The sequence below is a fragment of the Mytilus californianus genome, unplaced genomic scaffold (assembly GCF_021869535.1).
Source record: "Mytilus californianus isolate M0D057914Y unplaced genomic scaffold, xbMytCali1.0.p SCAF_1, whole genome shotgun sequence".
Lineage (NCBI taxonomy): Eukaryota > Metazoa > Mollusca > Bivalvia > Mytilida > Mytilidae > Mytilus > Mytilus californianus.
This window is the reverse complement of record NW_026262581.1, coordinates 127,343,388-127,415,476: the sequence shown is the minus strand read 5'-3', so window position 1 is coordinate 127,415,476 and position 72,089 is coordinate 127,343,388. Positions and strand designations below refer to the sequence as shown.

At 31.5% G+C, this 72,089-nt stretch overlaps 2 long non-coding RNA genes across 2 annotated transcripts; both read left to right on the top strand.

Annotated features, from left to right (window-relative positions):
• Positions 1-18,812: 18,812 nt before the first annotated feature.
• On the top strand, positions 18,813-25,718 carry LOC127733802 (uncharacterized). The gene is made up of 3 exons (XR_007997164.1): positions 18,813-19,730; positions 20,592-20,692; positions 24,295-25,718. It is a non-coding gene; the product is annotated as an uncharacterized LOC127733802 (long non-coding RNA).
• Positions 25,719-32,214: 6,496 nt separating this feature from the next.
• On the top strand, positions 32,215-36,966 carry LOC127733795 (uncharacterized). Its single transcript, XR_007997161.1, has 3 exons — positions 32,215-32,636; positions 35,802-35,864; positions 36,937-36,966. It is a non-coding gene; the product is annotated as an uncharacterized LOC127733795 (long non-coding RNA).
• Positions 36,967-72,089: the final 35,123 nt, after the last annotated feature.

The following is a 72,089-nucleotide window of genomic DNA, read 5'->3' as shown; positions in this document are numbered from 1 at the left end:
CTGGACAGGGTCCATAAATCTAATTACATGAAACGCACGGACCTAGTCTTTTATATACATAATCCCCGAAGGTAAATAAAGGATTTCAAGTCCACTAGAATAGTAGGCCACTTTTCCACAGCAATGTTTATAAAAAATCAAATTCCTTCGAAGTGTATTTATTAAATAGTAATTAACTTTTGTGTTCAATCATATCAGTACTATTTCGAAACAGGGTCTCCCGAGGGAGTGATTTTTTCATCAACTGATGTGAATTTTTCATACGCGGCCTTCTAATTGATTCAACAGAAAAGACTGCTAGTCTTTGTGTTATGCTTTTTAAAATGAATTTGTCAGTTCTCATATCTAAAATTACTTTGAGATTGCAGCATAAAAATATGCATCGTCCCTTTTATGTCATAGATAATGATTTGTTTTCAGTAACAAATGCAACATGTCTTTATTATTCATTAACAAAAATTCCATGATTAAACATCCGCATACGAACAAAGGTTAGAATGGAAACATCAAGGCATTTTCCATAGGAGGCCAACTTTAATACAAATAACATATTCCTCTGAGATGTTCATACCAATTATAAAAATATGTTTTTACATAATCGATGTTCTACTTCAAATGAAGTGTATAATATTTGTATGATTTTGTTATTTCCATAAATGGGTGAACTAGAGGCCCATACAGTGAATAATTCACCTTGAAGCTATGATAAACGAGCACCTAAAAGGCCAATTATCCTGTCTATAACCAAACTAATTAACTCTTAGTTTTGTAGGATCGAATCTCTACATTATACGAAGATTCACCAATAATAATCATGATTTTATTTACCTCTGTCCAAAATGTGTTTGTCCTGTTAAGGAAAACTGTAATAGGAGATTCCATAAATTAATTTTGAATAGTTAGTTCAGACTGGTTAGTTATTTTGTACAAAGTCAAACTTATTTGGTTCAACGTTTGTTTAATAATAATGACTGGAAAAAAACATCGTTTGGCTCAAGTACTTTTTTCTATAGAAAATCAAAACGATTTTTCAATCCTTTTTGAAAAAATACAATCGTATATATATAATTTCCTATAACCCTATTTGCAATTACCAAAATTGCATGATTACGAATAAAAGGTTCAAATGAAAAAGTTTTTATTTTTTGGGACAAAATTCGAATTGTTCCAAGAATGTTATATTCCTTGAAAGTCGCTTTCACGTTTAATGAATTAATATCTCTATTCAATATTATAGTCAAATATATGTTTTTTCGTGCCACTAAGAGAATTTTAGACATTAATTGCCTTACTATAGTAATAGAATAAAATACAAGTTTTGCAATTGTTTACTTTTTAAGAAGGAAAAATATTATATGAAATATGAGATTATGCATGCTATCATATTTTTCCTTAATTAAATGTGTAATTGTACTAAACAAAAACTTGAATGTATTATGCATGCTATATTATCTTTTCTTAATAGACTCTGAAATTGTACTTATATTAAAGCTTTGATGTTTTTTAAGCAAATTTTATTTGTTTAACCTTATGTTTATGATGCTTCTTAACGTTTATATTTAATTGGTTTCCAAAGTCTTTGGTCTCTAGCGAAGATAATCGTGCCTAAAACAAGTTAAAGAAGCAAGTACCACCCGCATTGACATTGGTATCACATGTTTATTTTACATGTACAATCCTGACTGAGATGGGTATCAAAATGTTAAATGGACAAGTAACATCCGCACTAAGATCGGTATCACACTTTTAATGAACAAGTTCCAACAACAATGAGTTCGATATCATACGTTCAATGAACAACTACCACTGGCACTGATTTAGATACCACATGTTTAATGAACAAGTACCAATGGCACTGAATTCGATATCATATATTTAATGAACAAGTACCACCAACATTTAGTTCGATATTACATGTCTAAAGGACAAGTACCACCCGCACTGAGATCGGTATCTCACGTTTAATAAACAAGTTCTATCTTCACTGAGTTTGGTTTACATGTTAAATGATCAAGTACCATCTCAACTGATTTAAATCGGTATCACACAGTCAATGACCATGCACCATGCGCACTGAGATCAATATTCAAGTTTAGAGGGAAAAGTGCCATCCACAAAGACATCCTACTTTAAATACAAACACTAAACGCAGTCAGTTTGGAATCACAAAGGACAAGGTTCACTTAAGGTCGAAAATGGCCTTGAATTTCAACTTTATCATAAATAGACATAATTTGATTCTTTAATGTATCTATTTCAAAAGCCTTACTTTTTTGTTAAAATAAATCTCATGATAAGAGTACATTATTGGCTTCAAACCGGCGCATTTTGGCTATATTGTCAAAATGCGATGATTTTGTGCCTTTTTCGGACGTAAAAGCTTGAGGAAACCCTTTGCCTAGGATCCAAAATGTTCTGTAACCAAAAGTTGCCAATGATGATATAGAATCCCTAGACACAAAAACTTTCTTGATCATTTGTGGCGGCCATAGTAAATTATGCTAAAAACTGTTAATAACTACTGAAATTATGACAAAAACTGACGTTACAACACAAATAATGCATACTAAAGAAGTCAATACTTTCGTCATTTTTATATGATGTGCCGAAATGAAGTTTTTTTGTATTAATAGTAATATCACAACTATTTCTATGTGAAATTTTTAGTATTTTAGCCTGATTAAAAAAACATCAAAATCTTTGGGCCAATTTTAACCCTTCGTGAACTTACTCCTTTCACGAACAACCATTATCGACATAACGTGCCTCGAGATTGACGCAATTCGTTTAATGAAGCACTTTAAGCACTGAGATCATTGTCACAATTTTGATGAACAAATACCACAGTACTGCCTTCGATATCACATGTTTAATTAACAAGTAACACCAGCACTGAGATCGGTATCATATGTTTAACGAACAGGCACCATCCACACTGAGATCGATATCACATGTTTAATGAACAAGTACCACTGGCACAGAGTTCGATATCAAATGTTTAATGAACAAGTACCCCCAACATTGAGTTCGATATCACATATTTAATGGACAAGAACCACCCTTTTGATAATCAAGTGCCATCAGCATTCAGAATGGCGTCTTATATTGGATAAAATAGGGCTTCAAACAGAATTTCTCTTTCAAATCAAATTTGTACTTTTCAATCCCTGTCAATCGACAATGAGCTAAAATATAATAAAGGTGCATATATAGAAAATGTAGAAGTATGGCCGTATCTACATCCTAAACATAGTATTATAACGGGATTTTTAATGTCAGCAAATTAAAACGATGTTTATGTGAGATCATACACGCTGAAGTTATGAAAAAAATATACGATTCTAAAACATAGCATTTTACATAAAAATAAATCATACATGTAAGTGATCAATTTAATTGATTACAGTTTAAAATAATTATCTTTCATATGTAATCCCACATTCTGACCTATGTAAATAAATATATCATACGTGGTGTAATTGTCAAAAGCACATAGTTAATTGATAAGTGAATTATATAATTGATTGTTGGTTGCTTAACGTCCAGTGGCAAGGAAGTATTTCATGCATAATTAGGACGATGAATGATGTATACTTCAAAATAAAAAAAGGTCAAAATATTAACCTGTTCTGTAATAGTGTGGTAATTTAAGTATGCATTATACATTTTATTGTGCTATTGTTAGAATGTGTTTTAGACTGAAAAGAAAAAGACCAAACGTGTAAGGATTAAGCGTCTTTAAAAGAGGGTAATTTGCTGTAGTACATTTAAAGTCCTAATCCATTGAAAAAAATATATGGGAAGTAAACAGTGTACATGTAGTTGTTCATATCATTGTCCTTGAGCATTTGTTGAATATTTTTCTCATAGGATGTCATAATAAAACTTCGTATTTAAAAAAAAAAATTTACGATATAATTTATTATTCAAGAGTTTCACAGTGAGGTATTATGTAAACAAAACGCATACAAATTTAATTAGTATATCAAACAATATTATGAATGAAGAATCTACCAGTCTCTACCAGTTAAATATTACCTGGATACTAGAGACAGAACCAAGAGGCTTCACAAATACACTGGGTAATATCATCCTGTTGTCTTTAAGTTATTTCAAATAAAAGGAAAGACTTTGGGTAAAAAAAAAAATCAAATCCAGAATATTATTGTTTGTTACAAAAAGGTTTGGAAATAATATATGTTGTTTAATTTAAGGTCTCTACATAAGAACATAAAAAAATTCACTGCATTCTATTTTTCTCATTATTGACTGTGCCCATATTTTAATGAGCTTAAATGTGCCAATCTATGATGAATACCACACCAGGGATACTTAGTATTAGCTCGAATTTCTACATTCTCCTTTAATCCTACTGTTTAATCATTTATGAAAACACAGACAGGATGTGATACATATAGAGTAATGGCATTTTATTTTTTGATACTGACTTTATCAGCTTGCCCTGGTGGGGTCGCTTGATATTCTTGCTATGTATCACATTCTGTCCTGACTAAAATGGTCATCCCCTTCCCACAACGTAAATTTATAAACATCGCATACAGTGTTTTGTGGGGTCCTGGGACTTTAAACTTTCTCCGTTTCATACCCCCAAATTCTAATCTGTGGGAAAAAACATTGTAAAGGGTATAGGGCTTAGTTTATTTTGAAATTGGAACTGATATGAGGACAAGGATAAAGTTAGTCTTTTTTTTTACATATTCTATAATAGGCACGAAATGGTGTATGGTTTCATGTTTTATAAAAAAACCTGTCCCACACCTATCGTTTTCTTTCTTGATTCCCACCTGTGTTGTCCTGGAATTTACATGGCAATATGAAAAAACACATGTCCGTGGGGAAGTGCTGCCCAATTTTTTTTTCATGTTTGGACTTAGTTATTTTTCAGTTAATTTTTTGTTTTCACACTATTGAATAGTATTTTTTTACCAGACAGCCTGAAAATTTAACCTACTTGTACCACAATTTTGAATGATTTTGGCATTCTGCTTTTACAAGACTATCAGGTTTGTAGTCAGTATGTCTGCTTTTATGAGACAGAAACTGACATATAAATTGTCAAAAAAATATTTTCATAAGATATAATAAAATAAGTTCCATTAAATTCCAGACTGTTACCAATTTGACAATTACCATATTTTTATGATAAGTATAAATTATTTTTGTCTAGACAGGCAAAATACTCCTTGTGGAACACCCTACAATTATAGTAAAAAAAAGAATTCACAGGTAAATACAAATGTAACCAGAATTTATGCTTTTTTTAGTGGGTCTTTATTTGCATTAATTTGGATGTAGTGTTACTTGTGTACACCTAATTTTATCTGGTGTTCCCACCCACAAGATTTTTTTTTCTAGTAAGCACTCATTAACAAGGTCTTATTTTGAGAACAATAAATCTGATGACTTCAGCTTTCGCATAAGTTATACTTGTAAGAAAATAAATCTTGAATTATACTAAATAATAGTATTCGAATTTCTCATTTTTAATACAAGTTGCTATTACTTCGGTATATAGACTGTACCAAATATATGTACTGATTGAGTGCATGCACTCTGTAAAAGTGATAAAAGAGGCGAAAGATACCAAAGGGACATTTAAACCCATAAGTCGATAAATACTGACAAGGCCATGGCTAAAAAAGAAAACGACGAACAGACAAACAATAGTACACAAAAAACAACATAGAAAATTAAAGACAAAGCAACACGAACCCCACCAAAAACTAGGGGTGATTTCAGGTGCTCCGATCATTTTATTCTATTCTTTTAGATACTGTGTTATAATACTAGATGTTTGCATATCAACTATGTTCACACTGGGAAAAGACATCACAAAATATGGGATGCCAACACAAAATTAGCTACAGGTATGTATGAAATGGGCCCTACTCGGAGTAACAGTGGGACCCACCTGCAAAATTAAACAGGCATGCTCTATGGTCGGGTTGTTGTCTCTTTGACACATTCTCCATTTCCATTCTCAATTATTGATTCAGAAATAAATTGACCTTTGACCTTAATTCTTAAAACGTTGTCCTCAGTATATCCCAGCATCAATATGAGGGATGTCCCTTGAGACATGTGCTAAAGGGTACATTGTATTTTCCCTTTTTGTCCCCGCACGACGCGTTAAACTGGGCGTCTGTCCGTCCTTCCGTCCGGTTTTGTTAGTGCTCTCACATGTACAATTCTTGCCAGATTTTTATAAAACTTATATCATAGGTTAAGATCAGGATGTATGTTTATTGGTTGAAAATATGAAATCAAATGCATTTCATTAATAAATTGACGTGGATGGACATAAACACATGACGTTGCCGTACTGATACATGATGTTATTGCCTAATATTTTCGAGTAGCAAGTCCTGTCCATGATCTTGAAAATATTAAGCAGTAATATCAAAGGCTAATGTCGATAATTGCCGATAATCGAGAATACGAGGTAACGGCGTCTTGAAACAATGCAGGAACGTCACGTTTTTCATGTCTGTCTGAGTCAATTTATGAATAAAATGTACCGCGACGTCTTTTATACAACCGAACAACTTTCGCAACATTTTATATACATAAAAGAAAAAAAAACAATTCAATATTTTAAAAAACATTTTGTTTAGGCAAATTACGGATTAAAGAATAGTAGCATTATAATAGTGATGGTGACCGTTAAATTTATAAAATGTTATCAATATATCTTATGCCTCGTTCATACGTACATTTAATTCGAATTGAATTCGAATCGAATTCGCTAATCGCGTTCACACACTCTTCTTTTTTTCAATTCGAATCGAATTCGAATTGGCTAATTCGCATTATCCAATTCGCATTAGAAATGCGTTTTCGTTGATACGAAAACGAGTTAATTCGCATTAATTCGAATTAAACTGTGGTGTGGACACTTTCTTAATTTGTAATTCGAATTAAATTATAATTAATTAATTGATAATGCGAATCAAAAGTTAACGTCGTTCGGACAGTAAAGCGAATTTGACGCGCATTGCAATTCGAATTAAACTAATTCGAATTAGTTAATGCGAATCGAATTCGAATCACGTGTGAACGCAGCATAACCATGAAATAAAAGAACTTTGCAAGATATTTTTTTTTTGGATTTTTTATTTTAGAAAGTTTTGTATGACTTCTGCTTCATATGAGTACAAAAACAACTCGAATACAAGGGCTAAAATATATTTCTGCTGTGAGCAATATGACAGGGATCATTTTCTGAATAAGAACACAAGAAATGATATATTCATGTTTAAGTGACCTGATTTCTGAAATAGAATACCTAAATTCATACCGGACGGTAAAAAATTAAATCAAGTTTAAATGACCATAGCAATTACTGTTTACCCCGCTATTACTGAAGGTGCAATACAATTAACAAGTATTATTAATTATAGACAGACAAAGAATTGAGAATGGAAACGGGAATGTGTCAAAGAGACAACAACCCGACCAAAGAACAGTAAACAGACCAAGGCCACCAATGGGTCTTCAATGCAGCGAATAAAATGTCGCACCCGGAGGCGGGCTTCAGCTGGCCCCTAAACAATAATGTCCACTAGTTCAGCGAAATGGACGCCATACTAAACTCCGAAACATATTAATGAAATACCCATTACAATATCTCCGCACTTTCTTAACAAACTTATTATCACTAAAGTTGTTCTTACATGAGCATGACGGATGCCACGGGATCTTCTTACCTTTCCGGGGCACCTGAGATCACATCATGGTTTTAGTGGAATTCGTGTAGCTCTATCTATAGTTTTCTTTTTTTTTTTGTGGTTTTGTCTTCTGATGATTTCATGGCATTGTTAAATTATCTTCGACTTATGAGTTTGAATAACCCTTTGGTATATTCCAGCTCTCTTTTTTTGTGTGATATCTTGCTGCACTCGTAGAAGTGCGATAGTAAGAAACCAAGTAAGAAAACAATGACAGATTCAGACAAAAATTTTTGCTATCAGAAAAACTTGTCCAGTCTTTTCATATCATACCGGCGAATCAATAATCGATAATATTCTACAAGGATATAATCGTGTAAAATTTTAGGAATGATTGAAAGCCTTATTCAAATTATAGGTATACAAGCGTTTTTTCACATGTCTTTCACGATTTTTCATTTAATCGAACTCAAAGACATGATAAAGACTTTCCACAATACAGTATTTACAACTATCGAGTATTTACCAGTAACATACGAATTAAAAAAAAAGAGCGAACTCCATAGTAAATCCAAAAAGAAGAAAGTCCATAAAACCTAACAAAACCAAACTCACGACTATATCAAAAAAGCGAACGACTGGAAAACAACTGACATATTCTTAAGTATGTTGAAAGGGTGGTATGTTTACACAGTTTTGGCTGATTGGTTTCAATTATTGTCACATTAACCGTCACATTAACCAATTATGTCTGTTTTGGTTGCTCACCCAATTTTGTTAATACTCTACCAACAGGAAATTAATGACGGACTAGCACACTGATTCTTTGGTCAAACGTAAAATTTATCCGTTCTTTTTTGTATTTCAATCTATATCAGGATTACAATAAATGTTTTTTTTTTTTTTTTTTTTTTTAACGACATTATATATTTATTCACCAAATATGCTTGTTACATTGTTACACCAAGAAACCAAGCATTTCTTGATGTATCCTGTTATATTCCACTGATTACCCAGGTTAGTAGTCAGCTGCTGGTATATATGTATATATTATAATAATATGTATAAATTTCTTGAAATACAATTTTACAACATTTTAATGCATTATGTTTTATTCTATTCAATCGTCTAAACTTCTTTTTAGTGACTTAAGTAATGGATTAAATTTCATTGTTCTGTTTTCGTTATATCTTTTAATGTATTCTTGAACAAAAATTTGATAAACATTTACATTTGTCAATTTCTGATTAGATACATAATATGATTTATAAATAGAAAAACCTAAAATTGTTAGGAAATAATTCAGACCAAAATAATTTTTGTCAAAAATTTTATATCCGAAGACTAATTGCTTTAACGATATTCTAAAATTTAAATTTGATTTTATCATTAACTCATAAATACTTTTCCAAATTTTTTCTAAAAATCGACAAGAAATAAAAAAGTGGTTATAATTTTCTTCTTCGTTACATACATTACATAGACCGTCGTTCTTCTGTTTCCATTTAAACAATAAGTGTTTTGTTGGTAATATGAATTGTAAAAGTTTCCATCTATATATTTTTAACTTATTCTCTTCTAAATAATGAAACATGAAAACATATAGTTGGTTAATACTAAGGTTCTCATTAATTTGTAAAATACGCATCCATTTGCTAACACCAATTGATGGTTCAATTTTATCTTTACAAATTGACTTATATAATATATTTGTTGAAAAGCTTGAAGCCTCAATGTAATTTCCTTTCTAGATCAGTTTCTGTCTAGGAATATTTACAATACTTTTAATAGAATTTTCAGACTTTAACATCTGAAGCCAGTCTTTTGGGATGGCTTTTTTTAAAATATTTATTTCTGTAATCCAATTATTCTTGCAGTCTAATTTTTGCAGAATAAAATGTTGAGATATATTACCAGTGTCATCTATAATATCATTGACAAATATCAAGTTACTCTTAATCCAATTTTCAAAAATAATGGTTTTATTTTCGAAATTAATCAGTTTGTTCCCCCAAATTACCTGTTTTCTTATTTCTGTGAAGTTGGTAGGTTTTTTTGTCTGTCCACCACCTGATATTACCCAACATTTAAATACTTCTCTATAAAATTCAGGGATGTGTTTTATATATTCTAGAATTTTCTTCTTTTCAAAATTCATCTTAAAAATCAACCAATTAATACCCACCACACTGAGATATTTTAATGGAATCAACTTCCAGTTTGAAATATCATTACTAATGAGTTTACTTACCCAAGATGCTTTCAGAGACATAAAATAACTTTGTATGTCGATCATTTGTAACCCCCCTTCTTCGTATGACTTTATCATGGTATTTCTTTTAACCTTATCTGGTTTACCATCCCAGATGTATTTATAACATTTACTTTCTACATCTTTTCTAAATTTGTCTGGAACTGTACAGGCATTTGCCAGAAATGTGAAAAGTGGTAAAACTAATGTTTTTATAATAAGAATTTTCCCGATTAAAGTTAAATTACGTTTTCCCCATAAATGAAATAATTTATCCATTTTCTCAATTTTATTCTCCCAGTTTAATTTTTCACATTCTTCTCTGTTATGACCAAAATATATTCCTAATGCTTTGACTGGTTTATTTGTCCAATTAATCCCGGCTACCTTATCTTTACTATTTTTCAGTTTTCCTATCCATATACCCTCTGTTTTATTTTTATTCAAAGTTAACCCAGAAAATGATCCAAAAATTTCTATTTCATTCATAGCAGCTTTGATTTCTTTCTTATTACTGAGAAATAAAGTCGTATCATCAGCTAATTGAGAAATTTTAATGCTATGATTTTTATTATTTAGTTTAACTACGAACCCTTTGATATCTCTGTTTTTTCGAAGTCTTAAAGCCATGATCTCCACGGATAAGACGAAAAGAAGAGCTGATAAGGGACACCCCTGCCTTATTCCTCTTGAGTTATGAAATATTTCTGAGATCCATCCATTATTAATAACACAAGTTTGTAACCCAGTATATAATGTTTTTACCCAGTTTATAAATGATTCATTAAATCCAAAATGTTTCAAAGTGATTAACATAAAATCCCATTCCAAGGAATCAAAAGCTTTAGTAAAATCTACAAAAACTATTGCCCCTTCAATCGAATATGCGTCCGCATAGTCAATAATATCTTGAATTTGTCTCAAATTAAAACCAATAAATCTGTTTTTAATATACCCTGTTTGATCTTCATTAATAATTTTTGGTAGTATCTTCTTTAAGCGTTGTGCTAGAACAAAAGACAATAGTTTTAAATCTACATTTAGTAGAGAAATTGGCCTATAATTATCCAACAATAAATGATCCCCCTTTTTAAACAATAATGTCAAAATACTAGTACGTTGTGAGTGCGATAAACTTCCTTTTTCATTACCAGTGTTTAAAACCTTGACTAGAAAATATCTTATTTTTTCCCAAAACATCTGATAAAATTCAACTGTAAGACCATCTAGCCCTGGTGCTTTATTTAATTTCATTGCATTAATAGCTGAAGTACATTCTTCCATTGTTACTTCTCCGTCACAAACTGATTTGTCAACGTTATTTGAATTAATTTCTAATTCAGTTTCACAAATATAATTTTCGACTAAATCTTTCTTTTGACATTTTGAACTGTACAGTTTTTCATAATATTGCTTAATTTTTGTTAATAAATCGGCCTGATCTGTTGTTATATTTCCATTCTCGTCACTCAGTTTATTTATCGACTTTTTTACCTGTCTCTGTTTTTCTAAACCTAAAAAATATGCATTGTTTTTTTCCCCATATTCAACCCATTTCTCCCTTGACCTAACCTGTGTACCTCTAGCTTTCTGTTCGTATATCTTACCTATTTTTAATTCTAAATCTTTTATTTCTTCATCTAAATATGCATCCTCCTGAGGTAATGCATCTCTTAACCTATTTCTCTCTTCCAGTTTTTTTTCTAGTTCCCGACTTAGTTCTCTGTTTGCTTTTGCTTTATTTTTACAATATGCTATGCTTACCTCCCTTATTTCTACTTTTAAAACGTCCCACAATAATTGACAATCCATATTATTATTTCCATTAGTATATTTATGAATAAGATTACTTATTAGCTCTTTGTATTTTTCCTCTTTTAAAATAGAGTTGTTAATCTTCCAATATCCCTTTCCTCTTTCTGACACACCAGTTCTAATACTTAAGAAAACGCTTTGATGATCAGTAGAATTAATTACAGCTGGTTTAATTTTACAATTCTCTACTAATGACTTGAAATCTGAGCCAATTAATATCATGTCTATTCTACTTGCCTGAGTTTTATCCCTCCTTCGCCATGTAAATTGTTGAACGCTTTGATTCAAACATCTCCAAATATCAATTAGTTTGTTTGATTTTAACATTAATTTCAAACTATTTACTGGTTTTGAAATCTGGCTATTTGGTCGTGTTGTTTTTCTATCTATAACATTTAAAGTATCATTGAAATCTCCCCCAACTATCGGTATACCGATACCAAATTCCTTTATATTATCACTTACCTTTTTAAAAAACGTATTTCTAGATGCTTTATAATTTGGTGCATATATACATACCAAAGTGAATATTGTGTCGTCAATTTGTATATTGAGCAGAATTTCTCTCCCGTCAGTGTCTCGATTTTCATTAATAACAGTAACGTTTAAACTACTCCTAATTACAATAGCGACCCCCCTACTTGCTGTCGTGCCATGACTGTAGAAAATATTAAAATCTTTATGTTTCGACATTTCTTTACTAACATTTTCGTCAAAATGCGTTTCTTGCAAAAAAGCAATGTCACATTTATGAGCTTTTAACCATTCAATAACCCTCTCTCTTTTATTTCTATTGTTTATACCATTTACATTGAGACTACATACATTTATTAAATTTTTCTGAACCATATTGTGTTATCTAATTCAATTTTCAAACATGTTAAATAAAAATACTACAGTGTGAAATATATACATTACAATACTTCTACATCGAAGTATGATTTGTTTTCTTTTCAACATAAACAATAACAAAATACTACAATTAAAATATGCTTTGAATTCGGTATACGAATTACAACTATATTTAACGATATTATACATAGCCTTGTCTGTATGTTTACCTATCCGTGACCTTGTTACACTATTTAAATTCATGTTGAAGATAAGTTGGCCCTCTAGGCACGTGTTTTTGTTGTGTATTTTAAGTAGTATCACGACTAGAAATGTTACAATAAATGTTAATACATAACAACAACAACAATTTATGAAATGCTGAAACATATTTTCATTTTATTTAGGCATATAACAATAAAAAATATATATTTTATTTATACTATTATGCAAATGAAAAAAATCTTTTTGTATGTTAGTATTGCACACATACATGATTCAATACACGAACAATTATTTTCTTTTAAAACAAAACTCGAGGAATCAATAACTATGTCCAAACTTTGAACAGAGATACACTTTATGTAATTACGTCTGTTTGTGTTTTATTTTTCCAAAGGTTATTTTTAATTTGTTTCGAGCGCTGTACTTTATACTTTGAATTAACTATTAAAGGTTCATCAAACGTAAGTACTATTTTATCATACAAAGAATTCGTTCTATTCGGAACGACAAACCCCAGTCCAAACCTAAATAAAGCGCGTGATCTAGAAGATTGGAATTGTTGTGGTGTTTTTCTATCGAAGTTTAAAATAAGAATTTTCTTAATTTTGTTTTGTATGAACGAATCCCAAGCTAATTTATATTCCATGCGCCTTGTTACAGCACCAGTTTTGTCAGAATCGTACATTCCGCTGGACTGAATAACGAGACAATATTTACACATGTTCATATTACATTTAACATTCTCTTCCTCTGTGCATGTAAGCCATGCATCTCGACATGGTATATAGGTCGTCATTTTCTTTCTTTTAAAGAACTGTTCCAACATTAGGAGTACAAAATAACGTATTTCTATGCTATCATCGTCAAACGATATATAGACATCAGTTTTCCATGTGTTTTGGTTTTTTTCGGAAGAAAATATTCTCTTTTTTAAAATCATAAACTCAAAGTGTAAACATTGAATCATCCAAAAAAATGTAAGAAGCAAAAATGCCGGAATTATAAAGGACAGCGTCCAATAATTTGTCTCTGTTTCATTACATTCAGAAAACTCGTTTAGCATGTCTTCAAACGTTTTATTTTTGTAGTTCGCGCATAACAGAGCATATGGATACTGTTTTATAGCCTCTTTGTAAAATCTCCATTCACCAACCCAACGGTTATCACAACTGCATCGTATGCCATTTTTTCCGAAATGAAAAATGTTTGGTTCTAGATTTTTTATATTTCGCGGTAAGTCACTTAGTTGATGTTGCAGCAGGATAATATCAGTTGCAGTTTTTAGATTCGAAATATCATTACTAATTGTTTTAATGGGATTGTGACTTAAATCTAAAGTCCTTACTCGAGAAAAATAAGCATGTCTGGGATGTACATTTGAAATTTGGTTGAAACCCATATCTAATATAATGTCATGTTTTAGGATCACATCAGGAATAGACGAAAATGCATTAGTATGCACTGACGAATCATTTAAAACCGTCGGTACTGTAGCTGGAAAATCAGTACATGATTGATTGGAACAGTCTACGATGATAGCAAACTGATTTGGTTGTGCTGTACATTTGCATTTACAGTCCCCAATGGTTGGACATGAATCAGTTATGTCACACGTCATAAAATCACGTAGTGTTAAATTAAAATATAGATCTTCAATACGGATATTTGCCAGGATACTTGGACTTCGGCAGTAGCTTTCACTGTATTCCTTTGAATATACACGGCTAAATTCGTAGAATTGTAAATGAAAAAACTCTCCGACCTGACAATCACAGTCGTATGCTAAACCACTGTATTTACCCTTTCCACACATGGCATATTTATAGATTGTCCTCTGGTCTATCTTTTCAGAAATTGTAAATAATGGGTGTTGGTTAATAGACACATTTGAGAAATCAGAATCGCCGCATATAGAACCAGTGGTTTCCCCAAGAAATGACTGCCCTATATTTGTCATCTCAATAGGGGTTTTATTATTAGCATAACTACCACCACAGATGGTTTTATTCATAATAAGAACGTTTGAGACATCTAACTTTTTTAAGTAGTTACCTTCAAAATTAAATGTAAGAATATGGATACTTCCGAAAATATTGTAGTCCATTTTAGATATTAAGTTGTAGGAAAAATCCACTACTCTTAATTTTGTTAATCCAACAAATGTTTGGTTGGAAATGTATGTTACTTTATTGCTTTTCATAATCAACGTATCCAGTTCTGTGAGGCATGAGATATTTCCCACGGAACTGAATTTATTCCAAGACACGTCTAAATATACTATACTAAAACTACACAAATTTTCCGGGAACATTGATAGAATTCCATTTGTATGAATAAAATGTATACGATTATTTGTCGGAACAGTATTTTGTAAAAGTCGACTGGAACCTTGCACATTAGTGATTTCAACGGTAAGATACTGTGGAGAGTGATTTAGCATCTCCCATTCAGGCAAAGCATCACATGCACAACAGTGGTCGATCTCTATTGTCGATGGTTCGGAAAAACAGTTTGAGCTATCAGGACACCACAGGTCTTTTGTTCCATCAGGACTCCAGGGACTATATCTATTTGATCCATTTATGCGTGTTATATTTGAGGTTAAGCTTATAAACAGCAAAAGTATTTTGGTAGCCATTGAAAAATAATATACTGCATGTGTAAGTGTACAATTAATAATACCGATTCCAAAGTGGACATTTAAACGTTCATGGATTTACTTTTATAGTCTATAACAATATAACAATATACATATAATCATATAAGAAAATCTATTGGACGTATATTTTCCGATGAAATCATTAAATCCCTCTTGTGGAAATTTTATGCTATGTATTGTATTTGTTGAAAAGAATTGGAAAACCCAAATCGTTTACGTCACTTACATGGACACAATTGTTCATCAAATCTTGACTGTACAATTACAAATACTTTATATACCAACGTAGATGCCCCTTATTGTGTATAATGACATCTGCTATATGGTACATTTTTGTAAAAAAAAGAGTTAAATGTCAGGACCCTTACTCATTGTGGAAGGTTATACAGCGGCTTATAGTTGTTAACATCCTCGTCCGCTGGTCTTTGGTGGATAGTTGTTTCATGGGCAATTCAACCACATTTCCTTAGTCTTATAAAACATATATGTATATATATCAATATGATTATAAAGAAATGTGGTATGATTAATAATGAGACAAATTCAGTACCTCATTATTTATAGGTAGTTTATATTTGCAAAACGCCATTCCATCTACTGAAATTTATAAAGTATTGTCTTTTGTCAGCTGTCCACTGTCTAATAAAGGCAACAGTAGTATACCGCTGTTCAAAAGTCATAAATCGATTGAGAGAAAACGAATCCGGGTTACAAACTAAAACCGAGGGAAACACATCAACTATAAGAGGAAAACAACGAATTAACAGAACACAGAAGTGCAACAAAAACAAACAACAATGCAACATTCATAGAAACGAATTAGATAGAAATTAAATTTAATAAATTAAGATTCCATTAAAACTTTATTTTCCGCTGAATTAAATTAAATTTCTGTAACAGGTAGTCATCCTAAATTGTATGGTAATATTGTACTTAAAGCGCGGAAATCATTATGTGATCCGTGTAAACTCATCGAACCTTTAAACAAACTTATTAGTAAAGGTTATCGTACCAATGTTGTAATTAGATCTCTGAATATAGTTTACATTGGCACTACTATCGATTTTGTCATTAGCAAATTTTAAAAAACATAACTAAATTTGTATTTTCTTTTCAAACGGGATGTATAGAGACACACACACGTTCATTTTTATCTATAAAGAAGTCACTCCTAACTATCCTACTACCTGTCGACATTTATTTTTGGCATTGCACAAGTCATGTCTTCTTTGACTGTCCATGACGTTAAAATACTAAATCCCTGGGATGTATTTTAGTTGCCCAAACAAAAAAAAGTGAGGAACAAATCATGGTAACAAATGATAACCAAATCATATGATTTCTTTATGATTTGAAAGTGATAAAATTTCACATGCAAATGAGCTAACAAATCACAACAACAAATCACAAACAAATTGCTTCCAATTCATAAGCAAATCATAAACAAATTGTCAAGAAATTGTATTGAAATCATTAACAAATCAGAGGATATTGCTTTCCTACTTTAAGCAAATCACAAACAGATTTGTTTCAAATTGTAAAGAAATTATAAACAAATCGTTATCAAATCTTTAACAAATCAGAAATAAATCATATTCCTACCTCAAGCAAATCGCAAACAAATTGTTTTCAAATTATGAAGAAATTATAAACAAATCGTTATCAAATCTTTAACAAATCAGAAGTAAATCATATTCCAACATTAAGCAAATCACAAGCAAATCGTCAATTAATTGACATCATCATCGATTCACAGATTAAATCATTTACATCTGGATCAAAAATCTGTTCTGCCCCTGAGATCCCCAAACTTGGAAGTGCCCTTGTCTTTATTTTACCTTAGCTACTCCTCTGATTGTTAAGGGATTATTATTTCGGGTTTTCATGAGGAAGCAATTGTTCCCTCTGTGAAAAGTTTCTCTCACTTCTCCAGAATTTGAATCTAACAAGATTTGACAACATGGGCAACCACGTTTACTAGAAGGATGTCGAATACTAGTAGGCGATGGGTCTTAGTCTGGGTCCAAATCTGCTACAGCTCTATACCTGACCAGTCAACATCATGAAAAATTTAAACATAAAACTTGCCAGTGCATATTGTCTGCTGACTGCTGACTCGGGAAGCTACATTTTAATTGCTCGTCTCGTTCTGTTTACATGTCTTTTACACATTTAAAAAAAAAAATTTATCCAGACAGTACATGCATATAAACGAGATATTGAAATGTACAGTTTCCGAATATAAAAGTTTAACACCTTTGACATATGTTTGAATAGTTGACTTACAATTGAATTCCTGAAACAATAAGTTAATGACTAAGATACTTACCACTGTCATCATTGATAGTATATCTTACTCTTCATCTTGCAACCTTCTTTGTTCAGTTAATGTAGAACAGTATTTGAAATTTGAATTTGACCTCAACCGGAAGTCAGAGATAAAGACAAACCCAGAAAATCTGAATGCAATAACATTGTTTTCATTGTAGCAAATCATCAATGAATCACACCATGATAGCTAACAAAGTTAACAAATCATTTTCAAATCATTTCCTATGATATTCCAAGTAAACAAATCATAACGAAATCACACAATTTTAGCGGATTAAGTTAACAAATCTTTTTGAAATCATTTCATACGATATTCTAAGTAAACAAATCATAAAGAAATCACACAAAAACAGAAACAAATTGCTAACAAATCATACATTTGAAAGAAATCACAAAGAATTCAGTTTTGGGAATTTGGCGAATTCTGATTTGTTTATAATTTCTTTAATGAATCGCAAGCAAATGGTACTAACAAATTGCAGAATTACGATTTGAAAGAGATTTGAATACGATTTGAAAGCAATTTGTTCATTTATTTTTCTGTTTGGGTGATTTTAGTCTCTGATGCATGATTTTTAATTATTAATTGTTTTGGTTTTTAACTAGCTGTCAGTAACTGCGAGTACTCTCAAATCGTACTTTCTTTTTAATTTGACCTGTTGATACTATTTGAAATGCTTTTTTGTTATTTAATGTTAACATGGATCTTGTCTATATACCAGCTTTGATTATTTGGTATAACTACAAATTTTCACTTCTTCGTACTATGAACATCAAAATTATTTCATTTTTCCTTAGATGCTGTTCTTTGACCTGTACAGGAAGTTTTATCTAGCACTAATTGTATAGTTTTATTGTTGATATTCATCCCATATGTACCAAGTGTTAGATTAGTTTCATTGATATTAAAGAAATTTCTTGGTATTCCTAAAGGAAAGATTTTATACACACAGAAGAAGAAGTATACTTAAGAGCCAATCCGCCAGAAAACCATGCAATATTCAGAATGGCTCATAAAATCATTCGAACAAGTAAAATCAATTTGTCTGAAAAATGAAATAAGACGTATTTGTACTGCAAGTCCAAAAATCAATAAATTGTCTGAAACCAGGGAGTTCATCTTTTATGCTCTTCCATTGACTTATCTCCCTTGGGTAAGATCTCAAACATGTCAGCTCCAAGTGATGGTTTGGCAGACAAATGTTTACAGTGAAGTTTGTGACTTTAATAATCTAGGATGAGCATGTGGGCTATCCCAGCCTTATACATCTACATATTACAAACTATTTAAGATATCTGAATGCACTAAAGACCAAAATAGCAATTCCCAAAAAAATAATTACTGCCAAGAAATTTGACAATCATGACAATAATTTAGTGAATAAACATGATAAATATTGATTGGAAAAATAAGTCCATGAACAGCAAAAAGTGTTTTTAGATTTCAACGAGCAAAACAAAAGTATTCTAAATCATTCTTCGTAAAAAAAAAAGTGAGCCAGTGGAACCAACTTGCTCGCACCAAAATTGAGATTGAGAGTGTCTGGCGCACCATCAATAAATCAACGACACTCTCTCTACCGTGGTATTGAAACCAGCATTGGTAACCAAACATATTCATACAGATACAGACTACCATTCATCTACATTTAGGAAGTCTGAATAATACTGAAAACTATGGTGTAGAATTTCCAACAGGACTCCTTATTTTATATAAGACAAGGAGTGGTTTATTTTCCCATGGTTGTTACATCATCTTGTCTTTGAATATGCTCGAAGTACAGGGACTTTTATGGAATTCATTGACATGATAGTCAAGCAAGATGTCAACATCTCGTCCAACCCTCTTCCAGCAAAGCCAAAGCTGACCAAGGATCTTCACCCTTTCAAAACAGGCTGTATACAGGACGAGTTATTCCAGTAGGAACAGGTACAAATCTTACAATCAATTTTCATTTGTTCCATATAGTCAATCTGAAATTAGGGGACCAACAATTGATACATTAGCTAGATTAAAAAAAGGGGGGGTGGGTGTTGAAGGGGCATGTGAATATTCTTTTACACCTGACCTGTTTCTAAGACATCTTATTTATTTCCTATGGCAAAGTGCAAGCAAATAATATATATCCGTATATACATTGTTCTGTCTTGGGACCATTTGATTAAAAAAGCAAGGGGGAGGGTTAGAATGGTCAAAATATTTATGTCCTTGTCAGCTTAGGACAGAATTTTAATTTTCAAGCTATTAACCAGGGTACATTATATATTTATTTTCTGCTTTAAAAAATCAATTTATAGACCAGAATCATGATAGTAATTAAAATCTATTTCAACATATTCAACATTTAGCAAGTCAGGTTTTTATTCTCTTCCCCTAAGTTATATTTTCAGTTCTTACTGGAAGTTGTTCAGCTCTTTGTCTACTAAAAAAACTTTTATCTCGTGGAAAAGCCTCCTACAAATACATGTTTTACATACAACAAACTGTACATGTAACACTAGACAACTTTTTCCAGAGAATAATATTTTTTTAATGAACTAATAGGCCATGGAGACTAAAAAAATCAAAAGCATTGCAAACTTTTGTAAGGTTCAATTTTAGGACCCTACATGTACATGTATGTAGATTACTTATAGAGCCCTTTTTAAAAGAAAAAAAACATATATTTAAACTACATGCACAGTGATCATGGTGATGCTACACTACCCTACATTTCCTGTCTGATATATTTTATTTCATGTAAAACAAAATTGAAGAATTATTTTATAGTTTAACACTTTTTATTTGTAGGGCTATATATATATGCAAGCAATGCTCAATTAAGATGAATTATTGTAAAAGTGACATTAGCCAGCTGGTCAAACTAAATACATGTATAGAAGAAGATATTGGTAAGTTATTATTAACTTATATATTAATTTAACTGTTTGTATAACATGGTAATCATACAAAGTATATGTAATCACTTATATAATAACATAATTATACAATTACATGTTATACATTTGTACATCAGTTTTATTAAACAGGTCTTTGTTAACTTGGTTTTCCCATTGAAAAATCACTTTGCTAATTTTAATTTGTAGTACTATATTGGGCGGCTCCTATAGTTTCCATTTAATAACTAACAATGACTAATGAACTGTTCATACATTCCATTTCAATTATTTTATTTATTAATACGTATTACTTTTACTGTTAAGTCTGTTTTATTGTGATATCCATTTTACGTGACTCTGTATTTATGTATCACGTCATACTTTGAACGACAAAATTATTTTATGTCTACCTGTACAATTTCAAACGCGCGATTTTACGCCAGTACTTAAAACCTTCCATCCTTTATGGGTGGATTTTACATAGATATATAAAATTGAATAATATAAGCAAAATGAGGATGTTAAATTTGATGTATGCCTTTTTGTGCTTCTTCATTACATTTGTTTGTTTTTATAGTGATTAAGATGATAACACAATGTTGACTGCTGTACCCCTATTTTTGACAATTTTACCTATTGTGTCTGTTTGTTTTGTTCATGCATCGTTGTCAATATAATGGAATTTGATGCGACTGTCATACAAGTGAGAAGTTTATTATCTAGCTATAAAACCAGGTTCAATCCACCATTTTCTTCATAAGAAAATGCCTGTACCAAGTCAGGAATATGACAGTTGTTATCCATTCGTTTGATGTGTTTGAACTTTTGATTTTGCCATTTGATTGGGGACTTTCCTTTTTGAATTTTCCTCGGAGTTCAGTATTTTTGTGATTTTACTTTTTCAAATATAAAAGGGGGAGATTTTTATTGGTACTTTTGAAGATATTTCACCTGTTCGATTAATTGATTGGTTGTTGGTAATGCTAATGTCCAATGGCAAATAGTTCATGCATGTTTAGGACAAGAACAAATTAAAATAAATACATTATTTGGGTTCTTAATATGCTAAATCTAACAATGTATTTAAATAATTTAAGATGTTGCAATTGGGCCCCATTTTAAATTGGTTCACATTGATTTCAAAATGGTCCAAAATTTTTTTTCTTATTTCTACACAACTTGAATTCATGAGGTTCTTTTGATATACAAAATGCAAATGTTTTATATTTAGATTTTTGTCGAGCCTGCGACTTTTGTCGCAGAAAGCTCGACATAGGGATAGTGATCCGGCGGCGGCGGCGGCGTTAGCTAACTTCTTAAAAGCTTTATATTTTAGAAGGTAGAAGACCTGGATGCTTCATACTTTGTATATGGATGACTCATGTTACGAAGTTTCCATCAGTCACATGTCCAATGTCCTTGACCTCATTTTTATGGTTCAGTGACTACTCGAAAAAAAAGTTAAGATTTTTAGTAATGTTAAATTCTCTCTTATTATAAGTAACAGGATAACTATATTTAATATGTGCGTACCTTGCAAGGTTCTCATGCCCGTCAGACAGTTTTCACTTGACCTCGACCTCATTTCATGGATCAGTGAACAAGGTTAAGTTTTGGTGGTCAAGTCCATATCTCAGATACTATAAGCAATAGGTCTAGTATATTCGGTGTATGGAAGGACTGTAAGGTGTACATGTCCAACTGGCAGGTGTCATCTGACCTTGACCTCATTTTCATGGTTCAGTGGTTATAGTTAAGTTTTTGTGTTTTGGTCTGTTTTTCTTATACTGTATGCAATAGGTATACTATATTTGGTGTATGGAAATATTTTATGATCTATATGTCAGTCACGCAGGTTTTATTTGACCTTGACCTCATTTTCAAGGTTCATTGCTCAGTGTTAAGTTTTTGTGTTTTGGTCTGTTTTTCTTAAACTATAAGCAATAGGTCAACTATATTTGTTGTATGGAAGAATTGTTAGCTGTACATGCCTACCTAGCATGGTTCATCTGACCTTGACCTCATTTTCATGGTTCAATGGTCAATGTTTAGTTTACTTGGTTAATGTTAAGTTTATGTGACAGTTGTAATAAAGCTTTATATTTAGGACTATCAACATAATATCAATGATTAGTAAAGAAGGCGAGACATTTCAGCGTGTGCACTCTTGTTAATTTTGGTCCGGTTTTCAAATTTGTCCACATTTTAAAGTCCATAGGGTCCAAATTTTAACTTAGTTTAATTTTAACAAAACTTGAACTCTAATTTCAATGAATTAGGGTTCTTTGAATGATAAATAGAAATAATCAAATATCCTGAATATAAATATGTACTTAGATTTATGATTTTGGTCCCAGTTTTCAAGTTGGTTCAAATGGGGTCCATAATTTAACTGTGTTTGATTTCAACAATAATTTTAAAGATGCTGATTCAGCATGAATATAACCTGTATTTAGTTTTTGGGCCCTATTATGAAATTGGTTTACATTGAGGTCCAAAGGGTCCAAAATTAAACTAAATTTTAAATCTTAATTTGATCTTGGGGTTCTCTGATATGCTGAATCTATTAAACTTTATCTTTATACCATATTTATTCTGTGTTAGAAACCTATTCTTTGTCAAATATTTAATCCCATTACAAATTTAGAGCTGTTATAGCTTGAATGTTCTGTCCAAACTTGCATTTTTTCTTCATCTTCCACAAAATTTGTCCTTTTCTGAGATAACCATGATAACTGGTGTTATCTTTTTAAATGAAACTTTAGTGAAAAGAAAAGCACAATATGTGGATATTATCTGATGTCAAACATTTTCAAGATGGCCACCAAGGATGGCACAAATTTCAACACTGGTTAATTTAATGAAAATTGTTAATTAGGGATAGTCGTGGTAGTTTGACTTTCTAAACAAAGTAAGGTTGTTTTTTCTTCCAAAATGGCAAACATTTTCAAGATGGCCTTATATGAAAATTGACATTAAGGAATTTTAGCACTTTTGACATGCCAACAAAACAAGGAAATTTTTTTTTAAAGATGGACACAGCAAATAAAGGGTAAAATTTTCAATTTTGTTGAGTTTGATTTTAAAGAATATTGATATTTAGCTGTACTTTGACACAGAGAACAGATATAAAGATGGCCACCATTTCAAAGATTGTCACTAAAAGCGGTCAAATTATCACCATTGTCTGTTTTCAATGTAAAGTTATTGAGAGGTAATTTGACATGCCAAACCAAATGGAGGCAATTTATATTGTTGTAAAGATGTTAAGGGCTATTTGGACATGCTTAAAAGGAGTGGATAATAACTATTCTGCAAAAATGATTTGGCTTTAGTTGGGAGAATTTTGTAACTGCATCCACTTACAGTAAAAGTTGTCAATTTTATTTCCTGTCAGTGGTATATATGAAATTAAAAAAAAATGTGGTATGATTGCCAATGAGAACAAATGACATAGAAGTAAAGCTATAGGTCTTCATACGCCATATGGCCTTCAACAATGAGCAAGACCTATACTGCATATATATTCAGCCATAAAAGGCCCCAAAATAAGAAAATGAAAAAATATGAAAACTAACAGCCAGATTTATATATGTATGTTTTCTGGTTTTCAGATCTAGACTCGCAGCTAACCTTTCTGTCAGTGTCAACAACAACTGAACTTTCACAGCAGTCAACATCAGATTGAGAGACTGATAATGCTTCTAACAGAAAAAATTTCAACCAACCAAACAAGCAACAGAAACTTTCCAACTTTAAAACATCAGTTAAATCTTCCATGGGATGATGTCTCAAAAAATAACAGTTCATCATTTATGGAGATTTTAATGTTATGGTTTTTCTTTTACAAGAAAGTTAATGTACACTTGTTTTATAGTAAAACCTATAGCCGTTCAAGTATAAAAAAGCACATTCAACTTTATTGAAATTTGAAGATTCATATGACTTATTTTAATTCTGTTATCTCCGAGGATGTGATGTAGAGCATTATAGGTACAGTAATCTTAACAACTATCCAATTTCATTCAAAATTCTTTATACATTTTGCACTGGTATATATAGACTAAGTAATTTGTTTTTCGTCTAGTTATGGGATTTTTAATACCCCACGCAACGAGTTGCGGAGGGTATAATGTTTTTGACCCGTCCGTCTGTCTGTCTGTCAGTCCGTCAGTCCTGTTTCTTGTCATCGCAACTCCTCTCAAACCACACAACAGAATTTCACGAAACCTTTTTAGATAATAAGTACATACTATGTAGTTGTGCATATAGACAGGAAATTACGATTCAATTCTTTTTCTAGGAGTTACGCCCCTTTGAATTTATTTACTTTAATGTACAACTGCAACAGTTTGTCATCGCAACTCCTCTCAAACCACACAACAGAATTTCATGAAACCTTTTCAGATAATAAGGACATACTACGTAGATGTGCATATCGACAGGAAATTACGATTCAATTTTTTTTCCAGGAGTTACGCCCCTTTGAACTTATTTGCCAAATATACTACTGCAACCTTTTGTCATCGCAACTCCTCTCAAACCACACAACAGAATTTCATGAAACCTTTTCAGATAATAAGGACATACTACGTAGATGTGCATATCGACAGGAAATTACGATTCAATTTTTTTTCCAGGAATTACGCCCCTTTGAACTTATTTGCCCAATATACTACTGCAACCTTTTGTCATCGCAACTCCTCTCAAACCACACAACAGAATTTCATGAAACTGTGTAGATAATAAGGACATACTACGTCGATGTGCATATTGACAGGAAATTATGATTCAATTTATTTTTTCTGATACAATTTTTTTTTCTTACACTTATTATATTTCTCCAATGACAATGTGGGGACGTGGGGTATGTGAGCGCGCTCACTAAGGTTCTTTCATTTTAGAAGCATTTATGATTTTCATGTTTGTATTGACCACATTGCAGCAACATAGATATAGGTACCTGGCAAATCTTGCCTTGTTAGCATACTAGGCTCAAAGGGTCATAACAAAATGTCCATCACTATTGACTAAGTGTCTGTTAAAATCATCTGTTTACAGTTTTCACTTTTAATCTTAATAACTTTAGAAGATGTCATACATATATATATGTATACAAAATTTAAAAACTTTTAAATATATATATATATATATATATATATATATATTGATAAAAACTATCAACATGACAAGATCTAAATACCCAAAATTTTTCTGAAAAATTGGACATAACATCTATGAGCTATTGTCCCTGAAATGTGTTAATTTACAAATTTTCACAGTTTTCTGCTACTATCCGACAACTATATCAATAAATTATAAGAATAAATTGCAAAAGTGGTCAGAAGAAACTTTTTTTTTACAGTCTGAACTTATTCTGAATTGTTTAACTTCTAATTTAAATTGATTGCGTTTGAAATATGTGTTTTTTATCGTTTTAGGTGCACAATTTGTCAATACGATCTATTTCGGCTCCTGGGAGCCTCTAGATTTATAATAAATAATTTGTATTTATGTATGATTATTTTCTTAATGTATTAAATGAAACATTAATTATTCTTTTCCATTTGTTGTTATACTTATTTATTAGTCCAGATCCTATCATATGTCAGTAGTTACAAATAAGACGGCAAAATTGGGAAAATTTGAATATGCAGGTTACCCCATTTGTTTGTGGCATATACCAGACACCAACATTATTTGCCGAGCTTGATATTTTTTTTGATTGGGTATATATAGTTATACTTTGCAAGTAGATATGTTGTTTTACAATAATAAACGGGTCTTGGAGTATTTTGGCTCTGAAAGATGACCAAAATCAGCCATTTTGGACATGTAGCTAAATAAGACATATTGAAACAGTTAGATTATACATACACTTAACAGACAGCATTGTTAATTCTATGCATTCTTACACTTAAAGTGATGTATTACTAGGAACAACTATCAAAAAATTATAAATGTTACCATATTTTTTTATTTAAACCAGCGAAATATGCCAAAAAAGGCTTATTTTTGCTGTTTTCGAGCAATTTCATCTGTTAAAACATGGCGCTCAAAACATATACAGATCGGTTTAATATTTTCCCCAAAAAATTTGTGTGGTTATTTACACTACTAAGGTGCACCAATATGCCAAATATGAACTCATTTGGAAAAAGTGACATTCAGACGGTTTTGCATGGTTTTCTGGCAGATTGGCTCTTAACAACAAAATTATTTTCATTTACCTGTGTATAATATGACGCAGGTTTCTTCAAAAGTGATGATTTTCTAAAATTGTTTGACATTTCACATTGATATCATACTTTAACTTTGTTTAAACCTGCTTATTTACTTTTGACTTTAATTATTTATACCTTGTAATTTTTTATTAATTGTGTATTTGCATTCAGGTGTCACAGGTCAATTTTATTCGTTCATTGTGTGTTAATTTACGTTTTTTGATTGAGTTAAGCCTTACAATTGATATTTTGTAGTGTGTTTTTCTATGTTGTGATGTTATACTATTGTTTCAGAAAAGGGAGAAGGTTTAGTACCATTAAAACGTTTAATCCCGCTGCAAATGTTTGCACCTTCCTAAGTCAGGAATCTGATTACAGTAGTTGTCGTCTGTTTATGTAGTTCATACGTGTTTCTCGTTTCTCGTTTTTATATAGATTAGACCGTTGGTTTTCCCGTTTGAATGGATTTACACTAGTAATTTTTTGGGACCCTTTATAGCTTCCTGTTCGGTGTGAGCCAATGCTCCGTGTTGAAGGCCGTACCTTGACCTATAATGGTTTACTTTTATAAATTGTAACTTGGATGGAGAGTTGTCTCATTGGCACTCATACCACATCTTTCTATATCTAAGTATCAATATAAGCGCGTTAAATTAAAACTATCCATTTCGTGTCATTCCTTTGGTCACCTACACATTTTAACTGTATTAACTCAATTGAATGGTTTGAAATGTTTAGCATTTTTAAAATATTAGATAATGAAAATTACCGATAAAATAAACCTCGCTTAAAGAAATGTGTTGATATGGGAATATTTTGGGACGTCGAAATTTGCACAGTTGTACTTTAATTACGTACGGCAAAAATGCTACACACCTTTACACACCTGAAAGGAAGGAATTATAAATGGGTATATTATAAATCGCTAATATCAATAAAACTTTGCATTATTTCTTCATTGTATCTATTCTATCTTTTTTTTCTATCTAATCTCTTTTTATGCCAACATTGCCAATTGCTGCACAATATGGTTCGTGTATTGATAAGGTGATGTAAGCTTTTTCCTAATCTTTAAATATCTTTTTTAAGACAAGATGAGGACAGATCAGACTTTAATTTAATTTAGCTTAACTGTTATTACACCTTTACGAAAAGAATCAGTTTGGCTTTTTCAAGTTTATTTTGTCAGTGAATAAAATGTGTGATTTGGTAATATCCTTTTGGCTTGGCTCAGTATTTATACATCCCGCCATTGTGTTATTGTGCTATGGTCATTTTTGTATCCTTGTCTTTCAATTTTGCTTATGTGCTTTGTCTTTAGAGTGTCTATATATGCCATTTTGTTTTTCTTTGTTGACATACTAGTAGTTGTTTATTTTTATAGGGATTAGGATTATAACACAATGTTGACTGCTGTGCCCCAATTTTTGACATTTTTACCTATTATGTCTGTTTGTTTTGCTCACACATTGTTGTCAATATAATGGAATTCTATGCAATTGTCATACAAGTGAGAGGTTTAACTAGCTATAAAACCAGGTTTAATCCAACATTTTCCACATAAGGAAATGCCTGTACCAAGTCAGGAATATGACTTTTGTTTTCCATTCGTTTGATGTGTTTAAGCTTTTTTCCCATTTGATACGGGACTTTCCGTTTTGAAAATTCCTTGGAGTACAATATTTTTGTTATTTTACTTTTTACACTAGAATTAAAAGCAGGTTCAAATTGTTTTGATTTAACAACAGTTATGTCGCCTCATTGCCGAAACCAAACGAAAGAAATCACACTTGCTGTTTCTAACATAACAACAAGTAACTCTGAAAAAGTCCGTTTTGAAAATCTTAATATTCTCTTCAAGAATATCAAAAGTAATAGGTAGCCTTATTCACTTGATGTTCGATTTGTGAGATCGTTTTACAGAATTAAAAATCAATTTAAGCCTAGGACATGGTTTGTCATGAAAACATTTTTAAAGGATTGTTACAATCTGCCTTCAAATAATTATATCGTATGGCACCAAAAACAAATTTTAATGGTGGAATAATGTAGTTTCGGAACTTTTTGACAATGAGATATGAAATGAATGAGAATTTCTTCCGATACAGGGACCAAGTTATTTGCAAAAGAGAGGCGAAGGATACCAAAGGGACATTCAAACTCATAAGTCGAAAATAAGCTGACAACGCCATTGCTAAAAAGAAAAAGACAAACAGACAACAGTACACAAAACACAACATAGAAAACCAAAGACTGAGTAACACGAACCCCACCAAAAACTGGGGGTGATCTCAGTTAATCCGGTAGGGTAAACAGATCCTGCTCCACATGTGGCACCCGTCGTGTTGCTCATGTAAGTAAAAATCCGGTGATAAGTCTAATTCGGTAGGTCGCATTCGGGGAAAAGGGGACGGGATTGTAGTTACGACAGTTGGAACATATCCGTTGTCATCTGTGAAACGGATATTCAATAACGGTCAACCAACTCGTGATGGCGTCCGTAAAATTTACGGAGGGACGATTTTAACTTCATCACTTGGAACTCTTGGTTCAATAGCTTCCTTGTGAGCAGCAACCCATAATCAAGGAAATCATATTAGGAAATACAATACAAACCCTGGAATATCGTATCAACTGTGATATATATACTCCGAATGCAGGTGCTGTTCGAATGTTACATATAAATGGGAAGTTCACAATTGGGAAGCTGAAATTATCTCTTTTGTCGTAAAGTTTTGTTTTCAACCGACCATCATTGTCAATTTCCAGATGTAAGTCAAAATATGAGGCCGACTTGACGGTATCTTTTGTATTCTTTTTTTCGATGGGATAGATGCGTTCAACATAGTCACCAAAGTTATTTAGTGAGAGAACATCATCTATATAGCGGAAAGTGAGATTAAAGGATACTGGTTACTTCTTTTTTTTTTCTCCCTAAGAAGTTCCTGCAGTATGAAAGTCAGCCTCATATGAATAAAGGAACAAGTCGGCAAGAAATAGAGCACAGTTGGTTCCCATGGGAATGCCGATTGTTTGTTAAAAGAACACGTTCTCCAAACGTGACAAATATGTTGTCAATAAAAAAAATCAGACATCTTGATAATAGAAATAAGAAGATGTGGTATGAGTGCCAATGAGACAACACTCCATCCAAGTCATAATGTGTAAAAAGTTAACAATTATAGGTCAAAGTACGGCCTTCAACACGGAGCCTTGGCTCACACCGAACAGCAAGCTATAAAGGGCCCCAAAATTACTAGTGTAAAACAATTCAAACAGGAAAATCAACGGTATAATCTATATAAAAAACGAGAAACGAGAAACACTTATGAACCACATGTCATTTTCAGAGAATTTTTTGTTTGAATCAGAGTGATTTTTTACAAATTACGATTTTCCCTTCCTATGACAAGAATCTTGTATCTACGTAGGTCATTCTTTTTTTTGAAACAAAGCAAGACCAACTCTTTTAATTTGTTTTTACTTTGGAATGGGGAATACTTGTGTAAAGTGTAGAAAAGTCTAATGTTTTAATACTATTGCAAGAGAGAAGAGTCTTAGATTGCATGTAGTCTAAAAGTCTTTGGAATTTTTTAGTATCCACATCTGATTCACCCTTAACTCTAGAATAGGTAGTTTCACAATAACTTTGAAGCCTGGCTTTGATTGCTGATAAAATTGATGTTAATAATTTAGAAAGCTGTTTCGTGGAGCACTTGGAAGACCCAGCAATATAACGCAATGCAAGTAACATCATACGACAGTTAAAATCTCTTAAATTACACGAAATCAATATCATACACGTCCTAAATTAGTCTTTTTGGATATTTACGTTGTCCATAATTGTTGTACAGTTTGTGGTAAAGAAGTTTCCTCCTACGAATATCGGTTTTACTTACATTTTTTACAAGTTATGAGGTAGATATGATTTTATTTTTTTCTCCGACATTGTCAGTGGACTGAACTTAGAAAACTGAATCAGATTTGAACTTCGCTTTTCTATTGTTGCCTCTTATCGAACAGTATTTATGACAACATTTTTTCAATTCTCCATGTGTTTACTTTTGCACATGTCAGTCTAAATTTATTGGTGTTTCTTGATTGCATTCTAGTTATATTTTTACGCCACGTTTTTTTTTGGTAAGAAGCTTAAAGAATGTTGTTTTTACAATTCTTTTTAAGCGTTCAACATTATTTTAAAGTTTTCTGTCTCGACAAAACAAAATTTCTCGATTAGTTTTTTTTCATCATAATCGTTAGCATAGTGTTCTCCTTTTTAGGCCAATCTAAAAAGCCAAATTGACTAGGAAGTTGATGGGCATTGAAAACTAAAATTTCCGAAACGATATGATATCTTGCTAAGTTTATATACCTAGCTTTCAAACGGAAAGTAAAACTGTTGACAGAATCAATACTCCTACAGCTTTAACAGCAAGATATCCTGACCATATTAATATATATTAGAATAACATTTCATATAAATAAGAATAAGATTTCATAATTTCATTTTAGAGCTGTATACAATTTACTGATCTGGAAATTATCCTATACTTGCCCTACTAACTTGAATATGAAGTAACTCTTTCTTTATATTAAGTTTTACACTTTCACATATTTTGGCCTCAAGCATCACTGACGAGACATTAATTGTCAAAATGTACATCTGGCGCAGCGGGGTTGGTATAGTTGATGTTATCAGTATTTTATTTGGATAAAATAAGAGAATGTTATCAAGGATTATTCCTTACTTCTTAAAAAGTTAAAAGTATTTAGAGATCTCAGATATGACTTTTTACTTTTGTTGCAGATTTTATCAACAAAATGTGCAATAAGATTAAATATGGATTACTTCTAATGTTTTAATCAGCTAACACGTCTAACGGCTTGGATATGATACATAATAGAAAAACAATATGTGTTTTACAAATTTGAACAAAAGATATGCTTCGATATTCTGCTTTTTTGGCTCCGAGTGTCTCTAATTAAAATGTTAAAAAACAATATAATCATGACGTGTGATTTGAAGCCTGTTAGAATTTCTAATAATAGTATACGTATATCCAGGATTATGTAAATCCTTAAGTCATGATCTGTCACTTTTAACTAACCTGTTCATTTGATCGAGACATTGCAACAGGTTATTATACGTTCGTGTACGTGAGCCTACATATTCGTTCATCTTCAATTCTGTAAAATATTTCTGTAGATTATCAAGATAGTAATGATAACGACATTGATGATTCTATTATTTGCATGCCTTAAGTTTAATATTCTTTTTTTCTTTTTTTTTTAGATTTTATTCATTTTATTTTTTTTTTTTTTTATTCAACAACAACTAATTGCACTTTCTGCTGTTAACAATGTACTTCACTAGTCCAGCATTCCAGTAAAGAGTCCTGTTTGTTAATACCAGAAATCCAGGGTTGTTTCTGGTAAGCATCATTATATTAAATTAACATTAGTTTTAATTTAACAGCTAATTTATAAAATTATCAGCAATGAAATTAACAAGTATATATCAATGGTACTTATTTGTTTTACAATTTACTATATATATCATCTAGCAATAATTTATTTTTGGGTATTGTTTCCGGAAATTTTTCATATTTCCTCCGTAAACGGGTTAATTGTTTTTCTATCAAACATCTTCCTGGTTTTGAAACAAATATTGTCACACCGGCCATGACTTAAAAAATAAAAAAATAAACAGATGTGATATAGCATATTCACATGTATGTCTGAATTAAAAATTTTCTGTAGTATAAAGAAGATTAAGATTAAATAAATATTTCATTTTTTAATCTTCTTTTTGTAACGGTAAATAGTCTCGTTATCAATCATTTGTTTGTCAATCATCACATGTACATGTACAGTAGCGGTGAAAGGTAAAATTTATATTACTTGATCAGTTCCAGATGTGTAATTCGTAAAATTTTTCTCTTTTATTAATTTATTCATCCATTTATTTTTGCTAGATCATATACTTCTCAAACAAAGAAATTATTTTAACAATTGGGCAGTTTTATCTAGAATACATTTATATTTTGTATTCTTACATTTTGCCTGCAGTTTGTAACTATACATAAATTCTGCTTTAAATACAGCATACACATTTATAGATTCTGTTTTCTGTTCAGACATGTAATCGGCTTTATATATACAAAACATTATTAATGTAATCAAATAATTGATTTCATAATATTGTTCATCATTAATTTTATAACCGAATACTAAATTCTTCAATGTTAGAATATTATTATCAATATTCAGTTTTCAAGAAGATTTTTTATTTTACTTAAGAAGTCATCAAGAAAGTGACATTTCAGAAACATATGATCATAATCCTCAGTGGTATTGCAATAATGACAATTTGAAGTATTGCAGATATTCCACTGTTTTAATAAAGTTTTACAAGGTAGAATAAAGTGTAACAGTTTCCAACGAAACACTTTATACTTATTTTCTTTCAAATAATGATGAACAAATTTTAATATATTACATGTTGAACTATGAATATACTCAATTTTTAACACTGTTTTCCATCGGTTAAAACCAACAGGCATTTCAATCTCATTCTGAATAAATATATTATAAATTTTTTTAGTGTCTAAATTTTCTAATTTTTCTATATAATTACAATTATTCTTAATGTATAAAACATAATTTGTTTTTACTTTAGTTTTCTTTGAATTTTCTTGTTGTAAAAAATTAAGCCATTCTTTTGGAAAGGCTTTCTTCAATTGAGAAAATTCTGACATCCAATTATATTTAATCCTGAGCTTTTGCAAAATATGTTTCTCCAATATGTTACCATTTTCATCTATAATGTCGTTTACATAGATGATATTGCTATTTATCCAGTTTTGAAATAAAAGACTTTTTTTTTTATCTTAATGAATTGATTTCCCCAAATTACTTGTTGACGAATAGATTTAAAGTTTTTAGGCTGCTCTATTTTTTTGTTTTTTACCCATGCTTTTACTACATTCAAATAAAATTCTGGCAACTTATTTAAACCTGGAATTGAGTTAATACCATCAATGTTCATATGAAAGATAAGGAAGTTCTTGCCAAATTTATTAAAATAAAATAATGGTATAACTTTCCAGTTGGCTAAATCTCCATATATTAATCTTTTAATCCATCCAATTTTGATGGATTCTATGTATTTATCTATGTTAATCATTTTTAGACCACCATCTAGCAATTCATAGCTTAATACTTTACGTTTAACTTTTTCTATTTTGCTTTTCCATAAAAATTGATAAATAATTTTTTTAAATTTATCAATATATTCTTTTTCTATGTGTGAAACAGATGCTAAAAAAGTAATATTGGGTAGAATCAGTGATTTGATAACTGTTATTTTTCCCAATAATGTTAGATTTCTTTTCTCCCAGTTTTTAATTGTTTTCTCAGATTTTTCTAATTGTTTTTCAGCATTGAGTTTTTGACACACATTTTTATTACAACCAAAAAAAACTCCTAAACATTTCACTGGTTTGTCTGTAAAGTTGATGTTTTCATATTTTTCTTTACAGTGTTTATGTTTTCCCAACCAAATGCCTTCTGTTTTTGATCTGTTTAATTTAAGCCCTGATAATGTGCCAAAGATTTCAATCATATTTAAAACTTTTGAAATGTCTTTTTGTGTTTTTAGAAAAAGTGTCGTGTCATCTGCAAGTTGGCTGATTTTAAATGAATGTGTTTTCCCATCTATCTTAATTTCAAAGCCTTTAATATTATGGTCTTGCCTTATCTTACAGGCTAATATCTCTACTGCTATAACAAAAATTATCGCACTGCACGGACATCCTTGTCGGATTCCACGTTGAATGTTAATGGGTTCAGATATCCATCCATTATTTATTACTGCGCTTTTAATATCTGTGTATAAAGTCTTAATCCATTTAAGCATAGAATTTTGAAATCCAAATTTTTTTAAAGCTGAAATCATAAAATCCCATTCTAAAGAGTCAAATGCTTTTGAGAAATCTAAAAATAGTAGTGCCCCCTCTATATTAAATCTTTCTGCATAATCAATTATATCCTAGATTTGTCTAATATTATAACCTATATATCTATTTTTAACATAGCCATTTTGATCTTTATGAATAATTTTTGGTAGGATATTTTTAATGCGCTGAGCCAATGAATATGCAATTAATTTTGTATCAATATTTAATAAAGTTATGGGTCTATAATTATTTAAACAAAGCGGATCATTCTTTTTATGTATAAGAGAAATAACTCCTAATTTTTGAGAACTCGTTAACTCCCCTTTTTTATATGAGTAATTAAATGTAGATACAGCAAATTCTTTTAATTCATCCCAAAAGGTTCTATAGAACTCAACACTTAGTCCATCAATTCCTGGTGATTTGTTCAATTTCATCTTGAATAATGAATTCGTGCATTCTTCAATGGTTAAAGTACCTTCCATTATCTCACTTTCTTGTGTATTTAATTTATGATCAATATTTGTATCATTAATATAATTATCTATGGATTTCACATCTGGATTTGTACTATTATAAATATTTTGATAGAATTCTTTTTCTATTTGTAAAATTTTAGAAGATTCTGTCTGTACAACTCCTTTGTCTCTTTCAAGGCAGTTATAGTCTTTCTAGTTTGTCTAGCTTTTTCTAACCCCCAAAAAAAAATTAATATTTTTTTCTCCTTCTTCTACCCATTTTATCCTTGACCTTATTTGAGCTCCTTTACTTTTTATTTCATAAAGTTTTCTTAGTTTACATTCATTATAAATTAATTCTTCTTGAAAATGTTTAATAACATCATCTTTACAATTTCTGTTTATACTTTCATTCAATTTTTTAATCTTATTTTCCAATATGTGTATTTCACTTATATTTTGATTTGCTTTTCTTTTACAGTATGCAACAGTATGTTCTCGAACTTCAATTTTGAACAGATCCCATTGAAGTCCTATATTATCAGTAAGTTTTGTTTTATTTTTATATTTCATAATAAAACCTTTTATTATATTTTTATATTCTATATTATCCAAGATACTATTATTAATTTTAAAATATCCTTTCCCTTTTGATTGTGATCTCCCTTTTACCTTTAGCGATATAGCTTGGTGATCTGTATGCGAAATAAGTGCAGGTCTTATATCTGCTGAATATATATGTGACCTTATTTCTGAACAAACAAGAAAGTAATCTATGCGTGAAGCTTCATTTATCTTATTTTTCCGTCTCCATGTAAATTGTATATTGGTACTATGTATATCTCTCCAAATGTCTATCAACTTATGTGTTTTGATTAACCCTTTTAAACTGTTGACTGGTTTTTGTTTTTTTTTATTTCTGCTATTTTTTTTGCTGTCAATATTAGATAGTGTATCATTCATATCTCCCCCAACTATGACCATCCCTAAACTGTTTTTCTGTATCATGTCATTTACTTTTTTGAAAAGGCATTTCTATTTTTGGGAAGATTTGGTGCATAAATATTAACTAAAGTATATATACTTTCTGAAATTTCTATATTGATCAAAATTATTCGCCCCTCCTCATCCTGAAATTTATCAATTAATTGATAATCTGTGTGATTGCTAATATAAATTGATACTCCTCTTGATTGTGAATTTCCATAACTGTGATATATATCACCTTTGAATTCATTTTTAAATTGTTTCTCTAAAGTAGAAGTGAAATGACTTTCTTGTACAAATAAAATATTACAGTGTTGATACTTCATCCACATATGAAGCCTTTGTCTTTTATCTTTTGAACCTAGACCTTGACAATTTAATGAACATATATGTATGCTTTCACTCATTGTTTGTCATAAATATCAAATTAAAAATGTAAAAGTTCTCTCATACATAATATAAACAGCATTTGTGTTTACAGCATGCACATACAGTTTGTATTAATATTAATATACACATTGTACATAACTTTGTCAATATTTTTACAATATTGTTGTAAGTAATCATTTTAACATGTTTAATATGAAAACTACACATTGTTTTGATATTATTTCATTTTCTATTTTCAGACCGCACTTGGCCTTGACTTCCGTTTAATATTCTATGAAGTTGCATTACATAATTATTGAAGAATAATTAAACAATTTAATTTAGTTTACGCATTTTACCAAATTCTTGTCATTGACCTTCGAGTATATAAACACACGTAAGTACTCCATTGAATTATCATTGTAAAATATTAATTTAGGATGGGGGAAAAATTGGTAGAAAAATGTGACAAATAGTGCCAGGCGAATACTTAAAATATTAGAAATACGTCCAACTCTTATAGTACACTGTAAGGATTTATTTGCTCTCTAGAATTTATTTTATTAAGAATATACATGCAATCGAAACATATTTTATTTGTTGTCATAGAAATATAACACTTCAATTTTGAATTACGTATTTGACAAAGTATTTTACATTGTATGCCGTAGAGTGTTAAATAGGAATGTTATTATTTCCTTGAGCACAACACGTCTTTTTGGAATACCCCCAATGTTGACATATGCATTGCTTTAAACGGGGAAGTTTATACTACTCACCCATGCCATCTGCATCATCGTATTTACATATATCCGTTAGTACGTGTTCACATTACACGGGCTTAAATAACAGGGGATGTGCTCCTCAAACAAAAATAGTTATTAGAAAAAGCGCATGAACTGCAAAAGGAGCGAGAGTCGACCAAGTAAGCATTACCTGCCTTGAAAATCCACACCAGTTAAAATAGAGGCGAAGGATACCAAAGGGACATTCAAACTCATAAGTCGAAAATAAACTGACAACGCAATGGCTAAAAAAGAAAAAGACAAACAGAAAAACAACAGTACACAAAACATAACATAGATAACCAAAGACTGAGCAACACGAACCCCACCAAAAACTGGGGGTGATCTCAGATGCTCCTGAAGGGTAAACAGATCATGCTCCACATGTGGCACCCGTCGTGTTGCTCATGTTAGTACAAACCCGGTAATAAGTCTAATTCAGAAGGTCACATTCGGGGAAAAAGGGATGGGATTGTAGTTACGACAATTGGAATATATCTGTTGTCATCTGTGAAACGGATATTCCATAACGGTCAACCAACTCGTGATGACGTCCGTAAAATTTACGAAGTGATCATTTTAATTCACCACTTGAAACTCTTGGTTTAATAGCTTCCTTGTGAGCAGCAACCCTCTGTCAAGGAAATTATGATAGGAAATACAAGTCCTGGAACATCGTATCGACTGCGAGATATAAACTCCGTATGCAGGCGCTGCTGGAATGTTGCTACATAGAAATGGAAAGTTCACAATTGGGAAGCTGAAATTATCTCTTTTGTCGTAAAGTTTTGTTTTCAACCGAACATCATTGTCAATTTCTAGATGTAAGTCAAGATATGAGACCGACTTAACTGTAAACAATTAAGTTCGATGGGATAGATGCGTTCAACATAGTCACCAAATTTTGAATTATTTAGTGAGAGAACATCATCTATATAGCGGAAAGGGAAGTTAAAGGATACTGCTAACTTCTTTTCTTTCTTCCTAAGAAGTTCCCGTATGAAGTCAGCCTCATATGAACAAAGGAACAAGTCGACAAGAAGAGAAGCACAGTTGGTTCCCATGGGAATTTGTTTTGTTTGTTGTATGTTGTCAATGAAGAAATCAAGCATCTTGATAATGTCAGTTTCAGAAAATGTCACCATCGGGAAAAGGTCACAATTGAAAAAGAAAAAGTTAACAGAGAATTATTGAATTGAAATTTTTAATCGAATACAGAACCGTATAATTTGATACAAACTTTTCCCACAAAGAGCCGTTATATAAATTACTAAGACACGAAAGGACTAAGATTCTACATCTGGAAATGTGAGTTTAATTTCCTTTTTTGTTTATCTTTATATTTTACAAGAATATTGTTGATTGTATACGTCAACAAGATATGATCTAAGACTATATTTATTATCGAAAATACATCGACAACAATCTAAATAAAATATTATTTGATTCTTTAGTATATTTTTTCTTAGAAAACTATGTTTTTCATATAAAATAACACATAGATAAGACAAGTAATCACATGCAGTCACATTTTTATGGCTTTACAGAAAAAAATACGCATATTCATATAATTATACTCATATATATCATGAGAAAAAATAAAAAGCCATTTCTTGTGAATTATTTATAAAAACAACATTGCTGTGCAATATTCAAACCATTATCACCGTCTCATTCTTATTTGAGACCATAATATCAACTAAATCTATTGTTTTTCATCAATATTGAATGAAAAGTGTTAATGTATAATTCGTCAAAAGAAAAACGATTCTATCGTTTGATGAAATACTTGTGTCGCCTGATCACTTGTACGTTCATCTCAATACAACAAGTACAGAGTACGTCGGATGCACATCATAGACGACTGAACAAAAGCATAAATAGTAAAATAAAAAATGCAGATTTTGAGTCATACTCATACAAAATCCAAAACAAAATCTTGTGTTTATTCATTTCATATTACTTTGCCTTAAATCGGACACGTTAAATATAAATCTAACAGTATATATATGAACAAATATATTATAAGTCCATTATGCAGTTTGTGCAATACAGTTTACCTCAAATTTTTTCATCTGATGAAAAATCTTTCAAAAATATTTATTCACAATTGTCATGAAATAGAATTACATCACTTTCTATGCTGAACGATTTCAAACTTTGAGTTAATACACAATGATTGATTTATTTTTCTTTGCTTGACGTTAAATGTGTAAAATATGTTTATAAAATAAAAAAATGGTAATTGACTGTGTAGTCTTAGCAATATGTACAATGTCATGAACGTACGTTCATATTATCAACTCCAACTGGGTACATCGATACAATATAAATCTTGAATATATTTTCAGCGGTGCAAGAAAAACCACTGTGTCCTTTTGATTATCAGGTCTTTCGTATTTGAAATAGGCCGAGAAATTATCGAAAATAGCCTATTCTTTTGTCTATCCATAATATAGAATGTCTATAACATTATTCTATTTCTTCGCCTATACATACACAAATGAGGATGAATCTGATTTTTATAAAAGAAAACACATTTTGATGATGTTGTTATTGGTGATTGTATGTATGTAAATATGTAAATCCAATGAGATGCAAGTAGTTTTAATCTGTATAACAAAAGTATAATGCATTAGTGTTCGTTTCTCTATATGAACGGAAAGGAAATTTTTTATAAATGTGTGCGTCCGTAACGCTTCATCAGGAAAGCTCAAGCCCAAAATTTTCAAAGTTATAATATGATTTTACTTATGCATTTCGTCCGTACAGGTGGAATTTACTTTTAGTAAGACACGATAAAATTTTAAGGATAAAAAAAAATCAGAAAAATTCGACCAAAACAATAACAATTGATATACAGTATCACATTATATATCACGAATATTCCAGGAGTAGAAGGCCAAAACCTAACCCTAACCCTTATATTTGTTCCGTCAACGAGTATCCTACAAGGTTAAGAGCCGATCCAGATAATATAAACATGACAGTAATAGACAATGTTAACCGTAACACTGTGACATTCTGAATAGATCATGTTAACTTATGATGATTTATATGCAAAACTTCTTATTACAGTGCAAGTATTTGTATTCATGTTTTAAGCATTTCCATTTTTTGCCCCCGTTAAAGCCCACAATGAAACGCACTTACCAGGCAATTGTGGGTACCTAGAATTTAGAGTGTCCACTAGCTACAAATAGTGCATTCGTATTTTACTGAAATTTGGAAAAAACCTGTAAGGGTTGTCTATTCAAAGTCGATCACTTTAAAGAAAAATAAAACATAACTTAGAGGGTGATAGTGCAAACTGTGTGTTACGACGAAAAAAGGTCAACCGAGACGAAACCGACGTGTAATAATCTTCTCTATCTTCCTGTCAATGTTATTCTTATCTAATTCATTAACTTAAATCGTCTGTTACTATTGTCCGATATATTTAAAATTATTTTCTTTAAATTATTGATTTAAATTCAATTATTGTCAATTAAACTTTAGATTTTTTATTAAACTGCACGAGAGAGTGACCTTAAATAAACAGCCCCCGCTGAGTAGAATGTCGCCCTCGTATTAACCAATCAAAAATTTACATTGTAACAAATAAGATTATTATATCATTCCAAAAAAAGTTTACTAGTAATAAAAATTTAACCCTTTAAACTTTACTTGTTTAATGGCTAGAACTTTGTTAAGCGGGAGCCCATGACACATATATTTATCTGTTCCGCATTTAACGTCACTGAAAAGTCTTATGCAACGTCACAGTACCCAAATTGCACCTATTTAGCAAAAATAGCAGCGGAAATCTTACAAGTTTTCTGAGAGACTTAACCTTTTGTGTTTTTATGATTTGACATTATGCACGTCTTTCAACATAGCTTAATATTATATTTAAGTATATACAAAACGTTCATATTATAAATCATCATCAGAAGTATTCACTAGAAAAAAAATATACGGAACCGTCGCCATGCGACGTCCACAAAAAGTCAATTTTTGAAAATAAGCAATTTAAATGTTTCAGGCATCCATTTCTAAAAAAATGAATAGTAATCATGGACTATTGTCAAATTGTTCTAAATATTTGAAGAAATAAAACAAAACATCAGTTATTCGATTTTTACGAAATGTGATATTAAGCCTGGATGCAATTTGGGTACTCCTCACTACAGAGTCGGTTCAAACTCATTTTTCTTTGATTCAACATGATTTTCTTTACAAATCCAAAATGTTAAAATTGTAAAAGGAAATAAGCGAACGGAATATAGAATGATATAAACATAGTTTAACTTTATATCTTATAAGTATAGACCATGGCTGACATCTTTATACACAGTGACTGTTTCTATTTAATGAAACGCTCTAATACATTAACGAGAAATAGAATGAAGATGCTAGGGACACAATTGTTCTAGGGCAGATTAATTGTATCGTTGACATCTTGTTTTAGTGAAAGACTTTACCGTAAATCTTAAATGAAACAAACAAGATAGTTGAAATATCATAATCATATGGTTTTGAAGAAATAAACCTAAATGCATAACTAATCGAAAACCGATTCGACACAGAGTGTAGTTCAAAATGACCCAAATATTTGGATCAGTTTTATAATAAAAAGAGATGACTAAGACGAAAGTATCATTATATATAAGTTACTCGTAAAAGGATTCATAAATGTACTAAATTAATCTTGATAATCCATTTACAATAATGAAGGCATAGACATAAAGCTCCAATATATAATACATTGATAACAATGAGAACAATTGATTTAAGAAATCAACAGATTCTTTTAATATCGACCTGTAGTTCTTCATCACTTAAGGCTCCCATTAGCTAGAACGACTAAACATGACGTTATATGCCTAAAACAACAAGACGCCTGAGTGATCATCCGCAGTCATGCAATAAGGTTGTCATGAACATCTTTAATAGTTCTTAAAGAGGATTCTTACTTTATTATTTGTCTGACGTTTGGTTGCAATTAAGTCTTTACATGAATGTTCAACTTTTTCAAATTTGAATTTGTGGTGAAAATATTCATTTTCGCTAGCGTTAATATTTAATAAGAAAAACCATGTTGGTCTGAATTAATTCCAATGCAGCGTTTCTTTGAAGAAAAATTGCTTTGAACGATTAATTACATACACGTCTTCAACTACAATTAGTTTTTTTTCATTTTGTAATGAGAAGAACTAAATTGTTTGAATTGGTTTGCCATAGGGTCAACAAGAATTTACGTATTGTATGACACAGATAATGTATTTTTTAAAGTGACAAATGGTATATATGTATACTTGCTATTTATTAATTTTATATTCCATGGGTAGCCGCATACGAACGAAGCTTAGATTAGAAATAACAAGGCATTTCCATATGAGACCTACTATGATATAAATAAAATTCATCTGAGATGTAAGTACAAATTACAACGGCAGAAATAAATTCAAATCTTCCGTTAAACCCATGTGTGAATCAAACCCAAAAACTCGAGAAGAGAACGTTACCACTAGACTATATCAGCGGTTATGCGTGGAATAAAGGTAGGACCAAAATATTAAGGACTATTTGCATTTGAAATAGTTTTATTAAAATGTCATTAAGGTATATATTTTCTTTAAACCAAAACTAAAGTACCAAGAAACACTACACTTGACAGGTTGTCTTTTTAAAATCATGCCAACAATTTCCCGATATAATCAGTTTTAAAATTTCCAAAAATCCTTACTATTTATGATCTTCCATTTACATTATCATCACCATTTGACTACCACTGAATGGAAAGTCTGCAGACTAAATAAACAACTGAAAGAAAACAATGATTGTCTTATTCATGTGCCAATATTGTTTAATTGAAAATCAGAACGATTTTTCCAGCTGTTTTGAAAAACAAATCTTTTTGAAATTATTCATTGTTTTTTTAATTTGCAAAATGTAAAATAACAAAAATACCGAACTCTAAGGGAAATTCAAAACGGAAAGTCTCATAGCTCAAACACGTCTAACGAATGGAAAACAACTGTCATATTCCTGACTTGCTACAGACATTTCCTTATGTAGAAAATGGTGGATTAACCCTGGTTTTATAGCTAGCTAAACCTCTTACTTGTATGAAAGTCACATAGAATTCCATTATATTGACAACAATGTGTGAGCAAAACAAACAGACAAAATAGGTAAAAACGTCAAAAATTGGGGTACAACAGTCAACATTGTAATATAATCTTAATCACCATAAAAACAAATAACTGTTCAACAAAGAAACACAAAATGGCATATAGACATAAGCAAAAATGAAAAACAAGAACTCAAAATTGACCATAGCACAATAACACAATGGCGGTATGACAAATTTGCGCTTGTATCATCAGTAACAAACAAACGATTCTTCGTCAACAAAATAAGCCATTAAATGTTCTAGTACAATATACAATGACATCGGTATCACACATTAAGTGAACAAGTAATATTCATACTGAGATCGGCTTTACCATCACCACTGACAACCGTATCAACCATTTAATGACCATGCAAAATCATACACAATCCATACATATATATCTATTTAACGTTGTATTCAAGAACGATTGTTATTTGCTTAAACAAACAATGCAGAATACACGGTGACGGCATTCAATTTAACACACACTCACACACAATAGGTCAGGGTCTGCGAGTGGTTTGTAACAATAATGAATAACCTACATACAATTCGTGAAACATCGACAGTTGAAATGGTTAATGCATTGCATATGATATTTATCAGTTATAATACTTTTCATTTCATGACAGAAAATATTGTTGTAAGTTTGTTATCAAAGAAAAAATACAGACCATATACCTTTAGTTTAGACAAACGGTAAAAGGTATGTTACCATAGCAGATCTAGGATATTTTATAAATTAGTTTATCCTTTTTGTAAATTAATTTTGTACTTATCATAACGTTTCAATACTTGTCCGTAGACAACGATATCATAAAGTATAATAAGGTTGAATAATAAGAACATGTGAAGTATTTCGGGACTTTTTATGTCAGCAAAATTTAATTTTGTTGGGTAAGATCATACAAAATGTCAAATAAATTAAGCTAAAAATACGATCTTTATAACACGGCATTTAACATGACAATGTACCATAACTTTAATTAGATTTTAATTTTAGAAATACCTTTAATCAACCGTTTTTTGTGTACAGATTCTGACCTCGTTTATCAAATGTAACATTAAATAGTATACAAAAATACCGAGCTCCAAGGTAAATTCAAAAAAGAGAATTCCAAAAACACTGAAAAAAATCAGACAAATCAACCTACGGAACGAGAGGAAAACAACTGTCATATTCCTGAATTGGTACAGGCATTTTTTAAAGAAAATTCGTCCCAGATATACGTTATAACATTGTCGAAAAAAATAATTAATAACCGTCCATTGTGCCATCACAAAGTGAATGATGTGCATTTCCAAAAAAGAAGACCACATATTCACCGTTTTGTTATCATTGAAGTGATTAAAGTTTGCATTGTATAAAAATTTTAATAACACATTAGACAACTTTATAAAAAAAACCTATATACAAATACCAATCCCAACACTTGCATATTGATTCACAACGTCCACATCTGTATGCCAAATAAATGTTGATGCAAGAGACAGCACAAGAGGATGCATTAAAGAACTTCTTGCATACGGCTTCCTGTCGTGGCGTTATCTCAAATAATATATTGGTTTACTTGTTCTAAACAGTCATTTGATATTTTCTATCTGTAAAAATATTATTATACTAGTAGATAATTTTCATGTTTATTTCCGTTTATGGATGATGATATCCAAAATCCCCCTCCATACGGAGTTTACTTTTCACAACTAATTCACTGCCCATATTTTGATGAGTTGAACTGTATCTACGTATTGTGAATACCACACAAGTGATACTTAACCGTTTATTTGATACTTTAAATAAAAAAATACTGAATGAAACTGGAATAACCTAAATAAAAACTATCTAACAACCTTTCAACGTTTCTATTAGAGAAAAAAAGAGCACGAAATATATAATAAAAACAAAAAACTTTTGAACTTCAAGCTGATTAAACAGTGATAATCACGTGACAATCACAACTATTATTTTGATATGAATTCTTGTCTTGTTCAGATTTGGATCAGATTTAATTTTCCATTAAAGTATTTTGTCAATTCTTTCTATTCCCTGAATTTTTGGGTTTTGTACGAACTGCAAGTCGATGTTTTACGGAAGACAAAAAAGCATAACTAAAATATTGACACTGTCCAGTTGTTCTGTACTACGTACACAATTGTATATAATCTATATAACTGTATATGCGAGACTGGTAAACTCGTTTGAAACTCTAAAAAAGACATTTTAAACTGATCAAATCTATTATGTTAATAAGTAAGTACTCAAGATCAGACGTGTGTTTAAGCTTTGTGGTATAAACAATTTTGGTATCTGTAAGCATGTAGAAGTAACTTTTTTTTAAGTCTGTGTTGTCGCATTAGTATTATTAATTTAAAACATATAAAGACGAACGAATAGACGCAGAGCAAAAGCTATACATAAACGACTAGATGAAAAGAAATACTGGATTAAGTGTAAAGAAACGTTAAAGTAAGTTATAATTAAACATTTTTTTGACAAGTTATAACATTTTACAGAGAAACCACTTTAATAGAAAATATCATAATGTCCATCCGTCTTCCGCACAAAAAATCCCCACAATCTGATTGCTGGCGAAACAAATGATACAGATTTTATCTCCATATTGACATATAGGAGTAACTTCAGTTGTTTGAATTTCCAGTGTCAAATATCACAATCACATTACAATTAGAACGATAATATATGTTACATTTAATCAATTTGGTAGGTTCTCTTGACAAAGATGGTCCAAGGTGGATCGAAATGGACAACTGGAAAAACCAAAAAGGACTGGTGTTACACACTCTCATCAAACGCATGATTTCGAACGCATTTGAATATTCAAGCAATCGACTTTACATTGGTTTCCCAAAACATATGCATTTGTTTCAGTGTGGTCAAAAAATGTTAGAACTGCATTTTCACACTTGGAAAGTTAAATCTTCTCTTCAGTGGCATTCGAACTTCAGCTGTTTAGACATCAACGAGAATACCAATTCACTGAGTCAAGTCTCTTAAATAACTAGATATTACATGTAGGATATATAAAATATAGATTTCGTTAGATTAAGGCGACGAGGAGAGGTACCATTCGACCTACAAAAGCCTAGTTGACTGAGTACTAAAAGATTGGATAGTGTAACTTAAATTGTTATGATGTGTTTCTTGATTTAAACTTGCGATAAAGGATACAACAGATACAGTTAAGTCAGCCTCATATATTGACTTACATCTAGAAATTGACAATGATGGTCGGTTGAAAACAAAACCTTACGACAAAAGAGATGATTTCAGCTCCCCAATTGTGAACTTTCCATTTCTATGTAGCAACATTCCAGCAGCGCCTGCATACGGAGTTTATACCTCACAGTTGAAACGATATTCCAGGGCCTGTATTTTCTATCATGATTTCCTTGATAGAGGTCTATTGCTCACAAGGAAGCTGTTAAACAATGAGTTCCAAGTGGTGAAGTTGAAATCGTCCCTTCGGAAATTTTACGTACGTCATCACGAGTTGGTTGACCGTTATGCAATATCCGTTTCACAGATGACAACAGATACGTCGTAACTAAAATCCCGTCCCCTTTTCCCCGTATGTGACCAACCGAATTAGACTTATAAGGTGTAATACCACCAAATCATAGTACGTCACATCCGGTTGCATACGAAAATAGGTCGAAAAAAAATATTCCCTTGATTTTGACAGTTGTAGGTAATTGATCCTACATTTCATTGCAGTAAAACATTTCTGGGTCATAAACATATATCTTGGGTATTTCAAAGCACCATTATTTTTTTATTTGGGGTTTCTATTGAATATTTTGGAAACTTGAGGTTACATGGCTACTAAAGCTTGTACACAGGTTAAAAAAGGGGGAAAATTTGATTGGTTAACTTCCAGTGATGGTTATTTTCTTATATGCAATGAAATGTTATGTGAAATTTTTTCTATAGTACTGGACAGGATAAAACTTTAATCATGGCAAGTATTTCTTTATTTGAAACAAAGATAAATTCTGCACAATTTTTTGAAAAGTGCAAATTTAACAAAGACTAATAGGGGAAAATCAATGGTGGTATTACACCTAATATGGGAAGCTGTACATGCACCTTTGACCTTGTGAGTACTCTCGTGTGTTAAAATTTCTTGCTATTTAAGTGAAATATTACAAATAATGAAATATTCTGAGTGGATTGAGTCTCCAAAACACATTTTATGAGAAAATTTCCTTGAAATAGGACTTTACCATGAATATTAGTTGACAGAACAAGCCATACTTAGAGCTTTGGTGAGCTTTTTCTCCTTATTTCTTATATTCTGGTATACTAGAAAATTTTTCCTAAGAAATACTTTAATAAATATATAGTTTTAAGTAAATGAAATTATTTTTAAAGCAGTAACAACAAATTATTCACCAAAAGAGAAGCTTTTTATGTCCCTCTCTGGAACGCGGAGTAAATTTAAGTTTTACGTAAGGACTTATCGAAACCTCCTTGGAGACAGTAAACTTTTATACGGATAGTTCATTCAGCTTGAATACTTCAATTAATCATTTATTATAACATTTCTATCATAAATGAGTGAAAGTTACCCTAAAATTTTTATTTATTGGCCTAAAAAGTAGAAATTTTGAGGAAATGAGAGGTATAAATGGACCAAAAGAGACCTTATAAGGAAGACAAAGAGGTCCATTAGTAGTATTTATCATCCTAAAGTCATCTTTTGTATCATATTCAACTGTTTGTAGGCAGATGAGATAAATATTTGATCATTTATTGGTCCACACTATATTCTATCATGATGCGGCTTGGTTTGGATTTTTCAAAGAAATTTTGCTCGAATCGCTGTAGATGTCATCTTACATTATACTAGATTTTTCTCAAACTATTGAACTGATTATGACAAAACTTGACAGGAATGCTTGAAATAACCAGTATTACAAAGGAAAAAAGTCACATTCAGTTTATTTAACAAAAAAGTCTTCTTTAGGTGTAATACCACCAAATCATAGTACGTCACATCCGGTTGCATACGAAAATAGGTCGAAAAAAAATATTCCCTTGATTTTGACAGTTGTAGGTAATTGATCCTACATTTCATTGCAGTAAAACATTTCTGGGTCATAAACATATATCTTGGGTATTTCAAAGCACCATTATTTTTTTATTTGGGGTTTCTATTGAATATTTTGGAAACTTGAGGTTACATGGCTACTAAAGCTTGTACACAGGTTAAAAAAGGGGGAAAATTTGATTGGTTAACTTCCAGTGATGGTTATTTTCTTATATGCAATGAAATGTTATGTGAAATTTTTTCTATAGTACTGGACAGGATAAAACTTTAATCATGGCAAGTATTTCTTTATTTGAAACAAAGATTAATTCTGCACAATTTTTTGAAAAGTGCAAATTTAACAAAGACTAATAGGGGAAAATCAATGGTGGTATTACACCTACTATAACGGGGTTTGTACTAACATGAGCAACACGACGGATGCCACATGTGGAGCAGGATCTGCTTACCATTCCGGAGCACTTGAGATCACCCCCAGTTTTAAGTGGGGTTTGAGTTGCTCAGTCTTTGGTTTTCTATGTTGTGTTTGGTGTACTGTTGTTTGTATGTCTGTCTTTTTCTTTTTTAGCCATGGCGTTGTCAGTTTATTTTTGACTTATGAGTATGAATGTTCCTTCGTGGTCCTGTCCTTTTGGCTTCGATTTGGCTCTGGTGTTACTTTACCATGTAAAGTTTCAAAGCAAAGCCTGTCAGATTGTTTAGAACATGTTAAGTACGTATAGGACAATCTCTCAGTAATGAACTGTCATTTATAACCAACCTGTTTATTTAATCGACACTGTCAAAAAAGCGCATAATATGTTCGTGAACATGGGTCTACATAAGCTTCCACATTTAATTCCATAATTAATTTCTGTGACGTTCGTTAAATTACAAAGATATAATTGTCCCGATATCAGCATTGAAGGTTTTTTATTACGTGTCTTAACTTAAGTATTCTAGGACCTTGCACAAAAACAATGCATGAAAATGGTTGCATTTGGTTGACTGTTTAAAAAAAAGACAAAAAAGTGAAGCGTTTAAAAGTTATCTCATTTAAAGTCAGGTAAAGAGTTTACACCACTTAATAAGTGATAACAAATTGATAAGCACCTTGGTATACTGTTCGCATTTAACCATACACCTTTTACTGACTTGTAAGTATAAACAGGTATAGTTCATTGGCATATCACGATAAAATTCTTTTGTGGAACAGGAAAAAATTGGTAGAATTATTAGTGAAAATTATATAAATAGTGCCTGATGTATATACTTAAATAATACACAATGAATACGTCTAAATCTCATTAAACATCAAAAGGATTTATTTGCCTCTTAAATGAGAATAAAATAAATAACTACTTACAAACTAAACATATGTAAAAGAAATGTATAAAAAAAATTACCGTATAACTATTATACTTTAATTTTGAAGAACTTGATGTACAAAATGTTAGTGACACATGTTTTTCATAACGGTCAAACACACCATGATGGCGTCTGTAAAACTTCAGAGAGCACGACTTCAACTTTACCACTAGGAAGCTTTGCTCCAATAGCTTTCTTGAAGGCAGCATCCTTCTTCCAAGGAAACACCGATATAAAAAGCACGCTAGAGATTTGTGATCATAAAACTGTATACAGTGTATTGTTGTTTTTAGTTCGATAGGACAGATGCGTTAATCACACTAGTGATCACTTAACTTTGAATTATTTTGCTACTGGACATCCTCTTTATAGCAAAACGTGTAATTAAAAAAAGAAAATACAGCTTCTTTTCACTATTCATAAAATGACGCTATATGACGTTTGCTTCATACTAATAATAAAATACATTTTTCAGCAAAAATCAATCATGTCTGAATAAAAAATGAAAACAACAAGTTATAAATTCCATGCGTCCGACGCGTTTTTTCGGGATTTACTTTCATCAGGAATGCTCTAAGCTAAATATTTTAAAGCCAAGGACCTAAAAAATAGCCAAATTCATCTAAGGTCAATTTTGATTGAGGAAAGATAGTATCAATCGTAAAGAAATTCTTTTAAATTGCGATTATTCGATCATACTCAATTAAGACCCGTAAATAAGTATGTGCAATCCAAAACCAAAATATTTGCATCGACCTACACCTTTCTAATATATGAAACCAAATTATACCAGGAAATGTCTTCGTCAGTGGAGAGTGATTGTATTGAGAAACAAAGCATAAAAGCCAAAAAAAAAAAATAGCCATAATATTCAAGACAATAAAACATGAAGGTATTAAATTTTAATTTGATTAAGATATGATACCGTTCATGTAAGAAATTCTTTAACTGAGATAACTTTAGAAAATTGGCAATGGCACTTAAACAACATTGATCTGTAAAATATGCAAATTATATCCGTCTTTAAACACGTCTGGAATTTCAATGGTGTTTTGGAATCGAATGAAACCAATCTAGAAGAATTGAGTAATATTCAATTGTGGGAATCAGAATTTATTGGACAAAAATGAACTTGTTTAATTTCATAAGTGAAAACTTGTAAGGTTAGTTATATTACCTGTGAATAAGATGTCCACATTGAGGTATATGGGCTTCTATTCTAGATGTGTGAAGATCTTCTAAACATACTGCACAACTGGAACGTGAAGACTTTTCTATACATTCAAAATAAAAATAATCTGTACTTCTTACAGTCTGATTAAAACCAGTCCCCACTATCAACTTGCGTTTGTAAGTGGATAGTGGGGCGGGTCTGGTTTTAATCAGTCTGTACTTCTTATAGTGTTGAAACATTCAAAATCATAATCCTCTCCTTCGTCATCTGGGTAATGAACAGCATTCAAAATTTGAATGTCATTGGTTCCTGTGCAATGTCGGGCAACACAGAAATTTTTCTCCTGGCTATTTACATTTAAATCATTCGCAATATTTTACAAATGAAAACTATGTATGTGTTGCCTGGTTCATTTCAGAGCATGCCTTCAAGGCAGCTCTACATCCCTTATCTCTGTTGGCCGATGATATTAATGTTAGTAAATTATACCAGTCCCTGATGGTCCTTGGAAAGAGAGATTGACCGTAGGCATCTGTACAGGTTCTTTCTTGATAGAAGCAATGTTTGCATCTGGTCCGGTAATCATTTAGGGTCAGATATTGTTGACGATCTATGTCGATTAGATCATGCTGGATCTTGAATAGTATGCATAATCTGTTTGTTTTCCTTCGTTCTTCAAGTCTGTCCTATTTTAATGTTTTAACCATATATGGGACGCAGCTAAGTTTTCGATTTGTGTAGTTGTTGTGCACAAATCTTGCTGCACTTTTCTGATCCTGCTCTAATACCTTGTTCTTATTTTGGTTTGTTGGATCCATACTGTGCATGCATACTCCACTGAAAGTCCTTCCATGGATACATATACAGCTGCCTTTATAGGTTTTAAGTTGCCAATGAGATTTTTGCAGACAAAATCCTAATTTGTTTTCCTTTGTCAACAGTATTGTCGATGTGTTTATCCCAGGTTAGGTTGTTCAACGTATTTGCTGGCTTCAACTGTGTCTAGAGTATGACCTTGCAGTTTGTATGTTTTTTTTATCAATGGCCGATTTCACTGTGATATTCGTATAACAAGGCCTTTTTGGCGTAAAAAATCATTTGGCATTTGTTTTCCCAGCTTTCCAATCATATCCAGTCTTTCTGCAGAAGATCACTGTCTGCTTGGTTGGCGATAGTTCGAAAGAGTGTGTTGTCATCGGCAAATAATTTGGTCTCTGATGTAGGTGTTGTTTCTGGCTTGTCATTTATGTAGACCAGAAACAGTAATCGTCCAAGAACTATGCCTTTGAGTACACTAGAGAGTACTGGTTCTTGCTCTGTTTCATGTTATATGGGAAGGAAAGAATCCATCTGCTGCAGTAGGCAGTGATGTGGCACCTTGTCAAATGCTTTTGCAAAATTTAGAAGAATGATATCTACTTGGTAGTTTCTTTTAAATTGTGATACGATGTTGTTAATGGTTATGATAGGTTGGGATTCGCAAAATCGTCTTTTGTTGTATCCAAGTTATACATTAGTAAGAATTGTATTCCTGTCGAAGTGGTATATTATGTTGCTATGTATTATATGTTCTAAGACCTTGCATATGATAGATATAAGAAATGCTGGTCTGTAATTAGATGCTACGTGACTTTCGTCTTTTTTTGAAAAGTGGAACTACATGTACATCTCTTCAATCTTGTTTGACTTCGCTCGTGTTCAAATGGTGTTTGATATAGATCTGTAAGAATGGGAGCTAGTTGGTCTGCTGCTGTTTTCAGTATAAAAGATAGTATTGAATCAGGACCAGCGGCTTTGGGAGATTTGAGATTTTTCAACAGTTTGTGGACTATGTTAGTGCTAATTTTAGTATCCTTTATGATGGAATATGAACTTCTCCCTTTATTTTGAAGTAATTAAGGTTTTCTTTGGTAAAAACTGACTGAAATCATTTTGAATATCTTAAATTTTAAAACCCTGAGTCAGTCGAAAGTATCGTCATGTTCGGATCTGTTCATGGATTGATATATACAAGTATGAATTTAATCAAATTCTTGTTTTCTTTTTCGTTTTCTAGTTTTTCAATAATGTTATTTATTGTGCATTTTATCCTAGAACACTATTGCAATGGAACCTTCTACTTGTAGCTGCAGTAAAATGTACTACACTAGACTGTTTCCGAGAACAGATCCCAATATCTGTTCTCAACAAACACCTGCACATTTAAAATAATATTACGATGTATATAGTTTTAACCAAAATGTATAGTACAAAACAGAAGAAAAAGAAAATTACTTTGAAGTTTTATTTGTATATATTTGACTGTAAATAGAAATTATATATCCCACGCACGCGCGGCATAGTGACATCAGTGCCCGGTACGTTATCATCAGTATGTTGATGGAGTGCTGAACTATAAAGAAGTATACGCCAATCATTCCTTGTCTAATACTTCAACATTTTCTTAGAAAGAAAACTATTTTTAATCAAATCAGCAGATACATTTATAAACCATTAAATTCAAAAGATGTAGTCAAATATAATGACATATATTGGCTTTTTATTGCTTTTCATAATGAATTAACTAGAAAGTAGGTATATTTGATTATGAATCAAATTGAAAATCCTTTTTGTATAAATTATTTATAAAGCAACATTGTTTTGCGATATCAAAAACAATTTTACCGTCTCAATCCTATTACCGACAAAATCTACTTAAACCGTTGTTTTACAAGTATCAGCACGAATTGAAAAAAATATCATTTATTATTGTTCAAAAGAAGAAGACATACCTCTAATGGCTTGTTTGAATGATGAATTGGGTCGCCTTCTTCTTTGCGACTTTTATAATTATCTCTATTCTGGACAAGTCTCAAAATATATGAAAAATATGACATCTTGAATTACATTTTAGCCGAATGATTAAGTTTGTCAAATCGACATCAATCATACAGTTATGATAAGTGGTAAATATATCTACCGCAGATGACTGAAGATACCAAATTTAGTTTATTTAATGAGTCAAAAGTTCAAATAATGTTTTCCAAGCTATAACAAATCACGAAGCACATTATAAACCATCCATCCGTAAAAGGTCAAAAACTGGAATACAAGAACGACACAAATCAAGGATAAGCATACGAACGATAAAGATCACAGACGTTTATTTACAATAAATACAACTCCTCAGGCTAAACCGGAAATGAAAGAAGACATTCTGGAAAAGTAACGATATCCTGCATAGCGTGAGAAGAAAATCAAGACCTTATGTATTTCTGAGTCGCACACAAATTGACAAAGACGTCTGACAATTATTCCAAACAATTGTTCATTCGTTGATTCATTATTATTGAAATGTTTTGTACATATACTGTTCATAAAAAGTTTAGAATAATAAATAAATCTCCCCTAGGCATAGATGGCATAAGTAAGCTTTGGCAAACACGTTTTTGATTGTATTGTTGAAATGCTGTTCAAAATCTTAACTAATAAGCCTTCCAATTTTATCTGTTTAAGCCTCACTTATGACTCTTTTAGATATATACACAAAACGAGCGTATACCGTACTAAATTATTCGCCCAGAATCTTTGATAACTTGTTTATGTCTGAAATTTATTAAACATTTTTATGCTTTTCTATCTTAAACTGGATATTTAGATAACATATGATATATAAAGTTAATTATTTAAGTCTCTGAAGGTTTGTGGTGCATGGGCAAACAAAATCATGTGGTATGCATTTAAAAGTGAACCAAATATAAAAATAGATAAAATCTCGTTTTCTTAAACCCTACCAATACAACAATAACTCAAGCAGTAACAATAAAATACAAATAAAAAATCATGTCATTTCTTGCAACACTGTCTAGAACTGGATGCCTATAGCCTTTAGAACATTTAGTCCATCAGAAGTAGGATCCCCTAAAAATAGAAGATGAAAAAGATTTATGAATTATGTTGTACTTGTATTATTCTCGAGTATAATGTCCCGGCTATTCTGATAGATTACATTGACGGGGAGAGAGGGGGTAATGTGATCCCATATCTTCAGTGACAAAAACGAATATAAGAATGGTAATTAATGTTGAAATCATGATACTCCAGCATAATATTGTTGTTCTTCGGACTTCACATATGTTATGGGCTCATATTTCCTGTCAGTGTGCTATAACCATACCGCCTGAAAGCTCAAGGGATGAAAAAAAAAACAATGATTACGAACACAACTTTTTGGAATTTTGGGTCCTCAATGCTCTTCAACTTGGTACTGGTTTGGCTTTATAACTATTTAGATCCGAGCGTCACTGATGAGTCTTGGGAAGACGAAACGCGCGTCTGGCGTATTAAATTATAATCCTGGTACCTTTGATAACTATTTACATATGAAGATCCCGAATAAAATATTATTTTTTTCGAAACCTTAAAATATATATAAAGAGTAATGAAAGTTGAGCGAAAAATAATAAATCATTGGAAGTAAGCTAAACGGAATAAAAACTTAAAAAGATATCTTTGCCATGTACAGAGCACTAACCTCCTCATTTATATTATGTATTCTTTTAAAATTGTTATTATCCATTATTTAAGTACCAACGTTCTTAGCCAACAGTGCAAAATTAATCGGTTGTAAAAGGGAAAAGGGAAAATGTCATAGGCAATCAAAAAGCATAAGTGGAAGAAAAACTGAAAACACCCTTGCAAAGAAATTGAGAATATTTATTTTACTGCATTTACTAGTATTTGTTTTTAATTTCACAGGAACAAAATTTTTATCGACAGAAAATCCCACAACATGATTTTGAATTAATTTACAAGCTTAACAGTGTCAATATAAACACCCATACTCATCATCTAAAATAATTCAGACTGAAGATATATATATATGTGTGTTTATCATTCATAAAACACTTCATTTGAAAAAGATGATAGTAGATAGACACCTATGCGACCGATACCACAAGCAACACAGAAAAATACAATAGACATATTAAGAATTATCAATCATGATTCATTCCCTGTGTTTAAATACATGTTCAGATGTGGCTAAGTATTTATAACCCCCTCCTCCGCAGCCAAACTTATCACTCGTATGTTACATTGAACGGGAGACGTCCGTCCAATTATAATTTATAACAAAGTCACCAGCACAATTTCTACAATCGCAATCATGAATTTAATTAATAGTTAGAGCGTCTCCTTTCTGGCCTCACTAGTGACATTTGAAATCTGTCAGAGATCTCAACAATGTCAATTTGACTATCTATTTATTTTTGGGGGGATGTTTTGAGAATGGGGTGGGTGGACACCGTGGTTGCAACCAAAATCTTTATAAAGACAAGGTCTTTGCAAAGCTGTTACAGTAATACAAGGGATAATAAGATAAAAATATGGATATACACACTTATGGTATATACAGAATTATTACGGCCTGTTTAATATTTTCGGATAAAAAGACTTCAAATCCACATTTCAAGAGTTAAAGGGTGAAAGGATAATACTCAAATGATGCAATCGTCCAAATTCGAGGTAAAACTCCGATTCAGATAGCTATAAAACTTTGTTGTTATCTCATGTACATTGATGGTGGGAATCATTTGGTTGCTTGTGGTTTGTTGTCTCATTGTTTATCATACCACATCTCCTTATTTTTTATATCTTTTATTAAAACATTTTAAAAAGTATGTTTCTTAACCTTGTTATTAGTTGGTATAGGTAGTTTTCGTCCTTAATAACGTTAATTGATCTCATAACGTGCAACAGAAAAGCATTTATCGCTCGTATTTATACTTTCTGTACGGTCCGTTGGTAAGCAGGTATAAAGAAAAATAATCACCTATCGTTGTATAAGAATTCAATATTGGAATTTTCTGACACGATGAATATAAATCTGCAAATATTTCATCACTTTGACAGGCGAATGTTTTGCAATATTATAAAAAAAAGATTGAAAATATGAATTTTAGTCACATGAATATGATATCAGACACTGTTTTTTTTAATTTTTTTTATTGTTCATGATGAAACATGTGAAATTCAATACTACAGTATTAGACACAAATTATAAAAAAATAAATAACTCTTGTAAAATCGATCAAGTCATAAAGATATAATAAGATATAAATATTACAATTGATTTTGTTAACTAAAAGCTGCTTCTAACGAATGCCACTTCTGATCCATTTTTACTTTTTGTGCAGGGGTTAAGAAACATACAGAGTATTTTTCTCTATTAATCCAAAATTTTGAATATTCTATCCTACCACATTTTGTGGGCAATATGTTCTGACATCTACATTTGTATATATAATATTTAAATCAACAAAATATTATTAACTGTTTTACTGTTGACAAAATCCTCAGACACACCTAAAATCACTTCTTTTGCACTGAAAGGCAGGAGAATGTCATAATTTCTAATCCAGTCTATAATGGATAGCCAGAAATTTTGTGTAACATTATATTCCCAAAAAGTGTGAAAAATATTTTCTCTAATTTCTGAACAAAATGTACATAGTTCAGTTTCTTTTAATTGTACATTTCAATAAAAATGAATTAAAAGAGGGACGAAAGATACCAGAGGGACAGTCAAACTCATAGATCGAAAACAAACTGACATCGTCATGGCCAAAAATAAAAAGACAATCAGACAAATAATAGTACAGATGACACAACATAGAAAACTAAAGACTAAGCAACACGAACCCCACTGTTTTACTGTTTTACTGTTGACAAAATACGGTTATTATGTTTATAAAATTTTCTGTTACAAAATTTTGGAAATTATTCTAAATTAAGTAATATTTCTCCCTCTAGCAAAGCTGTGTTTTCTAGTCTGGCTTTTGCTATACTTTTGATCAATTTTGGTTTATAAGCTCTTCATTGTCAATATATTTTGGATTTTCTAATATTTTGGCCTCGAGCATCACCAAAGAGACATTTTTTGTCGAAATGCGCATCTGGTGCAGTTATTGTTTACTTACTTTACATGTAGGAATCAAAGATTATTACCGCTATATGCATCATGAATGTATCAAATTGGAACATTTATATCAACCTAAGATCTTGATGAAACCTTCGTTTTATTTCATGTGCATGCTCTTGTACCAAAGTGTGCATATTGGTTATACTACTAAAGCGTTTTATAAATCATTTTCAAAAAGGGATAATATGAATTGTCAAAAATACCACACATCACAACAAACCATTGTTACCATCAGCACCTGACTCCTCCTAATACCCGGATGATTTTACTGGAAGTTAAACAAACAACAAGCAGTATTGTATTCAGTCGATATTTAAAATCGTTCCGTACAGAAATGAACTTATCCTATTTGGTGGCGATTTCTGACTTCTACAATTGAAAATACTTATTATTTCTTTAAGATTTTCCATCCGATTCAAGATAACAAAGATATATTAACGGAGCTGACACAAACAGTAAACTATATGTGTTCTTTCAAATACTGTCAGAATGATGTTCAATTTATTTCATTTAAGACAAAGCAATAAAATATGAATCCAACACAATATTTTTCTTAATTTCCTTAGTAACAGTGTCTGATATATGGTTTGAGCTTGCTAAAGTGGATAAGACTCTATGTAATTTTACAGCGAGATAAACAGTATCAAGTCATTGCTCAATACTTGGGCTTACAGAGAACTAACATATATTGGAAGGGTTGTAGTTATTTAAACTTTAGCACTTTCAATATTGGTCCAAGTTCTGACTGTCCTTCCTTAACCCCCAGAAGGGGTTCTGAAGGAGATTCAGAACATATTTTTCAATTTTTATTTTTTATGGAAAGGAAAACCAGATAAAGTGAAGAGAGCAGTTGTAATGTTTCTCCCTTTTGTCAACAGTAAAACAGTTAATAATATTTTGTTGTTAAATTGTAGAATCCTATGAACTATCTTAAAATGAAAAGTTTGTAAAAACGAGTTTCTGGTTATAATGAAAGGCATGGAATAAATTGTATTTAAATCTTAAATCTGCATATTAAAATCTATTTCCCATTTATTACGGGAAGATAAAGCTAACACTTTATTATCTTCCAAACATAATTTATAGAAAAATTTACAAGATTTTGGTTCCTTTTTAACTTGATCTATTAATTTATTTTCAATATTATCCAATTTAGAACTACCTTCTATCATACTTTTCCATCTTTTGGGAATTGCACTTATAATACCATAAAACTCTACAAAATAAGTATTGATATTATACTTTTTTTGAATTCTCCATACGAGAATAATGTACTATTATCTGATACCAGATCATTAATAAAGAATACACAATTTTCAATATATTTGAACTTCAAAATCATCTTGCCACCTATTTTGATGTTTGGGTTCAGCCATATGGACTGGGCCAGAATATCACTATGGTTTTCAACTTTAAACTTATTTTTGTAACTTGGAAAAATTTACCAGGAAATCATGCCAAAAGGGATTGACTTTCTCAGCTAAATAAAACAATCCATCTTGACTTAAGTGTAAAATTTTGTCACCCCTAAATTTTTGTATATAACTAAGCAGCAAAACTTTCCAAGGGAAAACATTTTGTGGATCTAATAGTTTATGCAGCCAAGACATTTTTACACAATAGCAAAAATAGTAAATATTAGGCATCTTAAGACCGCCATCACAGTGTTCGGACATTACAACTGCTCTCTTCACTTTATCTGGTTTTCCTTTCCATAAAAAATTGAAAAATATATTCTGAATCTCCTTCAGAACCCCTTCTGGGGGTTAAGGAATGACAGTCAGAACTTGGACCAATATTGAAAGTGCTAAAGTTTAAATAACTACAACCCTTCCAATATATGTTAGTTCTCTGTAAGCCCAAGTATTGAGCAATGACTTGATACTGTTTATATCGCTGTAAAATTACATAGAGTCTTATCCACTTTAGCAAGCTCAAACCATATATCAGACACTGTTACTAAGGAAATTAAGAAAAATATTGTGTTGGATTCATATTTTATTGCTTTGTCTTAAATGAAATAAATTGAACATCATTCTGACAGTATTTGAAAGAACACATATAGTTTACTGTTTGTATCAGCTCCGTTAATATATCTTTGTTATCTTGAATCGGATGGAAAATCTTAAAGAAATAATAATTATTTTCAATTGTAGAAGTCAGAAATCGCCACCAAATAGGATAAGTTCATTTCTGTACGGAACGATTTTAAATATCGACTGAATACAATACTGCTTGTTGTTTGTTTAACTTCCAGTAAAATCATCTGGGTATTAGGAGGAGTCAGGTGCTGATGGTAACAATGGTTTGTTGTGATGTGTGGTATTTTTGACAATTCATATTATCCCTTTTTGAAAATGATTTATAAAACGCTTTAGTAGTATAACCAATATGCGCACTTTGGTACAAAAGCATGCACATGAAATAAAACATCAAAAAGTGTGTTATTGCCGAAGGTTTCATCAAGATCTTAGGTTGATATAAATGTTCCAATTTGATACATTCATGATGCATATAGCGGTAATAATCTTTGATTCCTACATGTAAAGTAAATAAACAATAACGGCACCAGATGCGCATTTCGAAAAAAAAATGTCTCTTTGGTGATGCTCGAGGCCAAAATATTAGAAAATCCAAAATATATTGACAATGAAGAGCTTATAAACCAAAATTGATCAAAAGTATAGCAAAAGCCAGACTAGAAAACACAGCTTTGCTAGAGGGAGAAATATTACTTAATTTAGAATAATTTCCAAAATTTTGTAACAGAAAATTTTATAAACATAATAACCGTATTTTCATGCAAATATCATAGTACTGGCTACTGGTATGGTGATAACCTCGGGGACTTACAGTCCACCAGCAGATCATCGTAGTGGTAGTAATAACACATTAACGGTACCAATTTATCTGCATCAGATACGCATTTCGGCAATAAACGTGTCTTAATTGATGATGGAGGCCAAATATTTGTAAATCCAAAACTTACTTAAAAAATGAAGCCTTCCAAAAGTATTGCCAAAGCCAGGCATGGAATCAGAGCTTTGCATGAGGGAGATATATTCCTTAATTTGAAATAACATATAAATTTTGTAACAGCAAATTTTAATTACACAATATCTGTATTTTTACGCCAGTATCGAAGTACCAATTGTAATCAGTGTTTGACTCTTGTGTGAATAGTGTTAAATAGTTAGACTACTTTTTTTGTCCATTGATGCATTTTCATAACATTCTAAAATGCCAACATCACTTGGAAAACCGCTGCACTTTGGTTATTTCTTTCCTCCTGAATATAGTAAGGATATTATATAGCAAATTTAACTCGACTACTCAAAGAAATAATTAAAAATCAATGGACAATCTATGAAACTGAGAATGCGTGCTAAATCCATAATACTTGACACATTCACGCATTTTTAATGATCGAGTTTCCTGTCATGTATAATTTCTGTCAAACAAAACTAATCAAAAGATCATCGTCAGATTATAGAGGTTGTAAAACCGGTTCTCGGTAGAAACAATTGCCATTCTAAATTGTGATTATCTTGATGAGACTTGGGATGACCACTAAACTTTTACATTTGTTAAAAGCTAGCGCCGTTGTCGGAAAATAATGCATAAGCGTTATTTACCAATAGGCTAGACACATTTTATGCTGTTTACGATCACAATCATGTTAGAACCCGTCTGTCCCAAGCCAGGAGCCTGTAATTCGTTGATCGTCGTTGTATTGTTATATATTGTTATATATTAGGCCGTTAATTTTCTTTTATGAATTATTTCACATATTGGTATTTCTGGACCATTTACTGCTGACTGGTGACGTGAAATTTCTTACATCCACGTCATTTAAACTGTGGTGGATAGTTGTTTTTTTGGCAATCATAACACTTCTCCTTATTTTTATATCTAAACAGATAAGTACTAATAGAGGTTTAAAGGACTTTGTTGCAAGGCATAAATACCCATTGGTAGCCTAAGGCTGTTTTCTGCTCATTGGTCGGGTTGTTGTCTGTTTGACACATTCCCTATTTCCATTCTCGATTTTATAAAACCTACAGTCACTCTCCAGTTGTAACTTAAAATCATACAGAAATAAACTTCACCTTGATGATTACCTTTCGCTATCAAACCTTTACTTAAACTTGTCAAATACTTTGAGAGTGTGTACTTTAACTGACGGATACATAAAGATGGCAATTGAATGGATAAGTTACGACTAACACTTTCATATTTAATCGGAAATTATGATTTTGAATCAAGAATAGCGTTATGAGCGGATAATGAGCTTTATTGAATTAATGACGAAAAAGTCAGTTGGAACACTGCTGAAGGGTTAATAAGGCGATTTTAATGTATTATATTCCCATGAATAAGCTTTTTACAGCTTTGTTTTATGCATCCATTACTTACATATCCTACAGTTAAGTTTGTTGGCAAACAACAGACATTCCATGTTTATCAAATTATTATTTACGGGAATGTCGTTCATTAATTTCAATTTAAACACATTGATTAGATGTATCAGCTCTTCAATTTTTGGATTTTCAGATATTTTGGCCTCGAACAGCACTGATGACACATTAATTGTCGAAATGCGAATGTGGTGCAGTAGAATTAATGCCGTTAATGTTATTACTACAACTGGATCGATACCTTTGTTGGTGGAATGGTAGTACACAACCCCAGTTGCGAGTAGTTCGGTACTGCCATGAAAATATGGATATTGTGTTGTTGAAATTTGCTGCTACAAAATTCTGGAAATTGTTTTAGATTAATGAATATATATCTTGCAAAGCTCTGATTCCTTGCCCGGCTTTGGCTATACTTTTTGTCCTGTTTGGTTTTATCAGCTCTTCAAATTTTGAATAAGATTTGGATTTTCAAATTGTTTGGACTCGAGCATCACTGAAGAGACATTAATTGTCAAAATGCTCATCTGGCGCATTAAATTGGTACCTTTAATGTTATTTTACCCTAGAATCGCGAATACGGTGAAACAATCTATAATAAAAAGAAACATTTCATATCAACCTCAAATTATTTCAAAATATTTTTTGGTTGGGTAACGATGTTTAATATCTCTATTTAAGAAATAATTCATGGAAGCCATAGATTTGTTGGAAATGTACACATGGCCTGGGCCGTGATATTCGAATTTTATCCTGAGCGTTTTTAATCAATGTTAACAAATATAGGGTTTAGAATGGGGTATAAGTTAGTTATACACCTCGGGATACGGCGTGTCTGGATAAGAAACCCCTCCGGCCTCCGGCCGACGGGATTTCTTATCCAGACACACCTATCCCTCGGTGTATAACTATTACGGAATGTCAAGTCTACTAAAATAGTAGGCCATTTTTCCACAGCAATGTTTATAAAAAACAAATTCCTTTGATGTGTTTTTTTTTTAAAGTAATAAACTTTTGTGTTCAATCATATCAGTACTATTTCGAAACAGGGTCTCCCGAGGGAGTGATTTTTTCATCAACTGATGTGAATTTTTCATACGTGGCCTTCAAATTGATTTAACAGAAAAGACTGAAAATGAATTTGTCAGTTCTCATATCTAAAATTACTTTCAAATTGCAGCATAAAAATATGCATCGTCCCTTTTATGTCATTGATAATGATTTGTTTTCAGTAACAAATGCAACATGTCTTTATTATTCATTAACAAAAATTCCATGATTAAACATCCGCATACGAACAAAGGTTGGAATGGAAACATCAAGGAATTTTCCATATGAGGCCAATTCTAATACAAATAACCTATATATTCCTCTGAGATGTTCATACCAATTATAAAAATATGTTGTTACATAATTGATGTTCAAATGAAGTGTATAATATTTGTATGCTTTTGTTATTTCCATAAATGGGTGAACTGGAGGCCCATACAGTGAATAATTCACCTTGAAGCTATGATAAATAATCAATTAAAAGGCCAATTATCCTGTCTATAACCAAACTAATTAACTCTTAGTTTTGTAGGATCGAATCTCTACATTATACGAAGATTCACCAATAATAATCATGATTTTAATTACCTCTGTCCAAAATGTGTTTGTCCTTTTAAGGAAAACTGTAATAGGAGATTCCATAAATTAATTTTGAATAGTTAGTTCAGACTGGTTAGTTATTTTCACAAAGTCAAACTTATTTGGTTCAACGATTGTATAATAATAATGACTGAGAAAAAAAAACATCGTTTGGCTCAAGTACTTTTTTCTGTAGAAAATCAGAACGATTTTTCAAGCCTTTTTGAAAAAAAAACAATCGTATATATATAATTTCCTATAACCCTATTTGCAGTTACCAAACTTGCATGATCACGAATAAAAGGTTCAAATGAAAAAGTTTTTATTTTTTGGGACAAAATTCGAATTGTTCCAAGAATGTGATATTCCTTGAAAGTCACTTTCACGTTTAATGAATTAATATCCCTATTCAATATTATAGTCAAATATATGTTTTTTCGTGCCACTAAAAGAATTTTAGACATTAATTTCATTACTATAGTAATAGAATAAAATACAAGTTTTGCAACTGTTTACTTTTTAAAAAGGAAGAATATTATTTGAAATATGAGATTATGTATGCTATAATATTTTTCCTTAATTAAATGTGTAATTGTACTAAACCAAAACTTGGATGTATTATACATGCTATATTATCTTTCCTTTATAGACTCTGAAATTGTACTTATACAAAGCTTTGATGTTTTTTATGCAGATTTTATTTTTTTTAACATTATGTTTTTGATGCTTCCTAAAGTTTATATTTATTTGGTTTCCAAAGTCTTTGGTCTCTAGCGACGATTATCGTGCCTAAAACAAGTTAAAGAAGGGAGTACCACCCGCATTGACATTGGTATCACATGTTTAATTAACATGCACAATCATGACTGAGATTTCTATCAAAATGTTTAATGGACAAGTAAAACCCGCACTGAGATCGGTATCACACGTTTAATGAACAAGTTCCACCAACAATGAGTTCGATATCACATGTTTAATGAACAAGTACCACTGGCGCTGAGTTCGATATCACATATTTAATGAACAAGTACCACTGGCACTGAGTTTGATATCACATGGTTAATGAACAAGTACCATCAACATTTAGTTCGATATCACATGTTTAATGAACAAGTACCACTGGCGCTGAGTTCGATATCACATGTTTAATGAACAAGTTCCACCAACAATGAGTTCGATATCACATGTTTAATGAACAAGTACCACTGGCACTGAGTTCGATATCACATGGTTAATGAACAAGTACCATCAACATTTAGTTCGATATTACATATTAAATGGACAAGTACCACCCGCATTGAGATCGGTATCTCACGTTTAATAAACAAGTACTATCTTCACATTTCATATTTAATCCCACATTCTGACCTCTGTAAATAAAAATATCATACGTGGTGTAATTGTCAAAGGGGCATAGTTAATTGAAAAGTGAATGATATTGTTTTCAAAATAAAAAAAAAGGTCAAAATATTTACCTGTTGTGTACTAGTGAGGTAACTATTGTGCAATTGTTTGAATCTATTTAGACTGAAAAGAAAAAGACCAAAGGCGTAAGGGTTAAGCGTCTTCAAAAGAGTCATTTGATGTAGTACCTATACTTTTAAGTCCTTATTCATTGAAAATTATAAATGAAGTTGTTCATATCCTTGTCCTTGAGCATTTGTTAAATACTTTTCTCATTGGCTGTCATAATTAAACTTCGTATTTAAAAAAAAAAATTACGACATGATTTATTATTCAAGATATTCTCAGTGAGGTATTTAGTAATTAAACAAAACGCATACACATTTGATTAATACATCAAACAATATTATAAATGGAAAATTGTTGTTTTCATTTTATTCGGTCTCTACCCACATCTGTTTGTCAATTAAATGTTGCCTGGATACTAGAACCACAACCAAGAGGTTTCACATATACACTGGGTAACATCATCCTGTCAAATAAATGTTGTCTGAATAAAAGAGACAGACCATGGGGCTTCACAAATACACTGGGTAACATCATCCTGTCAAACAAATGTTGTCTGAATAAAAAACACAGACCAAGGGGTTTCACAAATACACTGGGTAACATCATCCTGTCAAACAAATGTTGTCTGAATAAAAGAGACAGACCAAGGGGCTTCACAAATACACTGGGTAACATCATCCCGTCAAACAAATGTTATCTGAATACTAGAGACAGAACCAAGAGACTGCACAAATACACTTGGTAACATCATCCCGTCAAACAAGTGTTGTCTGAATACTAGAGACAGAACCAAGAGGCTTCACAAATACACTGGGTAACATCATCCCGTCAAACAAGTGTTGTCTGAATACTAGAGACAGAACCAAAAGGCTTCACAAATAAACTGGGTTACAACATCCCGTCAAACAAATGTTGTCTGAATACTGGAGAGAAAACCAATAAGCTTCACAAATACACTGGGTAACATCATCCCGTCAGACAAATAATGTCTGATTACTAGAGACAGAACCAATAGGCTTCGCAAATACACTGGGTAACATCATCCCGTCATACAAATGTTGTCTGAATACTAGAGAGAAAACCAATAGGCTTCACAAATACACTGGGTAACATCATCCCGTCAAACAAATGTCTGATTACTAGAGACAGAACCGATAGGCTTCACAAATACACTGGGTAACATAATGCCGTCAAACAAATGTTGTCTGAATACTAGAGACAGAACCAAGAGGCTTCATAAATACACTGGGTAACATCATCCCATCAATTAAATGTTGTTTGAATACTAGAGAAAGAACCAAAAGGCTTCACAAATATACTTGGTAACATCATCCCGTCAAACAAGTGTTGTCTGAATACTAGTGACAGAACCAAGAGGCTTCACAAGTATACTGGGTAGCATCATCCCGTCAAACAAGTGTTGTCAGAATACTAGAGACAGAACCAAGAGGCTTCACAATCACACTAGATAACATCATCCCGTTGTCTTCAAATTAAAATTTCAAATAAAAGGAAAGACTTCGGGTTAAAATATTTTTTTAATCCAAAGTATTATTCTTTGTAATAAAAAGGTTTTAATATAATACATGTTGTTGAATTTAAGGTCTCTACATGAGAACATCTAAAATTTCACTGCATTCTATTTCACTCTTTATTGACTGTGCCCATATATAAGTTAAACTGTGCCAATCTATGACGAAAACCACACCAGGGATACTTAGCATTAACCTATATTCTACATTCCCCTTTAATCCTACTGTTAAAATAATTTATGAAAATACAGACAGGATGTGAATATGAGGCAACGGCGTCATGAAACAATGCAGGAACGTCACGTTTGTCATGTCAATCTGAGTCAATTTATTAATAAAATGTACCGCGACGTCTTTCATACAACCGAACAACTTTCGCAACGTTTTATATACTGAAAAAAAAAAAAAACAGTTCACCAGTTTAAAAAAACATTTTGTTTACGCAAATTACCAATAAAAGAATAGTAGCATTATTCTAGTGATGGTGACCGAAACTTATAAAATGTGATCAATACATCAGAAAATGAAATTTAAAAACTTTGCAAGATATTTGTTTTAGTGCGTGAACATCACGCCTATATATTGGTGAGTTTTTGGAAGCTTCTATGGGCCATTCGGATACCCTCGAAAACATGATTCTCAGAACGTCTCGAAAACTTTCGATCATTTATACAGGTAGTTATCTATGTCTTTGATACGGTCCCTCTATGGATAGGCTACCACGTGACATTGTATATTTCAACATGGAAGTATTATATTGACTTAATATAATACTTCAATGATTTCAACAATCAACGTTCACTTGTAGATCAGAAAGTTAAAAAGTAAAGACTAGACTGCAGTAAAAACATCACTTATATATTCCAGTCTATTTGCCTTTTGACAATAAATATTCGTTTTTATGTGAACGTTTATCAAATATCAAGTATTATGATAACGGATTATATAATTCATGTTTTGAGACAGTCCTTGTACGCGTTGTGTGTATCATTTAATGCAACGTGCTATTGTGCATTGTGACAATGCACCTGGGAATAATTATACGGACAATATGTTATTTCCCAGAATTAATGTTATTTCAGAACGTTTATCACGTGATATTTTGTATTTCCATCATAGCTTGAGCAAATGTTAGAAAGCAAAATGAAACGGTGTTACTGTTAAAAATATTTTTCTTAGGTCGGAAACACAGTGGTCAAAAAGCAGACAGATAATTAGATAAACCGATATCTCTGTCAAAAAAATATTTTATTTAATTAATAGATAATAACAGACCAAGGAAATATTCATTAAAACTATTAAGTTTAAACTGAAATTAAATTTATCAGAATATAATTATTAATGTTATATTATGTCCCACGGATTTAAACAATGAATACATTTATGAAAATTATATGCACCATAAGAGCACCAATTATCAGCGATGCACACAAATAGATTAGTATCTAAAATTTAAACTGTAGTGAATGAAAAAAAATGCTTGTATATGTTTCAATTCACCAGGGTTTTAAATCCTTGCATCTCACAAAAAAAAAACCGTAATTAATATTTTACAATAATCTTTTATTACTACGTCAATTATTTTATACCGTTTTAGTTTTGGTTTTAAAAGTCTCTGCTTATATTTTGTATACCAATATATTCGGAAAAATAGACTTGAAGAAGAGATTGATTTGATAAAAAATGTCCATCAGTAAATACTTGTCTGGCGTTTGTGTTTATTGATAGTATATCTTAAATTTTCGTAAAACAGAATGTATGTTTAAATTTCAATTATTTTTTGTTTTTTGTTTTGTTTTAAATATTTCAACCTTATAACACATGAAGAACCCTTGCAACAACTCTTTGAGGGGTCCGAAGGTAACTTGTTGCAAGCAAAACTTTCTTTCCCTGTATTTTTTTATAAATATTTCAACCTTATAACATCTAAATCTGTGCGGGATGTACATGTATTCAGCCACGTCCGGTCAGAATGGGGACGTTAGATCCGATGCCTCGTGTAGAGAGAGTTCCACGATCTTTGTAAATGAAAAACCCTTGCAACAACTCTTTGAGGGGTCCGCAGGTAACCTGCTGCAAGCAAACCTTTCTTTCCCTGTTTTTTTATAAATATTTTAACCTTATAACATCTAAATCTGTGCGGGATGTACAAGTATTCAGCCACGTCCGGTCAGAATGGGGACGTTAGATCCGATGCCTCGTGTAGAGAGAGTTCCACGCTCTTTGCAAATAAAAAACCTTTGCAACAACTCTTTGAGGGGTCCGAAGGTGACCTGTTGTAAGCAAAACTTTCTTTCCTTGTTTTTTTTTATAAATATTTCAACCTTATAACATCTAAATCTGTGCGGGATGTACAAGTATTCAGCCACGTCTGATCAGAATGGGGACGTTAGATCCGATGCCTCGTGTAGAGAGAGTTCCACGCTCTTTGCAAATGAAAAACCCTTGCAATAACTCTTTGAGGGATCCGAAGGTAACATGTTGCAAGCAAAACTTTCTTTCCCTGTTTTTTTTTATAAATATTTCAACCTTATAACAACTAAATCTGTGCGGGATGTACAAGTATTCAGCCACATCCGATCAGAATGGGGACGTTAGATCCGATGCCTCGTGTAGAGAGAGTTCCACACTCTTTGCAAATGAAAAACCCTTGCAACAACTCTTTTAGGGGTCCGAAGGTGACCTGTTGCAAGAAACATTTCTTTCCCTATCGAATATACCCTCATTTTTAAGTGGCAGTTCAAATTTCCCCGAACTTCATCCCGGACGGCCTCTTATTACAAAACTTACATATTGTATTTGTTGTTAACTTGTTTTCGTCCTAAGCATGCATGAAATATTTGTCACTGGATGTTAAGCAACCAACAATCATCAATCAAATAATCAATCAATCTAATTATTTGCAATATGGTGCGTTTTTTTGTGAAAATTGTATGCATTGTGTTGACCAGCTATCCTACACACGTCTTTTTACATTACCCTATTCACACGACACAACTAAATAGGATTTGATTTGAAATCCGATTTGACATCAATATTGGTTTGCGTTCACACAAATTCCGAATAAAATAGCTATGAATCCGGAGTCAAACCACTCGAGGTAGGTAGGTAGTCTGACCTCCGAATTCAACTATCATTAGATTTGAGCCTAGAATGAATATAGGTGATGACTCAAATGCACGATCATGCCGCATACTTTCTATGTGAATTTTCGCATTTCCTATCTAAATTCAGGACACGGCAGTAAGAGCATGACAAGAATATTTGATGCATGGTCATCATTAAGGTATTCTGACCTCTAGTTATTTCCCTTTAATTTTTATTTCTATGCCCACGCCGTAGCGGAGGGGGCATTAAGTTTTACCCTTGTCCGTCTGTACATCCGTTCGTACGTCCCGAAATTCGTTTCCGTTCTCTAACTTTAGTTTGCCTCAACCAAATGTTATAAAACTTATACACAATGCTTATTACAACAAAACGCAGATCAAGTTTGCATTTGAGTGGCGTCTCTTTTACCGTTCTAGAGTTTTGCCCCTTTACAAATAGAAAAAATGCTGAATTTTTCGTTTCTGTTCTCTTCCTTAAATTTGCCTCAACCAAATGTTATAAATCTTGTACACAATGCTTATTACCACCAAAAAACAGATCAAGTTTGAATTTAGGTGGCGTCACTTTGACATTTCTAGAGTTATGCCCCTTTACAAATGGAAAAAATGCTGAATTTTTCGTTTCAGTTCTCTTAAGTTTACCTCAACCAAATGTTATAAATCTTATACACAATGCTTATTACCACAAAACACAGATCAAGTTTGAATTAAGGTGGCGTCACTTTTGCCGTTCTTGAGTTATGTCTCTTTATAACGTGATATGCAAGCGGGGACATCATCTGTGTCCCATGGACACATTCCCCATTTATTTTTAAGGGACTATCCTATATATATTATAAACTTCGAAATTTTCGAAATACTAAGGCTCTTCTACCCCATGAATAGATAACCGTATTTGGCAAAATCTTTTGTAATTTCAGGTCTTAAATTCTCTTCAATTTTATTTTGCTCTTTTAACTTTTATGATTTGAGCGACACTGATGAGTCTTTTGTAGACTCGCGCGCCTTTGGCGTACAAAATTTCAATCCTGGCATCCATGATGATTTTATTGACTTTTCATAAAATTTCTGAAAACAAGACATCTTCAAAACTAAGTTTTTCCTTTCGAATATTTGGATTGATTTAAGTAACTTCAGAAAATCCTTAAAATTTGATATGTTTACTGCGACTAAAACAATTGTCAGTATATAAGAGGTCCTAAGCTGGTGTGTTACTCTCAAGACTTCAAATGGACATTGGAATTTCAATCTCTCTATACCACCTTTAACCGTGATGAATGCAGAGATCTTCAATAATGAATATAAGAATAATACTGAGTGCATAAATTTATATTGCGATTGGTCTATGCAATTTACCTAAGACATCCGATTTGCAGAAACTGGGACTTGCAATAGGATTAGGACTTTCTGTATTAAACGCGAAGAGAATATGATGTTCACTCCCAAGTAAAAAATAAAATAGTCAACTGAAGCCTTAAAAGGTAAATTCAAATGTTAGCTGTATATACTTTTCTATTTACAACTAAAATCCAACAGTCCTTTAAATTGACTCTACACACAATTACATATTTTTAGTAAAGGTGTTTTAACATCATCATTACCTTATTCTAGAAAATTATTTCAAATCAAAAGCAAAAACAATCAGCAATAATGTTTTGGTAACCAATCAGCGGTCTCGGGTTCACGTATTGCTTTTCTTTTTTTAAAGTACGCAACTTGTTTTGTATTTTAGAAAGTTTTGTATGAATTCTGCTTCAT